The following is a 72,089-nucleotide window of genomic DNA, read 5'->3' as shown; positions in this document are numbered from 1 at the left end:
GATTACCTAGACCCGCTCCTGTATCTTGTCTGTCCTGTCTGAACACGCTCCTTGCCTGTTCGCCCCGCCTCTCTGGGGGCAGTATTCCCAGACCCGCTCCTGTATCCCGCTGCAGTGTTGGTCTCCTCCGTACACTCAGTTCCAGTCTGAACTCTCTCCTATCCTTTACCTGTTTTTGCCTCTATGTCCGTTCCCTTCCTTTTTCTGCAGAGTCTGAACTCGTACCTAACTCCTGCCAGTTGTCTCTGTACTCCCGTTTGTGAGTTTGTGGTCCACTCGCTACTTCACTGCAAGTACCCTGTGGGTGTCTGGCTCTGTCTTTCCCTTCCTGTCTGTTCCGTGTGAACAGAGCCCTGTCCCCCCTGCTCAGCCTTGTCTGCACTCTAGCCGTGCTTGCCTGTACCCCTTTGCCTGTATTGTTCCTGTGTCCCGGTGTGTACTGGGTCCTATCCCGCCTGTGTTCCTACCTGCTAGTGCCTCCCTGTCTGCACTCTAGCTGTGCTTGCCTTTACCCCCCTGCCTGCATACCCGCCTGCCTGCATACCAGTCGTGCCTGCCTATACCCAATAGTCTGTGTGCCAGCCTACCAGCCTGTTCCTGTATTCCCCTGTGTGGGTCAACAGCCGTGTCCGGGGTCTGTCCTGGAGTAGCACCTGGTCCCTCTGCTCGGTTCCTCCTTGGTGCACTGGCGTCGTATGCCGTCGTGCGACCCTGGTCGGATCGGGTGAATACCTAGTCACGCCCCTCCAGGCATTCACTCTCCGGCACGGTCCAGTGGAATCACTACAATCACACGCACACGCCGCTCAGCCCGGGCGTGTGCATAACAGCATGCTCAGGCCATGGTTCCCGTTGAGCCCCACGGCCTTCGCTCTTTGAGAAGTTTTTCCAGCGAATACATGCATTAAAATAAAATAAATAAATTTTTTTCCCCCTTTAGCTGAGTTCCAGGCGAATTACGCACCCGTCCAGATGGATCTATCAGCCCTCGTTCCTGCGGATCCGCCACGTTACTATGGGGATCCAAGACAGTGTCGTGCATTTGTGGAGCAATGCATGCTACACTTTAAGGCCTACCCTCTCTATTTTCCTTCCGATTGGGCTAAAGTGGCCTTTATGATTGACTACCTAGCGGGTGATGCCTTGAAATGGGTCACCCCCCTATGGGAAGCATGGGATCCTGTCATCCTTGACCTGCAGGCCTTCCTGGTGGCCTTTCGTATGGTCTTCGAGGACCCTAACTCTGAAGCCCCTGCTGAAGCTTCACTTCCCAATATCCCGGAGCAGCCCCGACGGGTAATGTGTGTGGGTAGCGCAATAGTCCTCCAGCCCAATGAGACTACTGCCCACCCAGAATCCTCACAGGGTGACTACGCTTTCCGGAATACTTCTCTCAACCTCAAGAGGCAGTCCAGACGTGCTAGACTTAGAGGCAAGCCGTCACGCCAGGGTCTGTCCTCCCTGAGACCTCCTGACCCCAACCTTGAAGTCCCTACTGAAGCTTCATCTCCCTGTATCCCGGAGAAACCCCAATGGGTAATGTGCGTGGGTAGTGCACCAGTTCTCCTGGCCGAAGAGACTTCTGCCCATCCAGACTCCACACAGGAGAACTTCCTGCACCCGGCATCAGATGTTTCTCTCTCTTTAACCGGTGTGCATGTCCAAGGATGCTCCAAAGCTGTGGTTACCTCAGAGTCTGTGCACCTCTACTACCTGGCGGAGGATCCCCTGTTGCCTCCTGAACCCTCCGGGATACCACTCGATGACAAATGGAGAGAGACTTCTCTACACCCGGTACTCAATACTTTGTCCGCTTCGTCCTGTGAGCCTGACAATGGGTACCCCAAAGTGGTAGTTACCTCCGAGTCTCTACACCCCTCCGACCAGGCGGAGGATCTCCAGTTGTCTCCTGAACCCTTCGGGGTGCTACCTGGTAGCGAAAGGACAGAGACTCTCCTATACTCTGTACCTGATACCTCGCTCGCTTCGTCCAGTGAGTCCAACTTAGTGTACTCTGAAGCAGAGGTTACTCCTGAGTCTCTACACCCCTCCGACCAGGCGGAGGACCTCCAGTTGTGTTCAGAATCCTTCGGGGTGCCACCTGGTGGTGAATGGACAGAGACTTTCCTATATCCTGGATCTGATACCTCGCTTGCTTCGTCCAGTGAGTCCGACCTAGTGTACTCTGAAGCAGAGGTTACCCGTGAGTCTCTACACCCCTCTGACCAGGCGGAGGACCGCCAGCTGTCTCCAGAACCCTTCGGGGTGCCACCTGGTGGTGAATGGACAGAGACTTTCCTATACTCGGTACCCGATACCTCGCCTGCTTCCTCCAGTGAGTCCGACCTAGTGTACTCTGAAGCAGAGGTTACCCGTGAGTCTCTACACCCCTCTGACCAGGCGGAGGACCGCCAGCTGTCTCCAGAACCCTTCGGGGTGCCACCTGGTGGTGAATGGACAGAGACTTTCCTATACTCGGTACCCGATACCTCGCCTGCTTCCTCCAGTGAGTCCGACCTAGTGTACTCTGAAGCAGTTGTTTTCTCTGAGCCTCTGCACTCTTCTGACCCGGCGGAGGACCTCCAGTTGTTTCCTGAATCCTCCGGGATACCACCAGATAACAAAGAGACAGTGACTTTTCCTCATTATGTACGTGATAACCCGTCTATTTCTTCCTGTGAGCTTGACAAGATGTACCTCGAAGCAGAGATTACCCTTAAGTCTCTGTCCCCCTCCAACCCAGTGAACGACTGGCCCTCGAATTCCCTGCGGAAGATTCTGGCAGGCCTGAAGAAGAGGGGGCGTAAGGGGGGAGGTACTGTAACATACCTGGCGGCGTCCTTGCATGGTGGTCCATCTCCCACTGTGCAAGAGGGCGCACTTGATCTCCTGTCCAGAATGTCTCTCTGGCTTCCCTCCATGCTGTCTGTTTGTGTCTGTTTCTGCTGCTTAAGGGCGGCGCCCGATCACTTCCTGCCTTTTGTACCTGCTGTGGGTCACACCCCTTGTGCGTCCTCAGCCTATTGCTGTCTGTCACTTGGTATATAGCTCAGCAGCTCCCTTCTATCCCTGCCTGAGCATAGTGTTTCCTTCAGTGTGTGCTTGCACTCTGAAGGTGCCAGGTCCCGTTCTTTGTTTCCTTGTCTGCCTTTCCTGGAGGCTGTATTTCCAGGCCTGTCTGAACTGAGTCCTGTATGTCTTCTGCTTTGCGGTATCAGCTCCCGTGTCTGAACTGAGTCCTGTATGTCTTCTGCTTTGCGGTATCAGCTCCCGTGTCTGAACTGAGTCCTGTATGTCTCCTGCTTTGCGGTATCAGCTCCCGTGTCTGAACTGAGTCCTGTATGTCTCCTGCTTTTCGGTAATAGTTCCCGTGTCTGAACTGAGTCCTTTCTGTGTTCTCTTGTCTGTCCTGTCTGAACACGCTCCTAGCCTGTTCCTCCTGCCTTCTAGGGGCCGATTACCTAGACCCGCTCCTGTATCTTGTCTGTCCTGTCTGAACACGCTCCTTGCCTGTTCGCCCCGCCTCTCTGGGGGCAGTATTCCCAGACCCGCTCCTGTATCCCGCTGCAGTGTTGGTCTCCTCCGTACACTCAGTTCCAGTCTGAACTCTCTCCTATCCTTTACCTGTTTTTGCCTCTATGTCCGTTCCCTTCCTTTTTCTGCAGAGTCTGAACTCGTACCTAACTCCTGCCAGTTGTCTCTGTACTCCCGTTTGTGAGTTTGTGGTCCACTCGCTACTTCACTGCAAGTACCCTGTGGGTGTCTGGCTCTGTCTTTCCCTTCCTGTCTGTTCCGTGTGAACAGAGCCCTGTCCCCCCTGCTCAGCCTTGTCTGCACTCTAGCCGTGCTTGCCTGTACCCCTTTGCCTGTATTGTTCCTGTGTCCCGGTGTGTACTGGGTCCTATCCCGCCTGTGTTCCTACCTGCTAGTGCCTCCCTGTCTGCACTCTAGCTGTGCTTGCCTTTACCCCCCTGCCTGCATACCCGCCTGCCTGCATACCAGTCGTGCCTGCCTATACCCACCAGTCTGTGTGCCAGCCTACCAGCCTGTTCCTGTATTCCCCTGTGTGGGTCAACAGCCGTGTCCGGGGTCTGTCCTGGAGTAGCACCTGGTCCCTCTGCTCGGTTCCTCCTTGGTGCACTGGCGTCGTATGCCGTCGTGCGACCCTGGTCGGATCGGGTGAATACCTAGTCACGCCCCTCCAGGCATTCACTCTCCGGCACGGTCCAGTGGAATCACTACAATCACACGCACACGCCGCTCAGCCCGGGCGTGTGCATAACAGTGAAGAACCAATATAGGGACGTTAATGGAGACAGGGTGATATTAGATCAGCCTAGGAGGTCTCCACTTCCCCATTTCCCTAGAGTCTGGGCTCCCTTTTCCTCTTCCCTTTGTGTTGCACTAAGCCTTTCCCACACCTTGCATGACAACTCCTTTGGAAACATAGTGTTGTCAGATCTGCCTATGGGTCTCCACTCACCCTTTCCATAGTGTTTGGGCTTCCTCACCCTCTTCCATGCCTGAGCATGCTGTTGCTGGTCAGGCTGGTAGTGGTCAAGCTCCTGCTGATCTTGGTACAGTACAGGTTGGAAATGACTGATCTTTTATTGTCTGCGCTTTCTTTAAAAAAGCACCAGACTGGGGAACTACTGGCCTGGGAACTTGCGTGTGGTTTCCCGCCTTCTTCCTCTGGCCACACCACTGCCTCTTCCTGCTTGTTGCAGTGCTGCAGATTACTCCCCCTCTGTGCTCCTGTCTTCCCTCCGCATGGCACCTTCCAAGGTTGGTGGGTCAGTGACTTCATCGTCCACCACCTTGTTTTCGACTTCCACTCTCTAGTCCTAACTGGTTGTCTTAACAACATCGCTTGTTGGCAACTGTGTCTCATCATGATCTACCTCTGGAGGCACTAATTGCCGTTCCCCACCGTCATATTCTTCTTACGATGGCTGCTTAAATATTTGGGCATCACTACACAAAATCTCCTCATGTCCCTCTTGAATTTGCAGTGCGAGAGGCCAAAATCAATTAATGGAAATGTAAAGACTGTCCGGGTGTGGGATCACTCGTCTCCTTGGGCTCGCCATGGTGGGAGGAAGGAGGATTATGGTGAGGATTATGTGTTCCAGACTCTTGCCTAGTGAGACTGGACAGTGTGGAATACACGGTGGTGCTGGGAAACATGCTGGAAGCATTATATGCCATCCAACCGACCACCTGTTTGCACTGTTCTGACTTCAAGAGTGATGTCCCGCTCCACCCAGCAAACTGGGGCAGGAAGCTAGGTCTCGTGGATGAGCGTGTTTGTCATGTTTCCGCAGCAGTCACAGTTTCTTCTGGCCCACGACCTCAGCCTCTGCATGCACCATCAGCAGCACGTCCACTTTTACGTCCCTTGCCGCATGATTTGCGCATTTTAAATTATGTATATAATATATGCCGGCAAACTTTCCGGTATTAATAGGGAAAAGAAAATATGTAGCTCTGAAAAGGTCTTTTGTTTTTAGGTTGCAGCAGCAGCAGCATACCTAAATAAGGACAGTAAGGCAATAAACCCTGTCTATATGCATCTAATCCAAAACTATCCCTCCTCCACCAGCTATCCCTACACTGAATGCTGGTAACAGCAGTTTTATTAGAGAAAGGACAGGATGCAGCCCTCAAAAGGACTTTTGTTTTAATGGTGCAGCAGCAGTATACAAGTACTTCTATAGCAATTAAACACCTGCTCGGGTCTAAACTCTCCTTCCTAGATCAACTGTCCATGAACTGCTTCCAGAGGAGAGGGTGTCGAGCATCACATCACCAGGTCTTATACATGACCCGACGGCACGATGCGGCTGGCCAATCACAGTAATGCCAGTAGCCAACATTGCTACGCCATTACCGTGTATGGCAGGCAATCCCTGCATGTTTATTGGCTTTCTAGCAGCAGCAAAACATGAGGGACGGAGACTGTAACATGGTGATCAAGCACCCGCAATACTCGATCGAGTGCCGAGCATACCTAAGCACCCAGATACTCGATCGAGTGTCAGGCAGTGCTGAGTACGCTCGCTCATCACTAGTCAAGGGGCCTTATCCCTCATAAGTGAATAAGTGAATAGCGCCTCCTGTGGGTGCAATTCTCCTGAATACCAGCTGTATGACACCTGATACCCTGCAGTATTGGCCCCTGGGAGGTTTTGGAACCGATTGGGGCAGATTAACTCCTTAAATACTGCTGTCAATCACCACAGCAGTATCTAAGTGGTTAAAAGTAGGTTAAAAGACCCCCTATGACAAGATAGTCCACCCTCGATCATAATCACAGGTGCCAATCATTGCATGGTGCCCTGAGGTCATCTGATGACACCAGGGTACAGTGGCCTGTGAGATCCTGCCATAAGCTGGGTCTCACAGGCACAGTCAGTGACTCATTGACAATTCTCCAGCAGTGCAGTACACGAGTACTGCAGGGCATGAAGCTAGTGATCAAAGTAAAAAATATTCATGTCCTACAGTGGTACTAAGTGAAAAAGTAAAAAAAAAGAATGACATAAAATGTGTAAAAAGTAAAAAAAAAACACACAAAAAAGCGCACACAAATCACAAAAAGTTGTTTCGCCACTAAAAATGCAGCGTTTGTGTTAAAACAGAAATAAACAAAAAAAATGGACACATAATTGGTAACGCCGCGTCCGGAATGACCCGATCTATAAAACTGGCATGTTATTTATTTGGAAAGGCGAACACCATAAAAAATAAAAATTTAAAACACTCCATACTGACACACAAAAAAACTGAATAAAAAGCAAAAAAAAATATTGTGACGACACAGCATTTAATCTTAATTATGCCAAACTTAAATTCAGTAGGCCCAGAGATAAAGGCTATTGCCTGAATATTGACTATTGAATTTATGAGTTTCTTTCTTCGGTTGCACAAGAAACTAGGCCTATTGTCATGTGAGTCTGAATGTTGTAACGTATCTGTTATCTTTGGAGGACAGGAACACAGGTTCATGGAACAATCGATGTTTGCTAATATGTTGATTATCCATTATATAAGTCTATGTAACTTGTTGACCTGCAAATCAGAGGAGAACAAACTAAGCAGATTGATTAAATACTCAAACATTGCGATTTGCGAGTTAATCTCATCCCACCTTCCCCTTGAACTGTGGATGATGACCTGAACCACAAATGTGGGTATAAAAAGCGTATTTTCTATCCTTCTGTTACAAGAGAGTGACTTGACAGAACACAGCCAGGACATCATGACTCCATAGAGGAACACTGTATATGACAGCTGCCAGGACACCATGGCTCCATCAAGAGGGACACCGATTTGACATTCTACAGGAGATGCCAGCCTTAAGGACCACAGCCCTAGCTGGAAGAATACAGATCTGCTCCATTGACCATAGTTGAACCCTTAAAGACGTCTTGAAGAATCTAGGTTGGGACAATCAGGTCACCTGGCCACATACATCACTGATCTCGGTTAGCTTTCTAAGCTTGTCATTACCTCCTCTCTGTGGGTGCCAGCCAAAAGGAGGGTACCACTGGTGAGGGTAGTTGGCCTTGGAATTCCCGAAGTTGCAGCGGCTCAAATCCCGGCGAATCAGAGGAAGGGTGAGACTGTCATTTGCACCATCTTGGGTATTTTGCTGGGACTGTTCCATATTTTATTGATCGTTTGGTGGTTTAATAAAGTATTGCCACACTGTTTTATCCTCACCCTGTGTTGCCTGAGTAGAATTATGCCCACGGGTGCTCAGTGGGATGAGCCCTGGTCCATGCGGTCTCGGGCCAGCGGACGAGAGTACCCACTGCCCCACCCCCTCCCGTGTCTCCACATATATATAAAAAAAATGGTACAATTCAAAATGCCAAACCGTCCTGCAAAAAACATCCCCTAATATGGCATATTTGGAAAAAAGTTATCGCTGTAATCGTACTGACCCGATGAACAAATCGGTCTTATCACTTTTACTGCACGGTGAACTGTGCAAAAAAAATATAAAAAAACAATAACTGAATTGCTGGTTTTTATTCATTTAGTGTCTAAAAAAATCTGAATAAAAAGTGATCAAAAAAGTTATGTACCCCAAAATTGTAACAAAAAAATCTCCAGCTCATTGCGCAAAAAATAAACCCTAATACAGCTCTGCCAAAAAATAAAAAAGGCACAGCTCTCAGAACATGACGACAACATTTTTTTTTTTATGAAAAAAAGCATTTGTACTGCGTGATAATAGCAAAACATAACAAAAAAAAAGAAGATATAAATCTGGTATCACTGACCCGAAGGTTAAAGCCGTCTGTGGTAAGACGACTCGCTCGGCCGCTCCCGGAAGTAGACACAGGAACCGAGTTTTCTCTGCAGGCTTTATTACATGACATAAAGCCCTGCGACTCCAGCAAAAATAAACACGGCCTTACTTGCAAAACGACAAAATAAAAGATAAACGATAGCACAGTCCATATGTATGGGGGATATGCCCACACAGGGTGTAATCCCAGCCTTCAGCTCTGTCCTGAGCTGAAGCTTTCCCAGTCTGGAGACCATGCCTCTCCAGACCACAATACAGAGAAATAAACAGGCCTGAACATTTAAACCCTGCTCAGCCACACCCTGAGGGAAGGTATGGTGAATGACGTCCCTCCCATCTCTATGTCATTCACATAAAACCACACCCTTCAAAAGAGTTAACCCCCAGCATATAACATGCTGGCAGAAATTCAGTAGGTCTCAGTTCACACAGGAGAGCAACCTGAGTGACACATACCTCCCCTCGTATATTACACCAGTGACTCTGTCACACGTCTTATCACTAATACCGCACAGAAAATGACGCAAAATTAAAAATAATAAATATTCTTGTACTGCTGTCTATTTGTTCATTCAACCTCCCAAAAATTAGAATAAGGCTTGGTTAACATTTATAATGCGCTCTCCGCTGAGCACTGACGTCGGGTTTTCCGTGTAAATCCCCAAAAAAATGCGATTCTGACAAAACCTCCAATGGAACAACTCACTGTAATGAGGCAGATGGAGTCCCTTTGGACTCCGTCTGGTCTCTGTTCCGGCGGTGTCACATCATTTTAGGTGTCTTTTTAGTGCACGTGTGGTTGACCACAGTTCTGTGAGTGCCTAAAAAGATGGATACCACTGGAACTGGAGAGCAAACAGAGTCCAAATTGTCTCCATCTGCCTCATTATAGTGAGTGATTCCATTGGGAGTTTCATCCGAATCACATTTTTGTGGGATTTACACGGAAACCCTGACGTAAGTGTTCAGCGTAGAACATAGCCTTATACTGAAAGCGATCAAAAAATATTAAGTACCCCAAAATGTTACCAATAAGATCCCTAACTTATTCCGCAAAAAAACAGCTCCCACTCAGGTCTGTCATCTGTCATTGGAAATATAGGGGGTTCCCATGTTACTGGTAGAATACTCTGGAAAAGCGACAGAGCTCCCAACCCCAAATAAAATCCAGTGAAGTCTGCTCTCCCAAATCCGCATCTTCCCCTCCTTCTGAGCCCCAATGTGCCTAAACCGCAGTAAGTGGCCACATGTTGGCATTATTGTAGTGTGGAGAGAGTACTTCATTTACATGGTGCATGTTTCCAGAAACACAAGCCGGGCACAATGTATGGAGGCGCTTCAATATATGGGGGCACTACACTGCAGGGGGACACAATGTATGGGCACTAAACTGGCAGATTTGCAATTGTCCAGAGAAAAGGCCCAGCGTGGATGCTACAAAATAGTCGCTGCAGCCATAGATTAATTCATTGAGAGGTGAAATTTCATTGAGAGGTGCAATTTCTATAATAGGGTTACCTTTGGGGTTTTTCTTCTATTCTGGCACCTTAAGGGCTCTGCAAACATCACCCACAAACTATTCTAAGGCTCCAAAATCCAAATAGTGCTCCTTCCTTCTCAGCCCTGATATGTGGTCAAACAGAGTTTCTGACATATGGGGTATCACCGCATTCGAAAGAAATTGTGCAATAAATTGTGGGGTCCAGCTTCACCTACTAACCCTTGTCTAAGTGACAAATTTGCAGGATGATGCCACCACCATGTTTCACTGTTGGGATTGTATTAGGCAGGTGATGAGCAGTGCCTGGTTTTCTCCACACATACCGCTTAGAATTGTCACCAAAAAGTTCTATCTTTGTCTTACCAGACCAGAGAATCTTATTTCTCATAGTCTGGGAGTCCTTCATGTGTTTTTGAGCAAACTCTATGCGGGCTTTCATATGTCTTGCACTGAGGAGAGGCTTCCGTTGGGCCACTCTCCCATAAAGACCCGACTGGTGGAGCGCTGCAGTGATAGTTGACTTTGTAGAACTTTCTCCCATCTCCCTACTGCATCTCTGGAGCTCAGCCACAGTGATCTTGGGGTTCTTCTTTACCTCTCTCACCAAGACTCTTCTCCCACGATTGCTCAGTTTGGCTTGACGGCCAGGTCTAGGAAGACTTCTGGTGGTCCCAAACTTCTTCCATTTAAGAATTATGGAGGCCACTGTGCTCTTAGGAACCTTGAGTAATGCAGAAATTCTTTTGTAACCTTGGCCAGATCTGTGCCTTGCCACAATTCTGTCTCTGAGCTCCTTGGGCAGTTCCTTTGAGCTCATGATTCTCATTTGGTCTGACATGCACTGTGAGCTGTGAGGTCTTATATAGACAGGTGTGTGCCTTTCCAAATCAAGTCCTATCAGTTTAATTAAACACAGCTGGACTCCAATGAAGGAGTAGAACCATCTCATGGAGGATCACAAGGAAATGGACAGCATGTGACTTAAATATGAATGTCTGAGCAAAGGGTCTGAATACTTATGACCTTGTGATATTTCAGTTTTTCTTTGTTTATAAATTTGCAAAAGTTTCTACATTTCTATTTTTTTCAGTCAAGATGGGGTGCAGAGTGTACTTTAATGAGAAAGAAATGATCTTTTTAGAATTTACCAAATGGCTGCAATGAAACAAACAAAAAAAATAGCGCCATTTTCCGAGACCTGTAGCGTCTCCATTTTTCGTGATCTGGGGCTGGGTGAGGGCTTATTTTTTGCGCGCTGGGCTGACGTTTTTAGTGATAACATTTTGGGGTAGATCTGATGTTTTGATCGACCGTTATTGCATTTTATTGCAATTTTGCGGCGACCAAAAAACGTAATTCTGGCGTTTAGAATTTTTTTCTCGTTACGCCGTTTACCGATCGGATTAATTATTTTTTTATATTGATATATCGGGCGATTCTGAACGCGGCGATACCAAATATGTCTATGTAGGGTTTTTTTATATATATATATATATATATATATTTTATTTTGAATGGGGCGAAAGGGGGGTGATTTAAACTTTTATATTTTTTTAATTTTTTAAATATTTTTAAAAACTTTTTTTTTTCACTTGTTGCTTGCCTCAATAGTCTAGAAGCAGCAACTATCCGATCGGCTCTGCTACATACAGGGGACGAGCAGATCCCCCGCATATAGCAGAATTGGTTCTGTGCTATGAGCACCAACCACTAGGTGGCGCTCATAGCGACCAGATCATGACAACCACAGGCGTCTGCTGCAGACCCTGGGTTGTCATGCCCACCCATCGGTGACCCGCGATCAAGTGACGGGGTCGCCGATGGGCTGGGCTTATGACGCGCTACCCGGAAGCGCGCGTTAAATGCTGCTGTCGGAGATTGACAGCGGCATTTAACATGTTAACAGCCGCGGGTGGATCGCGATTCCACCCGCGGCTGTTGCGGGCACATGTCAGCTGTAAGAATCAGCTGACATGTGCTCGGTTCAGTGAGGGCTCAGCGCAGCAGCCCTCACTGAACTGGGGGTACGCAAATGTGCGTACTAATACGGCATGGGTTGCAAAGGGGTTAATGCATCTAGTTTCCAAAATGGGGTCACTTTTGGAGGGTTTCTGCTGTGTTTGGTACCTCAGGGGCTTTGCAAATGTGACATGGTGTCAGCATTCTATTCCAGTCAAGTTTACATTCCAAATACCAAATATCGCTTCTTCCCTTCCAAGCCCTGCCGTGTGTCCAAACAGATTTTTTTGACTGTGTTTGGTATCACCGCAATGAGAAGAACGTAGGTAACAAACTGTGGGTCCACTTTTTCATGTTACCTCTTGCAAAAGTGAATAATTTGGGGCAACATTTTTGTCAAAAATTGAAATTTCTCAATATAATGTTATCAAATATGTAGTGCCTGTAAGTTCAAAATGCTCACTATACCCATGGATAAAAACCTTGAGGGGTGCAGTTTCCAAAATGGGGTCGCTTGTGACGGGTTTCTGCTGTTTGGGTGCCTTAGAGGCCGTGCAAATGCGACATGGTGCCTGCAAATGATTTCAGCCAAATTTGTGTTTCAAAATTCAAATGATGCTCCTTCCCTTCCGAGCCCTGTCGTTTGTCAAAACAGATGTTTCTGACCATATATGGGGAATAAGCACGCTCAGAAGAAACTTGGTAACAAGTGGGGTCAATTTTATTGTGCTCTTGACGCGCCCCCTGGGCCGCGTGAGGAACCCGGAACTTGGCCTTTTTGTAGATGCTGGGGGTTGTAGTCACCGTGGTCGTGACCCGGTCCCATGGCTCAGGGTGGTCAAACTAAATGGCAGTCTATATACTAATGTCCGACTACGCCACCCGTGAATTGCGGTCAGGATGAACCGCCGCTGCAGGGCAGACCGCTGAGGCTGGTGTTGTGGGTGCAGCAGAGTGTAGTACAACTCCCCACGGGAGGAGTGTAGCCTCAGGGCAGTGTATGCAGAGGATGGGGGTGATGGTGCGCGGGAGCAGCAGTAAACTCACGGAGTCTGTCATGCAAGTCAGGGTCTTTACTGTTGGTGGCATTAAAGGACCCATCCGGAATACAGGTTAACAATGGAGGCCTGGTCAGTAGTGTTGAGCCACCCCCGTAGTGTTCGAGTTCGGTTCGGTTCGTCGAACACCCGTGTGTTCGCCGAACTGTTCGTCGAACTGTTCGTCGAACACCTTCGAACACCGTTAAAACCAATGGCAGGCAAACAAAAACACATAGAAACACATAGAAAACACCTTCAAAGGTGTCCAAAAGCTGACAAACTGCTCAGAAGACACAACTAACACATGGAAAAGTGACAAGTACATATAGTCATGCGAAAAGAAAAGAGGTGGAGGAGTAAAAGGAGGGGGAGACACAGATATAGGCATGTCATGCCCTTCTAAAATCCAAAAAGTGAGAAGCCGAGACGGCCAGTCCGCTCCTGCCCGTGCCACCTCCGTGTCGCCGGGTTTGTGCCAGAGCCGCGGTGAACCCTGACGGCCAGCCCCCCTCTCCCAATACTGGTGCCTGTCCGCTGGTGGGTCGAGAGAGCCCCCCTGTGGTGGAGGCAGCTCTAAGCTTTTTAATTTAAATTGTCCCTCTAATTTGAATGAATACACTTTAAATCCATTTACAAGGATCTATTGGAGGGCAAGTCTCATACCAGCAGCCGCGTAATTCCAGCTCCAGTAGCGTCCACTAAAGCTGCTGCAGTTAAAAAGCTTTTATAAGGATCGAGCTCGGCTGTCCACCGCAAGGCATCCTAGTGCCAGTCCCAGCCCCTATGCCTTGGGGTGCCTCCTGATGCTCTTCACTAAGTATCCCGTGGTCCCGAAGCATTTCCTTTGAAAAAATTAAGTGTCCAAACTACAGGTGGTGTAGCTTGCTTAACAGCCGGGATAATCCGCTGACTAGCAGACACTGCTACTAGGCACAAAGTATTTCCTGGGCTAGATGCAGTTAAAAATTTGTAAGTAGATACTCTCGTTGGATGCTGAGAAAGCATTCCATAGAGTCTCCTGGCACGCCATATATGATTCTCTTAAAAAGCTTGGGGTAGGGGTCTAGGGGACCCTTTTATAGCCAAAATCACGGCCCTGTATCACAATACGTCACCTAGGCTGAAGATAAATGGAACTGTAGCACCGAGGGCTCGGTTGCTACAGAGGTATTGCACCTCACCCAGAGGTGTGATATCTCACTCTCAGATAAGGATGGAGTGTGGATCAGGACCCGACACCTGCATGCATTACACCACATTGCCGTGGGGCAGGGCGACCAATATGCCCCTGAGATGGGCACGACAGTCCCTGTCCCTGGCTGGAGTGGGGGGAGGGAACACTGAGGAAGGGGAACCCTGCAGTGCAGGAGCAGGGAGGAAGCAGTTCCTGGGTGCATTGAGAAGGGAGTATAAAAGGTGGGCACCATCTTAGTTCAGTGCAGAGAAGTCTGAGCAGAAGTGGCAGGGAGCAGGGGCTCTGCATGAGCTCTGCTCCGGAGGCGGGCCTAGTAACAGAGGCCCAGGCCTGCAAGAGGGAGAAGGAAGGAAGAGGAGCGGAGAAGGCTCCAGGAACGAGGAATGAAGGGATCCCAGGGGTGCGGACGGGCGAGTCGCCACCGCACGCCCGAATCCACCTGCGTGGAGGGGTCAGGCCAAAGGGGGAGACCGGTCCCCGAACTAGTGGAGGCAGGAAACGACCCTCAGCTAGAAACCGGAGGCTCTGACATTTTATGTGGCGCAGCCCCTTGCTCCACCCGCTAGGAAGGCACCACATAGGGTCAGGGAAACTGGCGCCAAATTTACCAAGAGGAGGCCCGAGGCAGCCGGACAGAAGTGTTGGTAAGAAAGGCCAGACAAAGGACACACAAAGGGGGTCCTGTGAAGCGCTCCAAAGTTATCTGGGAGTTGTCTGAGCCCCTCACCTGGTGAGCACAGTACGACGTGGGCAGCCGTTACCTGCAGACGTGGTCTGGATAATAAGAACTGTGAGTAAAGGCCCTGAACTGCATCACTGACTCCGTGTCGTTACTGCTGCTGCCCTGCACCATCACCCCCATCCTCCGCATACACTGCCCTGAGGCTATACTCCTCCCGTGTGGAGTTATGCTACGCTCTGCTGCACCCACAACACCAGCCTTAGCGGTCTGCCCTGTATCGGCGGTTCACTCTGACCGCAATCCACGGGTGGCATAGTCGGACATTTAAACATCAAAACCACATAAATAGTTCCGCCACTGGTTTGACCGCCCTGAGCCACGGAACCGGATCGCCGCCACGAAGACTACAACCACCAGCATCCACCAAAAAGGGTCCGGCTCCGGGTGTCCCAAGGCCCAGGGGGTGCGTCAGAACATTTTCATCACCTTTCACAATCACCAATGGGACAAGGCAGGGATGTCCTCTGTCCCCTCTCTTATACATCCTAGTGACGGAGCACCTGCTCTCATCAATTCGCCATAACCCCAATATTAGGTGGATTGAGGTGGGAGGCACCGAGTACAAGTGCTCTCTATTTGCTGATGATGTCCTAGTATATATCACTCAATCACATATATCCATCCCTGCTGTTATGGCTGAAATAGATCACTTTGTTACATGGTAAAATTTTAAAATCAATGCAGCGAAGTCTGAGGCCCTCGATGTCTCCCTCCCTAAATCCATATAGGATTCCATCCAGTCCAACTTTCCCTTTGCCTGGCCCTCACAGGGTATCAAATACTTAGGAATTCCTATTCATAGAGACCTCTCCCATCTATGTTATCTTAATTTTGGGCCCTTTATTGAACAATTCCATACAGACCACGGTTGGCAAGTTAGAACTGTAAGATTCACTACGTGAACCACTGGTGTTTTGTGGAAAAGCACATGTACACCGCGTTCCAAATTATTATGCAAAAAGTGTTTAGGAGTGATAAGGGAAGAATTTGTTTGTTTGTCAGTTAAACTCATTGATGGTGATGTGTGTCAGGGCTCTTTATATCACTGTAAGCAATTGCAGACACCTGTGCTAATTAGTTTGGCAGGTGTGTCCAATGAAAGGCAAGACTACTTAAGAAGGCTCTCTCACATTATTAAGCAGCCTACATTTTCTGCCAAAATGGGAAAGAAAAAGGATGTGTCGGCTGCTGAGAAGCAACAAATTGTGGAGTGTTTAGGTCAAGGCATGACTACAATCAACATTGTGCGATGATCAGGATGAAGTGTCTTGGCAATCAAGAAGTATGTAGCTGATTCACAGTACACACGTGTGCGTGCTGATAAGGGCAAATTGAGGACTCTTTCCTACAGGCAATTACGTCAGGTTGAAAGAGCAGCGGCAAAAAAGCCTTGTCATAGCAGCAGACAAGTTTTTGAAGCTGCTTGTGCCTCCAACGTCCCCCGAACAACAAGATGCAGGGTCCTTCAGAGGTTTGCAGCTGTGCATACGCCATCCTGTCGACCTCCTCTATCCACTTCACACAAGCAGAAACGGCTCCAGTGGGCCAAACATTACATGAAGACTGATTTCAAAACTGTTTTGTTCACGGATGAGTGCCGTGCAGCGCTCGATGGTCCAGATGAATGGAGTGGAGGATGGCTGGTTGATGGACACCCCACGCAAACACGGCTACAGCGCCAACAAGGAGGAGGTGGAGTAATGTTTTGGGCTGGAATTGTAGCACCCTGAGGATTCGGCTGCTACAGGGGTATTGCACCTCAACCCAGAGGTGTGATATTCCACTCCCGGGTAAGGATGGAGTGTGGAACTGAGCTCAGTTAGCTGCATGCACTACACACATCCCATTTCCGAGGAACAGACCGATGGTACTCCCACTAGAGAAATGTGCAGGTACAACAGAGTCTGTTCCTGGCTGGAGTGGGAGGGGGGTGGAACATCCCAGTAGTGTAGGGGCAGATAGGGGGAGCAGCCTGGGTAAAGCTAGGAGCTCATTGGGTGCTGGTCACCTGAGCTCACACATAGAGGGAGTATTTAAGGTGGGCACCATCTTAGATCAGGGTCAGTCAGTCTGTCAGTCTTTTGTCAGAGCAGAGCAGAGGAAGAGAGCAGAGGAGAAGAGCAGCTCCAAGGCCCAGAGAGAGAGAGGAGAAAGAAAGACCCAGAGGGGGAGAAAGAAGGAACTCCAAGAGCCCAAATTAGACCAGAGGGTGAAGAGTTGGCAACAGGGTACCGGATCCCAAGCTGGCAGAGGCTACAGCACACCTTAGCCAGGAACCGGAGGTCGTGGGCAGGATCGATCTGCCACGATCACCCACTAAATCCACCCGGAAGGCAGACCAGGAATAGGGTCAGGGAACCCAGAGACAAGGGTTTACCACCAAGAGGCCCGAGGGAGCCGGACATAGGTGGATCCCTGGTGGGGAAGGCCAGAGAAGAGGACAGGACAGAAAGGGAGCTCAGGACCACGCTCCAGAATCACCTGGGGGTTGGCTGAGTCCAGGACCTGGTGGACGCAGCACGGCTCGGGTGGCCACTTAAGGCCGGAGTGACCAGAACAACTGCAGTAAGTAAACAAACCCTGAACTGCACAGCCCGACTCTGAGTCTCATTTCCATCCTCGCTGCACCACCACAACCCCCATCCTCTGCAACTGACCCCCTGAGGCTATACCCCTCCCGTTGGGGGTTATACTACCTGAGCTGCACGTACATCACCAGCCTCAGCGGACCCTGCTGCAGCGGCGGCCGTATTGACCGCAATTCAACGGGTGGCGTAGTCGACACAAAAGAACATCTAGTAACATCATAAGGACTGCCACACACTGAGCTTGACACCCTGGGCACGGACCGGGTCACAGCCACTCGGAGACTACAACCCCCATCTGATCCGGCTCCGGGTATCCCTAACAGCACTGGCCCAGGGGGCGCGTCAGAATCATGGGGAGAGAGATTGTCGGCCCCTTTAGGATCCCTGAAGGCGCTAAAGATGAACTCCATAATGTATGTGGATTTTCTCAAACAGCACTTCCTGCCATGGTTCAAGAAGAAGAACCGTGTATTTCACAGCAAGATCATTTTTCTGCATGATAATGCACCATCTCATGCTGCACATAAAACATCTGCATCTCTGGCTGATATGGGCATAAAAGGGGACAAACTTATGGTGTGACCCCCATGCTCCCCTGACCTCTACCCCATTCAGAACCTTTGGAGCATCATTAAAAGGAGTGTCTATGATGGCGGGAGGCAGTTCACATCTAAGCAACAGCTCTGGGAGGGTATTCTGTCCTCATGCAAAACAATTGAAGCAGAAACCATCCAAAACCTGACAAATTCAATGGACGAGAGAGTTCAGAAGCTCCTTTCGAACAAGGGGTCCTATGTGAAAATGTAACATCACCTAGAATAAAGTTTTGAGTTGAAAACTGTTTGATTTCAGTTTCTAACAACCTGCTAATGCTTATAATTTCAAAAATGACCATTTTTTTGGTCTTTATTAAAATGAAAAGGTTGATCGAAAAGTTTGGGGGATCTAAGAGTGTGGCAACCCAGTAGTCATGATTACTTCGAATTCTGACAATATGAGGGTCATGCTGCAGGTAGTGCAGCAAGAAGGCACTTATGTGTCTTGCGCATCTCGGAGCCCCAAAATTATTTTCCGGGCTAGATGCAGCTAAAAATTATTTTTAATTTTAAATCTGGTGAAGCTTATTATAGATGGCCTAATAGGATCAGTGCTGCACACTGCTACAAAGCCCAAATTATTTTCCAGTCAAGATACAGATAAACATGATTAGTAATTTGAAAGCTTAAAACGGTTGGTAGGGTGATTTTAACCAATCATCAAGCTTTTACTCTCCCCAGGATGACACAGGGGTAGAAAAGTCGTTTCGGATCCATGATTTGTTCATCTTTATGAACGTGAGTCTGTCTACATTATCAGTGGAGAGCCGCGTGCGCTTATCTGTCAGCACACCACCAGCAGCGCTGAACACACGTTCAGACAGAACGCTGGCTGCGGGGCATGACAAGATCTCCAAGGCGTAAGTGGCTAGCTCCGGCCATTTATCCAGATTGGAAGCCCAAAAAGAGCAAGGGTCCAGTGACACAGTCGTGGCTTCAATGTTTACTTGGAGATACTCCTGTACCATCGTCTCTAGGCGTTGACTATGTGTCAGACTTCTTGTCTCCTGTGGCCTTGCAAAGGATGGGCTAAAAAAGTGGTGAAATGATTCCGCAAAATTGATGTTACCAGCAGATACTGTGGTTCTGTTACGGTTTGAGTGCTGAACACTTGACGGTCCCACGGTTGGCAAGTTGGAACTGTGAGATTCACTACGTGCACCACTGGTATTTTGTGGAAAAGCACATGTAAGATTCTGCAACAGTCTCTGCTGATACTCCTGCATGCGTGCATCCCTTTCTATGGCAGGAATAATTTCTGCAAATTTACTTTTGTACCGGGGATCTAACAGTGTGGCAACCCAGTAGTCAGGATTATTTCTAATTCTCACAATTCGAGGGTCATGTTGCAGGTAGTGCAGCAAGAAGGCACTCATGTGTGTTGCGCATCCAGGAGCACCAAGTCCCTGTTGTGTTGGTGGCGAGGTAACAATCATGCTTCCTTCCTCTGTCCTCTCCCCCCAACCTGGCACAACAGAAATGTGATCAAGGTCTCCCTCATCTGATGAGTCTTCCATCAGTTCGTCCTCCACTTCTTCCTGGGCTCCTGCACCTTCCTCACTAGTTTGGCTGCTACCATGCGCCCTGGTAAAACCATCTCCCCCACCCTCACATGCCTGCCGCCTTGGTGCTGCCGACCTTCTGGACCTTGCAGATGTTAGCCCTTCCGCATACAACTCCTCCTCCTCTACTTCCTCCACCTCCTCTTGTGCCACCACCTGACTCCGAATTCTGTTTAACATGTGCTCCAGCATGTAAATCACCGGAATAGTCATGCTGATAATGGCATCGTCAGCACTAAACATCTTCGTCGCCATTTCAAAACTGTGCAGAAGGGTGCATAGGTCCCTGATCTGTGACCACTCCTCCAGCGTGATTTGCCCCACCTCTGAATCTCGTTGGCCCAGGCTATACGTCAGAACGTATTGCACCAGGGCTTGTCGGTGCTGCCACAGTCGCTGCAACATGTGCAGAGTTGAATTCCACCGGGTAGGCACATCGCATTTTAGCCGGTGAAGTGGCAGGCCCAACGACTTCTGTAGAGATGTAAGTCGCTGAGCTGCGGGATGCGAACGGCGGAAGTGAGCACACAGCGACCGTGCCCTCTGCAGAAGGCCATCTAGTCTGGGATAGTGGGCTAAAAATTGCTGGACAACCAGGTTCAACACGTGAGCCATACAAGGCACGTGTGTGACATTGCCCCGGCGAAGGGCCGCACCCAGGTTTGCAGCATTGTCGCACACGGCCTTCCCTGGTTTCAGGTCCAGTGGAGACAACCATTCATGAAATTGGTTCTCCAGAGCTGACCACAACTCCTCAGCTGTGTGACTCACATTTCCCAGACATTTCAATGTAAAAACCGCCTGATGACGTTGAGCCCTACTGCCAGCATAGTAAGGAGGTGTGCAGGATCCCTTCTGCGCAGTTAGAAAGCTTGTGGCATGACCAGACAGGCTTTGGGTGCAGGTGGAAGACCGAGAGGAGGTTGAGGAGGCAGAAGCAGTGGAGGAAAAATGACATAAAGAGGATTGACGCACAACTCGTGGGGACGGCAAGACTTGGACAGCAGCCCCTTGTCCTGCTGTCACCATAGTTACCCAGTGCCCAGTCAGCGACATGTAACGCCCCTGTCCATGCCTACTCGTCCAAGTGTCTGTGGTGAAATGCACCCTGTCACACACAGAGTTTCTCAAAGAAGCGGTGATGTTGTGTGCGACATGCTGGTGGAGCGCAGGCACACCTTTCTTTGAGAAGTAGTGCCGACTGGGCATCTGGTACTGGGGCACTGCGACGGACATAAGGTCTCGAAAATCCTCTGTGTCCACCAGGCGGAAAGGCAGCATTTCTGTAGCCAAGAGCTTGCAGATGGTGAAATTCAACCTCTTAGCTTTCTCATGGCTAGGAGGAAATGGTCTTTTACTTGTCCACATCTGAGGGACCGAGGGCTGGCTATTGTGCTTAGACGGGGTTGATAAGGGTGTCCCCGGCAAACTGCCGGTCTGTGAGGAAGATGCAGGCGGACATGTTAGGTTGCCTTGATCCAAAGGTGGTGCTATCGATGTCGGACAGCGCTCAAGACCAGCTGGTGTTACCACCTCCAAAGAAAATGATGACCTGCCAATCACGCTGGCTGTTGCTGGTAAAGAGGTGGCAGGTCTGCGCCCCAAAACAGGTGTGACTGCTGTCCCCCCAGTCACAGAGGATGAAGAGGCCGCGGATGCACAAGATATGGCAGACGGTGGTTGGCCCGGCCGGCTAGACCGCATTGTAGCACACTGAGCTTCCCACTGCAACTTATGCTTCATGTCCATGTGCCGGTTCATGCATGAAGTACTCAAACTATGTATTTTTTGGCCTCTACTTAGCTTTTGCTGACAAATGTTACAGATAACACGAGTTGGGTCATCTTTATCGATCTGAAAAAATGCCCAGGCTATGCAAGGCTTAGCACCCATGCGACCTGAAGAGCCACCACGACTTGTGGTGAGAGGCAGAGTTGTGTTTGAGGATGCAGTTGTTGACGTGCTTCCAGTACTACGTCTCTGTCCAGGAAGGCGCAACCTGACCTCGTCGTCACTAGCATCTTCCTCCACCTCCTCTGCTGACCTCATCTCTTGGCTGACTGTGGGTTGACAGTAAGTGGGATCTCCGACCTCATCATCATCACCCTGTGCGTTATCACACCCGTCGTCCTCAGAGCCAACCTGTTCCTGCCCTGACAAAAAACTAAAGTTGTCGCTCCAATCAGGTATTTGAGTCTTATCATCGTCTTCCTCATTGTCTCCACCAACAGGAGTTACAGTTTGGGAATGAGGGTCTACATTATGGTCAGAACCTTCTGCGTCTGGTCCTGGATCCGACTCATAAAGATTCTGGGCATCAGTGCATATCATTTCCTCGTCTGGATTCACAGAAGCGCTGGAGTCGACCTCTGATTCCCAGGCTATAGTATGAGTAAACAGCTCTGCAGACTCAACCATCTGTTCTACCTCATACTCAGACGGGCAGCTGGAGATTTGGGAGCTGTGAGGAAGCAAGTGCGATTTGGGTGACACCTTTGAGGACTGGAGTATTTGTGATGTTGAAGTTGATGTGGAGGAGAGCCCACTTAAAGGAGCACTTGATATCCGTTGAAGCACCTGCTGTTTTTGTGCCTCATCTGGAATTTGTAGCGATTGGCGTGGCCGTAAGAAAGGGATCTTATCACATTGTCCGCTAAAAGAAGTAGACATTTTAGTTTGGCTGGAAGATGGTCTTTCTTCTGCACCTACCCCACGGACACAACCTTTTTTCCCCTTCCCAACACGCCTATTCCCCTTTCCACCAGCAGCAGGCCTTTTTCCACTCATTTTGGTGGTTAACTAATTCACAACTCTGGAGTTATTTGCACAAAAAAACAATGGATGGTAACCGAGCAGAGCTGAGTGGCCAAACTGTGGTATTAGGCCAAAACTATTGGCTGGGTTAGATGCAGAAAAAAATTATTTTTAATTTGCAACCTGATGGAGGTCAGTATAGATGGACTAATAGACCAAGTCCCACACACCGCTAGAAGCCCAAATATTTTTTCAGAGCTAGATGCAGAAAATTTTTTTATTCAATTTGCAACCTGATGGAGGTCAGTATAGATGGACTAATAGACCAAGTCCCACACACTGCTAGAAGCCCAAATATTTTTTCAGAGCTAGATGCAGAAAAAAATTATTTTTAATTTGCAACCTGATGGAGGTCAGTATAGATGGACTAATAGACCAAGTCCCACACACCGCTAGAAGCCCAAATATTTTTTCAGAGCTAGATGCAGAAAAAAATAATTTTTAATTTGCAACCTGATGGAGGTCAGTATAGATGGACTAATAGACCAAGTCCCACACACCGCTAGAAGCCCAAATATTTTTTCAGAGCTAGATGCAGAAAAAAATTATATTCAATTTGCAACCTGCTGGAGGTCAGTATAGAAGGACTAATAGAACAAGTCCCACACACTGCTAGAAGCCCAAATATTTTTTCAGAGCTAAATGAAGAAAAAAATTATTTTTAATTTGCAACCTGATGGAGGTCAGTATAGATAGACTAATAGACCAAGTCCCACACACTGCTAGAAGCCCAAATATTTTTTCAGAGCTAGATGCAGAAAAAAATTATTTTTAATTTGCAACCTGATGGAGGTCAGTATAGATGGACTAATAGACCAAGTCCCACACACTGCTAGAAGCCCAAATATTTTTTCAGAGCTAGATGCAGAAAAAAATTATTTTTAATTTGCAACCTGATGGAGGTCAGTATAGATGGACTAATAGACCAAGTCCCACACACCGCTAGAAGCCCAAATATTTTTTCAGAGCTAGATGCAGAAAAAAATTATATTCAATTTGCAACCTGCTGGACGTCAGTATAGAAGGACTAATAGAACAAGTCCCACACACTGCTAGAAGCCCAAATATTTTTTCAGAGCTAAATGAAGAAAAAAATTATTTTTAATTTGCAACCTGATGGAGGTCAGTATAGATGGACTAATAGACCAAGTCCCACACACTGCTAGAAGCCCAAATATTTTTTCAGAGCTAGATGCAGAAAAAAATTATTTTTAATTTGCAACCTGATGGAGGTCAGTATAGATGGACTAATAGACCAAGTCCCACACACCGCTAGAAGCCCAAATATTTTTTCAGAGCTAGATGCAGAAATTTTTTTTATTCAATTTGCAACCTGATGGAGGTCAGTATAGATGGACTAATAGACCAAGTCCCACACACTGCTAGAAGCCCAAATATTTTTTCAGAGCTAGATGCAGAAAAAAAATATTTTTAATTTGCAACCTGATGGAGGTCAGTATAGATGGACTAATAGACCAAGTCCCACACACTGCTAGAAGCCCAAATATTTTTTCAGAGCTAGATGCAGAAAAAAAATATTTTTAATTTGCAACCTGATGGAGGTCAGTATAGATGGACTAATAGACCAAGTCCCACACGCTGCTAGAAGCCCAAATATTTTTTCAGAGATAAATGAAGAAAAAAATTATTTTTAATTTGCAACCTGATGGAGGTCAGTATAGATGGACTAATAGACCAAGTCCCACACACTGCTAGAAGCCCAAATATTTTTTCAGAGCTAGATGCAGAAAAAAATTATTTTTAATTTGCAACCTGATGGAGGTCAGTATAGATGGACTAATAGACCAAGTCCCACACACCGCTAGAAGCCCAAATATTTTTTCAGAGCTAGATGCAGAAAAAAATTATATTCAATTTGCAACCTGCTGGAGGTCAGTATAGAAGGACTAATAGAACAAGTCCCACACACTGCTAGAAGCCCAAATATTTTTTCAGAGCTAGATGCAGAAAAAAATTATTTTTAATTTGCAACCTGATGGAGGTCAGTATAGATGGACTAATAGACCAAGTCCCACACACTGCTAGAAGCCCAAATATTTTTTCAGAGCTAGATGCAGAAAAAAATTATTTTTAATTTGCAACCTGATGGAGGTCAGTATAGATGGACTAATAGAATGATGCTATGCCCAAAAGATTTTACTTCACTAGGTGCAGTAAATAAATTGGTATTCTATACACAGGTGGTATATCTTGCAACACAGATAGGCTACTCCACTGACTAACACACTCTGCAATAGGCCAAAAAGGATTAGCTTTGCTAGATTCAGCCAAATGCTGTGAAAAAAACTTGCACAGCACTGGCACAGACCTGCCTGGCAAAAACTGATAGGAACTGATGTAACCTAGTCCTGAAAAGAACTCCAATTACAATTAGTCTTTACTCCCACAATCTATCTATTTAAGAGCACAGACCTGCCTGATAAAAGTCGTAGGAAATGCTGTAACCTAGTCCTTAAAAGGACTGCAATCACAACTATTCCCTACTCCCAAGCTATCTGTATATTTGTGCGAAAATTGGCTTGAAATTAACAAGGTATAGCGCACACAGCAACAGCGGTGCCGTCTAACACGCAGCTGCAGCAGTGAGAAAATGGTGGCGACGGGGAAAATGGCTTGGTCTTATAGGGCAAGGACATGTGACATACACTGCTAATCACACATGCCCTTGCTTGTGTGAAAAAAAGCACTTCGCTCCGTGTGTGCGCTGCTGATAGGCTGACAGATTGCACCTCCCCACTGCAAATGCGGGAAAGAGAAAAAAAAATGGAGATCTTCATTGTTCCTGCAGAGATCCATCCCCTGCCCCTCCCCCCGCCCCGCTGTACACTCAAACTGCGTATTAACATTAATTTTCATCATTACTGAGAAAAAATCCAGTTATGATTTTGGTGCACGAACAGTTATCGAACATAACCTCGAACAGCCGAATTTTTCTCAAATTGTTCGTGTTCGCCGACCGGCTCGAACACCGCCCAAAACAGCTCGAATTTGAGATTGGCGAACAGTTCGAGTAGAACAACGCTCATCTCTACTGGTCAGCCTGAGAGCAACTGGGAAATCTTGCTGGTTAGGGGGAGTTTGTAGGCCTACCGTGCTGACTTCACTCTTTCTTGGCTATCCCGCTGTAGTGTATTGGAAGCCCATGTCCCTGAGTGTACCGTGTTGTTCTCACCCATATGACTGGCGACTCGGGCCTTCCGTGCTTCTCACCCCTCCAGGGCAGTAGTGGTCCCTCTCGTGTGGCTGAGCCTCCGGGCTTCCTTGGGCCAGAGGACTTGAAGTCCCCTGCATGGTGGTTTTCTGCTGCTGGGCTTATAACCCTCACAGCCTCGGACTCCAGTGTCCGGCTAGTAAGTCTCTGGCCAGGAAGAACTCTGCTAGTTCCCCTCCTGGCCTCGTGTTCCTCCTCTGCCTACAGGGACACCTCAGCCTGCTGCTGACCTGTCCCTCTCTCTGGAACTAGACTGGAACTTGTCTCTGGCTTCACTGGTCTGTCTAACCCCTCCCCAGATCCAGTTTATAAAGGGCAGGTTACTCCCCTCCCTGGACTGAGGCAGGAGGTGCTGCTTGCTAATTGTCCCCAACCAGGGAACCTCCCACCTGCTCTCAGACATGACATTGCTGCCACTGTGGCAACCAGACCTCGGGGTGCCACATTCCCCCCTAGTGAAATTTAGTACTCCGGGACTAAACATATTTCAAGAAAACACAAATAAAGGGTATAAGCGATAACATAAACATATATACAAGTATATTTAGTTTTTATAGGTCACGGCGCTCCAGTGACTGGGTGTCCATGTCACCCTACAAGGTGAAGTCTTGAACGGTGCGGGGATCAGTCCCCACAAACCCCAAGTTCCTGGCCTTGGGCGTGGCGGCAAGGCTGAAGCTAGCTACTTTGGACCACAAGGGGGCCACGCCGGCCAATTTTTTCATCTGTGGCCATTCGCAAGAGGGCACCAGGTGCAACTATCTACAAGGTAGTTCCGGTTATTCACTGTCCATAACCTGTTAGTCCATGAACCCTGTCGGGTAACTAGAAAAACATAATTAGTAACCAGGCAATAAACATAAAACATTTGCAATATACAGGTAGATATATACTTGGCAATTAGATTCTCCAGCGAGCTGGTATTTGACCCATAGTGCTCCTGGCGAACCTACGTAACCCACTGTCTGGTGGTACTCTATTTGGGTCCCCTGTTTCCACCCCCTGTGTACTGGGTGTGCTCAAGTCTGCACTAGAGGTGTTTGCAGATGTCACGGGTAGGTTGGGCAGCTTTCTGCGTACTCTTTGGCTCACCACGGGCATGGCAGGTTCACTACTAGCAGAGGGTTGATTCTCCTGAGCTGCTGGTACGCACTCTTCTGCCTCCGGGGCCACTGGCTCTTCCAACACTACTGGCTCTTCTGCGGGCTCTTGAGGAGTCGGCTGGAGGAAGGTAAGGACGGGTACCACTATGGCGTTGTTGATTTGTGTCCAGGACCGGGGAAATTCTCCGAGCACTGTACTGACCATTTCTTCCCTTTCCTCTGCGGGTTTAGGGCTATCTTGGTCTTCATCAGCACTTCACAGCTGCTCGGGACACCTCTTCAGGTGGTCTCTGGAGACAGTGGCTGTGGTCTCTCCTCCATCCTTACTGATAACACACACTTTTGGGTTCTCATGGCTTGACGGCAATACGGTGTACGGGTCTTTCTCCCACTCATCATCCAACTTGTGGAGCCATCTCTTTCTCTTCAAGACCTGCTCTCCAGGTGCCAGGGGAGCAGCTGGAGCATGCTGGTTGTAATCCCTCTCTTGCCTCTCTCTGGCTTGAGACAGACTTCGCTCCACGCTTTCCTGTACTTTCCGGTATTGCTGCTGTCGTTCTGTGTCCCAGTCTGCTTCTGGTGAGGTGTCCTTGGGTGTCAGGACTCCCATCTCCAGGTCAATTGGCAGCTTACCAGGTCTTGACCTCATTAGGTAAGCCGGGGTGCAGTTGGTAGAACCCACTGGGATATGGTTATACAAGTCCACCAGATCCAGCAGTTTCTCAGGCCACAAGCTGCGTTCCTCCAGGGGCAACGTCTTGAGCAGGTCTATTACTACCTGATTTATTTTCTCACACATCCCGTTGGTTTGGGGGTGGTAAGGCGTTGTGCTTATCTTCTTGCAACCATACAGGTTGCAGAATTCCTGGAAGACTTTAGCCTCGAACGCTGGACCTTGATCAGTCAACACTTGCTCCGGATACCCGTGTGGACGGCAGAAATGCTGCTGAAAGGCTCTGGCGGCCGTCTGAGCTGTTACATCTTTGACAGGGACCACCACTAGGAACCGTGAGTAGTGATCTACGATTGTGAGGGCGTAGACGTATCCCGATCTGCTTGGAGGCAGCTTTACGTGGTCCAGGCCCACCAGCTCAAGGGGCTGCTTTGTGATGATGGGCTGCAGGGGAGTCTTCTGGCTGGCGCGGTCCTTCCTCCTTAGGTTGCACGGGCCACAGTCTCTGCTCCATCTCTTTATAGCCCCTCTCATGCCTACCCAGAAGAACCGCTCACGCAACAGGAACTCCAGCTTCTTCCATCCAAAGTGCCCTGCGCCGTCATGGTATGCTTCTAGGACCATAGCCGCATCCCGCCTTGGGACCACTACCTGCCAGATCAGCTCATGTGTTCGAGAGTTGACGGTCCTGCGGCACAGCCTCCCCTCGTAGAGAAACAGCTTGCTCCTCTCCTTCCACAGCTGTTTGGCCTCTTCTGGAGCATCCGGATCAAGGTGGGCATCAGCATTGGTCAGCATCTCTTTTATCAGGCGGACTGCGGGGTCACTATCTTGTGTCTCTGCCCAGCCGTGGTGGGGTAAGGGATTGAACGTAGCGGTGGCAGAGCACCTCTCCTTTATGCAATGGGAACACTGGGTGACCCCATGACGGTGGAATGCAGGGAGTTCAATTTCTTCCAGTTCTTCTGGATCCTCTCCCCCGTCCTGCAAGTGAGGCATTCTGGACAATGCATCTGCGTTGGCATTTGTGCGCCCTGTCCGGTATTTGATGGTAAATTCATAATTGGACAGCCGGGCCATCCATCTCTGCTCTAGGGCACCAAGTCTTGCAGTGTCCAGGTGTGTCAGCGGGTTGTTGTCTGTGTACACAGTGAACTTAGAAGAAGCCAGGTAATGCTTGAAGCGTTCGGTGACTGCCCACACCACTGCCAGGAACTCTAGCTTGAAGGAGCTATAATTCTCAGGGTTTCTCTCTGTGGGTCTCAACTTTCTGCTGGCATAAGCAATTTTCCCGTTCTCTGCCCTGCTGGATCTGGGACAGTACGGCTCCTAGCCCCACGTTACTGGCGTCGGTGTGGAGGATAAAAGGCTGGCCGTAATCAGGGTAGGCCAGGATCTCATCCCCCGTGAGGGCCATCTTCAGCTGGCGGAAAGACTCCTCCTCCAGCTTGTCCCACTTAAAGGGCGGCTTCTGACTTTTAGTCTTTGACTGACCTAACAGGAGGTCCTGCATAGGGACTGCCATTTTGGTGAACCCAGAGATGAATCTTTGGTAGTAGCCTACCAACCCAAGGAACTGCCGCACTTCCTTTATGCTGGAGGGTCTTGGCCAGTCCTTAATCACCGTGATCTTGTCAGGGTCTGGGGCTACTCCATCAGCACTCACCACGTGTCCCAGGTACTGTACTTTTGGCTTCAGTAGATGACACTTGGAGGGTTTCACCTATAGGCCGAAGCCTGCTAGGGCGTCGAACACCTCTGCCAGGTGCTTTAGATGGTCCTCATAGGTCTTGGAATACATGATGACATCGTCCAGGTAGAGTTGGACCGTCTCGAAATTCCTGTGCCCCAGACAACACTCCATCAAACTCTGGAAGGTCCCTGGTGCGTTGCAGAGTCCGAACGGCATAAAGTTGAATTCACTGAGGCCCATCGGGGTGGTGAAGGCGGTCTTCTCCTTGTCTGACTCTGCTACAGGAACCTGCCAGTACCCGCTAGTGAGATCCAAAGTAGAGAAGAAGTTAGCAGATTTTAATGCAGCCAAGGACTCCTCTATCCTAGTTAACGGGTACGCATTTTTGTGTGTTATTCTGTTGACCTTTCTATAATCTACACACATCCTCATCGTGCCATCTTTCTTTTTTACAAGAACTAGAGGAGCTGCCCAGGGGCTACAGCTATCCCTGATCACCCCAGCCTCCTTCATCTCTCGCAACATACACTTGCCATTCTGATAGTGTGCAGGGGGTACAGGCCGGTATCTCTCTTTTATGGGTGGATGGTCTCCTGTGGGGATTTGGTGTTCTACCCCCTTTACTTGCCCAAAGTCTAGCGGGTGTTTACTAAAGACTCTTTCGTACTCCTGAACCACCTGGTAGACTCCCTGTTTTTGTTGTGAGGGAGTGGAGTCGGTGCCCACATGCAGTTTCTGACACCAGTCCTCCATTTGTTTCTTGGAGCCGTTACCCTCCTCTGGTTGAGATGGAGGCAAGGGTTCCACGGCCTTTACAGAGTTCTGGTTAATGGTGAACAATTTGGCTAGAGTCGCATACTGGGGCAAGTGTACTTCTCTTTCCCCAATATTTAGGATGCGGACCGGTACCCTCCAATGGCGGACATCAACCACCCCCCGTGCTGTCAAAATGGTGGGCCTACTGTCTGAGTAAACGGGTTCTACCATAGCTTGGTAGTCTCTACCTCTTAACCCGATTGCAGACCGGCACCAGATCATCATTTCACTTTTTGGGGGCATGGCGATAGGGAATGGGTCACTCATCCTAACGCTTCCAATCTCACCACCAGACAGTTCTACCTGTTGCCGCTTCATCAGGGCTCTGATCTCCTTTTGTAAGACACGCTGCTGGCTGGAGCTGGCATTCATTGCCACCTGCTGTAATATACCAATTATCTCTGAAAGACAATTTTCAATTACGTTAGTACCCAAGGTTATTTTATGGTGACTTTCACGACGGTCAATGTCCACAATAATCAGTCCTTGCGCCGGCAGTTCAACTTTACCAATCTTGATGGTCACCTCCTTGAACCCCACCTGCGGCACAGGCTGACAATTGCTGGCGATGATGCTCAAGTCAATATCTGGGTAGCGGGTAATATCCGTGTCATCCCAGTACCGCTTGAAAAGTACATAGGGGATGGTGGTTACCTGTGACCCGATGTCCAACAGCGCACTCATGGGAATGCCATCCAGTACCACAGGCAAGACCGGTCGTCCCCCCAAATACTTGTCACGCCAGTTTGACGGGCCTGATGATCTTATGCCTGGGGGTTGTCCCTCTGCCCCAGGTTGGGCCCGTTTAAATTACAGTACCTCGCAATATGTCCTGGCTGGCTGCAGCGGCGGCAGATGGGCTGTCTATCCTGGTCGTAGCGGTCCATTGGCTTCCCTCTGAATGGTGGGATCCTCTTCTGTCGGCGCCACGGGACGTCCTCCGGACTGGTAGCCAGCTGGATCTTTCCTGAAGAGGATACCTGTAACGACTGCATAGTCCTGGTTAGTGCGGCAATGCCTTTAGTCAGTTCCTGGACCTGAAGGTGCAGGTCTGTAGACGGTTTACTATTCTGTGCGTTGGCTCCAGCAGATTCCGTAGACTGGGGCGCCGCCTCTTGGTGATAAGTGATAGCAGGGCGCCTGAAGGCCGCAACACCACCGGGTACGGGTTCTCGGAGTACCCGGATAGCTCTGTCCTTAAACTGTGCAAAGTCTAACTCAGGGTTCTGCAGGGCCATCAGGCGCAACTGAGTTCGGTGGGTGCTGGACAGCAGACCCTCAATGAATTGCTCAGTCAGCAGTTCATCTGCATTCCTCACACTATCAGGGTCTGCCTGCTTGATGGCTCTCAGTGCCTCTTGCAAGTTCAAAGCATAGTCTCTTATACTTGGGCCCGCTGCTTGCACACATAAAATCTCATTTTGATCTCTGCTGAGGTGCGGGTATCAAAAGTGTTCTTTACGGTCCCCTTGTCCCTGACTGACCAGGACTTTACTTCTCGTTGGGCCGCGCTGGTTAACTGGCCTATCAGTATGGTCACTTTTTGTTCCTCCGTCAGTGGGTACACCTTGAATAGGCTATATAGTATCTCCTTAACGTCGCTCAGGGTATGTGACTCCCCTGAGTACTGGGGCAACCAGGCCATTCCGGGGATATAAGGCATTGTGAACGGCATTACTGCGGCAGCGGGCGTGCTGGCGGTGACAGCCCCCTCTGCTTCCGTCATCCTCTTCCCCCCTAGGCAACCGTGGCCTACCTTCCGTTGCTTTTCTTCTGTAGGCCGCAGCTCTGGGGGCGTTCGTCGGAGTTGAGGACCTTGCGTTGCGTCCTGGTGACGTCAGCGTCCTCTCGGCTCCTTTCAGGACCTTGCGCAGCCTCCGTGCGTAAGGCGGGGCTCCAGTTCTCGCGCGCTTTCGTCATCCACTCCCCTATTCTTCCCGCACGTTGTCCCAGAGATGGCGCCCGATGGCAGGAAAATGGCTGCAGATGGCGGGAAACGGCTGCGGAAGGCGGGAAACTCCACGAAGGTAAGTTTTACAGTCTTTCTTCAGGCACGCAGTACCCATTGGTGGCGGGCACGAAATCCTGCCGACTACGCCAAAAGTTGACGTGCCCCCTGGGCCGCGTGAGGAACCCGGAACCGGGCCTTTTTGTGGATGCTGGGGGTTGTAGTCACCGTGGCGGTGACCCGGTCCCGTGGCTCAGGGTGGTCAAAGTAAATGGTAGTCTATATACTAATGTCCGACTACGCCACCCGTGGATTGCAGTCAGGATGAACAGCCGCTGCAGGGCAGACCGCTGAGGTTGGTGTTGTGGGTGCAGCAGAGTGTAGTACAACTCCCCATGGGTGGAGTGTTGCCTCAGGGCAGTGTATGCAGAGGATGGGGGTGATGGTGTGCGGGAGCAGCAGTAACCACACGGAGTTTGTCATGCAAGTCAAGGTCTTTACTGTTGGTGGTATGAAAGGACCTGTCCGGAATACAGGTTAACAATGGAGGCCTGGTCAGTCTGAGAGCAACTGGGAAATCCTGCTGGTCAGGGGGAGTTTGTAGGCCTACCGTGCTGACTTCACTCTTTCTTGGCTATCCCGCTGTAGTGTAGTGGAAGCCCACGTCCCTGAGTGTACCATGTTGTTCTCACCCGTATGACTGGCCACTCGGGCCTTCCGTGCTTCTCACCCCTCCAGGGCAGTAGTGGTCGCTCTCGTGTGGCTGAGCCTCCGGGCTTCCTTGGGCCAGAGGACTTGAAGTCCCCTGCATGGTGGTTTTCTGCTGCTGGGCTTATAACCCTCACAGCCTCGGACTCCAGTGTCCGGCTAGTAAGTCTCTGGCCAGGACAAACTCTGCTAGTTCCCCTCCTGGCCTCGTGTTCCTCCTCTGCCTACAGGGACTCCTCAGCCTGCTGCTGATCTGTCCCTCTCTCTGGAACTAGACTGGAACTTGTCTCTGGCTTCACTGGTCTGTCTAACCCCGCCCCAGATCCAGTTTATAAAGGGCAGGTTTCTCCCCTCCCTGGACTGAGGCAGGAGGTGCTGAAAGCTAATTGTCCCCAACCAGGGAACCTCCCACCTGCTCTCAGACATGACATTGCTGCCACTGTGGCAACCAGACCTCGGGGTGCCACACTATTCCTTGTAAAAGTGAAAAAATGGGGCTAAAGCAACATTTTAGAGTAAAAATTAAATTTTTCTATTTGACTTTGTATTAATTCCTGTATAGGTCCAGAAGAGTTAACAAAAATTCCTGACAGCAGTTTTGAAATATTTAAGGGGTGCGTTTTGTAAACTAGTATCACTTTTGGGGAGTTTCCAATATATAAGCCCTTCAAAGTCTATTGAAATGTGAAACAGGTTTTGTAAATTTCTTGAAAAAAATGAGAAATTGCTATTAAACTTTTAATCACTCTAACATACTAAAAAAATAAAATGACATTTGAAAAATGATGCTGATGTAAAGTAGACATAAGGGAAATGTTGTCTTAATTATTTTGTACAACATGACTAACTGGTTTAGGGATATAATGATTGAAAGTTTGAAAATTGAAAGTTTTTCAAAATTTTCACTAAAATTCCAATATTTTCCCAAATAAATGCAAAACATATCGACCTAAATTTACTACTAAAATAGACTACAAAACATTCTCAGCTGGGATACCTTGAAGCGTTAGAGTTATTACCACATATAGTGACACCGGACAGAGTTCAAAAATTTGCCCTGGTCATTAGAGGGAATCTGTCAGCAAGTTTTTACTATATAATCTGAAGACAGCATGAGGTAAGCCACGGACCCACTATCAGTATTTGGTCAGTATTTTTTTCTCAGGAGTGGGAGCCAAAACCAGGTGAGGAACAATCAGAGAAAAGGTAGAATAGAAGCAAGTCACCAATTCTGCATTTATCATCCACTCCTGGTTTTGTCTCCCACGCCTGAGAAAAAACACTGCCCGAATACTGACCAAATACTGATAGTGGGGCTGTGGCCGTAGGGGATAAAACACAGATTTCAGCTTGACATCTGAGATTTTGATTCCTTACAATGATTGTTTTAGCACCAGTAGCTTATCATTGCTGTGACTAGCTGGTTGACTGCCTCCTACTCCAGCACGCCCCTTCCTGTGATAGGCAGCTCACTCTCTATGGACATTGTATATACAGAGCCCAGTCCTCCTGTGATAGGCAGCTCACTCTCTATGGACATTGTATATACAGAGCCCGGTCTTCCTGTGATAGGCAGCTCACTCTCCATGGACATTGTATATACAGAGCCCGGTCCTCCTGTGATAGGCAGCTCACTCTCTATGGACATTGTATATACAGAGCCCGGTCTTCCTGTGATAGGCAGCTCACTCTCTATGGACATTGTATATACAGAGCCCGGTGGGGGTGGGGTTAGCATTTTAGCTCTGATTGCTAAATCTAAAACCTCTGCTTGTAAGAGAACGGCTGCACCCAGTTAACTAAGTGATACATTGTTTGATTCAGCTTCTCTTTGCCTACATCATGCTGCTCTAAGATGAGGTTGCAAAAATCTGTTGACAGATTCCCTTTAAGGTTAAAATTGGCTCAGTGACTTAGGGGTTAATATTAATTAATATATTTTATTTGTGCTTTCCTACAATGATAAGTGATAGCATATTACAGTCAGCAAACTCACATTAAATCTTCATATAAAAGAAAACCAGTTTAAAGCTCTGTTTCAACTATGTCAAACAACTGGAAAGATAGGGGGAGATTATTTAAAAGAAGTGCAAAGGAAATATGTCATGGTTGGCCAAAGCTATCAATTACTTTTTTTGCAAATGATTCTCTGTAAAATTGAAAAATTAGATATTTAATCTGATTTGTTGCCATGAGCATCAACTCCTTATTTCTTTCACACTGATTACAGTAAATCTCCCACATACAGTTACATATTTTTCGGACTATAAGACGCACTTTTTTCCTCCAAAATTTTGGAGGAAAATGGGGGGGTGCATCTTATAGTCCGAATGTTGGGGGGGGGGGGTATATATATACACTGTGTGGGGTATGGGGGGAGCGGTAACGGCGGAGGAGCGGGACACAGGAGGCAGCAGCCGCCCGCTGCAGCCTACACTGTCCCCGCTGCTAAAGAAAATGAATATTCACTGGGCGTGGGGAGCAGTGAATATTCATGCTCCTTAATAGCGGCACACAGTGTAGCCACAGCGCGGCTCCTACTGTTGCCGGAATCACCTGTGCCCGCTGTTAAAGGGCATGAATATGCAACCTCTCTCCACGCCCATGGGAGTGGAGAGGGGTGAATATTCATGCCCTTTAATAAGCGGACACACGCAATAGCCCGGCAGCAGCAGGAGCCGCGCTGCGGCTGCGCTGCGTGCCGGCTATTAAGGAGCATGAAGTCACTGCTCCCTGCGCCCACAGTCCTGACTTCCAGCAGCTGATCTCTCCATGTGAGCCGTGCATGGCAGTGACGTCATGCGCAGCCCACATGGAGAGATCAGTGCGGGCAGACAGGATGCATCGCTGGAGAAGAGAAGAAAGGTGAGTAGGAATGTTTATTTTTTATGTGCAGCCTGGTGGGGATTAGGGGGACCATGCATACTAGGATAAGGATGAGGGGGCCATACATACAAGGGTAAGGATGAGGGGTGCCATGCATACCAGGATAACCCTGATGGGGCATACATAACAGGATAAAGATGAGGGGGCCATACATACCAGGATAAGAATGAGGGGCCATACGTACCAGGATAAGGATGAGGGGTGCTATGTGTGGCGCCCCTGAGGGTTCGACCGCCACAGAGATGCTGCACTTCTATAATGGAGTGTAGTGTTCCTCCTCTGAGGTAAGGCCGGTGTGATAGTCGTGACCCAAACTTTTGCATCCAACACCACATTTCTCCACCAGAGGGAGGTAGTAAGCACTAGGTGCTGCTCCCCTGGTTACAGGGAGACTGGGGAACCAAGAGTTAGTGGGTGCGGGTGGAGGACCTACAAGTTAGTTACACCTTAGATTTCATATTTAATACAAAGCCATCTTTGATCTTGGTCCTTTTTAGTCCATCTGCTAGTCCTTGTTAGTTAGTTGGTCGTACTGTGCTGTCAAATACTGTGTGTAATGTGACCTCCCTCCCGAAGCGCAGATCCTGTGTGGGCCTGCATCGGCAAGGGACACAGCCCTCGTACCCTGTCCTTGGGATGAGAGGTAGGTTGCAGACAAGGAATGTCTCAACCCGGCCAAGGACCAGGATCAAGAAGGCCCGGAGCTTAAGAGTGTGGCTCCCTAGCAAATGGGTCCCAGGCAGGATGCAGACGGAGCGGTGTACGCCACCTGTCCTCGCCATGCTGATATATTCAGAGGGCCTCTGGCTGCAAGAGGGGTACCGGTCCCCGACACCCGACCTTGCTACTCTGTGTCCTGGACGGAAAGGCCGGTTAGGCCTAGAGGATCCCACCGGGTATCAGACGGAGCGGAGCTGCCACTCGTACCCTTGTTCTGAGAGGAGCTCAGAGGGAGACCCGGCCAATTTGCACACACACGGACAGGAAAGGATACGGTCTGTAGTTCAGGAACACTCTGCAGTAGGGTCCCGACTGAATGCTGGACTTACTCGGAGGTTGTCGGACCCCGGTCCCTGGTGACCACAGGACTCCGCGGGGAGCAGGGAGTCGCCTTCCTTTGCCATCTATGTGAGTAAAGCCTTGGAAGTTCACCCCTATGGCCTCCGGACTGTTTATTCTGCGCCACACCGCACGACGCGGCGCCCGTCTACTACCCCCATCCTCCTGTCCCTCTGCCCTGAGCCCTTGCTCCGCCTGTGGGGAGTAGTAATAACTTTGGCCGCCATAACACCAGGCCTCAGCGGACTGCAGCGGCGCTGGTGGCCCTTCACCAGGCACCACAGGTGGCGTAGTCGTTAATCAGCCACTCAACCCGGACAAGCCCATACCATCTCTTTCTAATGTGACGGCCCTGAGCACGGGTTGGGCCCAGGCCATGGCTGCATCCCACCTCTCCATCACAGGGCCCGACACCGAGTCCCCCAACACCCAGGGTAAAACACGGGCTTTACGAGTAGAGGTGTCACACTATGTATACCAGGATAGGGATCAGGGGTGCCATGCATACCCGGATAGGGATTAGGGGTGCCATGCATACCAGGAGAGGGATGAGGGGTGCCATGCATACTAGGACAGAGATGAGGGGTGCCATGCATACTAGGACGGGGATGAGGGGTGCCATGCATACCAGGATGGGGATTGCTGTACCATGCATACCAGGATGGGGATGATGGGTGCCATGCATACCAGGATAGGGATGAGGGGTGCCATGCATACCAGGATAGGGATGAGGGGTGCCATGCATACCAGGATAAGGATGAGGGGTGCCATGCATACCAGGATGGAGGGATGCCAGGCATACCAGGATGGGGATGGGGACCACGTATAAAAGGAAGGGGGGGCATATATACCAGGATGGGGGATATTGTCAGAATTGGGGGACATTACCCCTATACCAGTGTCAGCAGAAGACCCTCTCCCCCTTAAAAGTGCATCATGACCACATTTTTCCTTAAATTTTAATTTTTTTATTTTCCTTCTCTAAAACCTAGGTGCGTCTTATAGTCTGAAAAATACGGTATATACAGAACAGACCAAAAGTTTGGACACACCTTCTTGAAGCTCATCAAGAGAATGCCAAGAGTGTGCAAAGCAGTCATCAAAGCAAAAGGTGGCTACTGTGAAGAACCTAGAATATAAGACATATTTTCAGTTGTTTCACACTTTTTTGTTAAGTATATAATTCCACATGTGGTAATTCATAGTTTTGATGCCTTCAGTGTGAATGGACAATTTTCATAGTCATGAAACTACAGAAAAATCTTTAAATGAGAAGGTGTGTCCAAACTTTTGGTCTGTACTGTACCGGTTCTCTGCACCATCATTCCTTCTACTCATTCTCTATATGTCAACCAGGGCTGCTTCTGTCATGAGGTGAGATGAGCATCTTGCCCCAGGCGCTTGTTGGAGCAATCTGAAAGGGGTGGCAGAATGCGGCTGCTGCCCCCTCAGAGACACTAGACACAGGCCTGTAGGCGGCTGCTGCCCCCTCAGAGACACTAGACACAGGCCTGTAGGCAGCTGTTGCCCCCTCAGAGACACTAGACACAAGCCTGTAGGCGGCTGCTGCCCCCTCAGAGACACTAGACACAGGCCTGTAGGCGGCTGCTGCCCCCTCAGAGACACTAGACACAGGCCTGTAGGCGGCTGCTGCCCCCTCAGAGACACTAGACACAGGTGTAGCACCCTGAGGATTCGGCTGCTACAGGGGTATTGCACCTCAACCCAGAGGTGTGATATTCCACTCCCGGGTAAGGATGGAGTGTGGATCTGAGCTCGGTAGGCTGCATGCACTACATACATCCCATTTCCGAGGAGCAGACCGACGGTACTCCCACTTAGAAATGTGCAGGTACAACCGAGTCTGTTCCTGGCTGGAGTGGGAGGGGGGTGGTACATCCCAAGTAGTGTAGGGGCAGATAGGGGGAGCAGCCTGGGTAAAGATAGGAGCTCATTGGGTGCTGGTCACCTGAGCTCACACATAGAGGGTGTATATAAGGTGGGCACCAACTAAGAACAGAGTCAGATGCAGAGAACAAGTCAGTTGGAGACAGCAAGACAGCTGCAGAGGAGCAGACAGCAAGCAGAGAGGAAGTAAGCCTGCAGCAAGAGAGAGACCCTGAGTGAGAGAGGAGCAGAGAAGGAGTACCCAGAGGGGAAAACAGAGAGGACCCAAGAACCCAAATTAAAGCACCGGGTGAGGAGTCGGCACAGGGTACCGGAACCCAAGCTGGTGGGGGCAGAAAACACACCCTAGCCAGAGACCGGAGATCGTGGGCAGCGTTTGCCACGGTCACCCATCACATCCACCCCGAAGGCACACCACATGAAGGGTCAGGGAACCCAAGGCCAAGGGTGTCCCAACAGAAGGCCCGAGGGAGCTGGACCTAGGTGGATCACTGGTGGGGACGGCCAGAGAACGGGACAGAAGGAGAGCTCAGGGCCACGCTCCGGACTTGTTTGGGGGTTGGCTGGATACAGGACCTGGTGGACGCAGCACGGCTCGGGTGGTCACTCGCAGCTGGAGTGACCAGTACAACATCTGCAGTAAGTAAACACCCTTAACTGCACAACCCGACTCTGTCTTCATTGCCGTCTGCACTGCACCACCACAACCCCCATCCTCTGCACCTGTCCCCCCTGAGGCTATACCCCTCCCGTTGGGGGTTATCTCACCAAGCTGCGCACCCACCATCAGCCTCAGCGGACCCTGCTGCAGCGGCGGCCACAGTGACCGCATCACAACGGGTGGCGTAGTCGACACAAAAGAACTCTTAATAACATCTATAGGACTGCCACATAACACTGAGCTTGACGCCCTGGGCACGGGCCGGGTCACAGCCGCTCGGAGACTACAACCCCCCATCTGATCCGGTGCCGGGTATTCCCCTCAAAAAGGAATATGTCCCAGGGGGCGCGTCAACTTTGGCGTAGTCGGCAGGATCACGTGCCCGCAACACCCGGGTACTGCGTGCCTGAAGAAAAGTGCAAGTTTACCTCAGAAAGAAGTCTCCCGCCGGTTCCGGAGGGTCCACGCCATCGGACCCCATCACAGGTCGTTTCCCGCCGATTGTCCGCCATTTCCAGCTTGTTCCCGCCATCTGCAGAGTTTCCCGCCACTGGGCGACGCTTCCCGCCAAATCCGAAGATTTCCCGCCTTGGAAGAGCAGCGGACGCCATTATGGGCGTGCCAAAGGAGGGCAAGAGGCCACCTCCCATCGTGGGCCAGGACAGAAAATGGCGCCAAAAGTGGAAACCGCCCCCACCAACAGAGAGTGTGATGCTGGAGGTGTCTGTCAGCGTGAAAGAACTACCCCTGGAGCTGACAGTCACCGAGTTGCCCCGGGACCGCCCTCGAAGTGGGAGGAGACGAAAGAAAAGAACGAAGATGGGTGCCGCCTGGAGCAGTCTGGAGCGAGCGCACCCGGAGACAAGAAGTCTAACGAGGAGTAGCGGAGGAGCTTACCCGGATATGGAGAGAAAGCAGAACAGCACCGGCCCGCTGGCCAGGAGTCTGCTAGAGACCGAGGAAGGAGAGCAGAGCAGCACCGACCCGTTGGTCAGGAGCCTGCTAGACACCACGACCCCACTAGGCCTAGTGGAGGTCCTTGCACAGCTCCCCCGAGACCGGGAGTGTGCACAGACTGCCCTGGAGGGCCTCGCACGGAGGATGGCCCGGGTACAGCGCGAGATATTGGCGGAGTGGAGCCGGGAGATGACCCAGCAAGCTGAGACCAGTCAACGGAACACGCTACCCTGGAAGAGGAAGCAGACCGCCTCTGAGGATGGCGCGGGAGGACCAAAGGCTGAAGACGGCCCCGAGAAGGGAGCCGAACGCATGGAGGCAGGTAAAGGGGACGCCTATACCCCAAGCCGGGAAACCGCCCACCTGCCCCAGCTCCCCGTCGCAGAGCCTGAAAGTCCCCCTGCTGTGCCCGTAGCCGCCATGTCACCGCTATGGACTAGGCCCCGACCGGAAGCCGTCGAAGCGACCCCTGTGACGTCACGCGCCTCGACCCGGAGCGTGACAAAGCAGGAAACACCACCAGCCTGGTCGCAAGGCCTAGTACCCCCGGGCGCCGCATCACCAACAGCGCCCCCTACCTCCGCGGAGCCCCCGGCCTGGCCGCAAGGCCAGGTAGCCCAGGGCGCCGCCGTCCTAACGGTGCCCTTCACCTTCCAGGTGCCCCAGGCCTGGCCGCAAGGCCTGGGCAACCCGGGCGCCACCACCACCGCACCTGCGCCCGTAAAACCAAGGGTGCCACACCTGGGGGAGGACTTGTTCAGCCAGCTCACATGGCCGGACGGGCGGCCCTTCATCTGGCCCGAAGGATACCATGAGCTGGAACGGCAGCAGAGACTAAGACCCCTGGATGAACCCCTGATTCCGGCTCCGAAGCCCGTGGCACGGATCTCGCCCCCGCTAGAGGAAGCACAGTTTGAGTGGGACCCCACCGGAGAAGATCTAATGGGGTTCACTCAGGAAACTAGGGCAGCTGCAGCAGAGCGCGCTGAGTGTTGCCGACAGCAGCTCGAAGAGTTTGCGAGGGAGCGGAGAGAGAGGCGGGTCCGGGAACAACAGGCCCAAATAAGGAGCGCCGAGCAGAAGAGCCGGACCAGGAGGGACCCCCGTGCAGCGCATTGTCCCCGCACCATCGGGACAGTGATCAAGTTCAACCAGCAGCATGGGTGGGGCTTCATCCGAGACAACAACACCCCCGGCGACGTCTTTGTCACGCGCAGAGACGTGGAGTCCCATCTGCCGGAGGGGCACAGAGGTCGTGACCTCTACATCGGAGACGAGGTCACCTTTACCCGGCACAAGTGTGCCAAAGGACCTTACGCCCTCCACGTACACCGCCTGACGGAGGAGGAGTTGCGGTGCGAGGAGGAGGAGCAAGAGGACCCGGACGGGTCTGAAGTTACAACCAGCTACAAGCAAAGAGCAGGAGGAAGACGCCGTTGAGTGCGGCAGAGCAGGAGATGTAAATAGTTACCCGACCGGGTACTAAAGAAACTGTTGCTAAATATATATAGTCCCCGTTGGGACCAGTATGAGTGAACTATTCACCCGTTATTCCGTATCCATACCAGGCTGAGGACTGTGAGCAGCCATTCCCTTCCCTTACCTGGCCGAGGACTGAGAGCGGCCAACTTCCCCTGTATATAGTTGCGCTTCCTAAAGCGCCCCCTACTGGTTTTATAGGAAAAACCATTTTTCCAGAGAGACTGTCGCACTTTACCCGGTCACACGTTGCACAGTGACCGGAGGAGGAGCCAGAGGCGACGAGAAAGTTTTATATATATAATGTTTTATATATTTTATATGTTTATGAAAAATTTTGTATGTTATGTGTTGTTTATGTCTTACAGCCCGAGGACGTGCTGTGATTTACCAGGGGGGAATGTAGCACCCTGAGGATTCGGCTGCTACAGGGGTATTGCACCTCAACCCAGAGGTGTGATATTCCACTCCCGGGTAAGGATGGAGTGTGGATCTGAGCTCGGTAGGCTGCATGCACTACATACATCCCATTTCCGAGGAGCAGACTGACGGTACTCCCACTTAGAAATGTGCAGGTACAACCGAGTCTGTTCCTGGCTGGAGTGGGAGGGGGGTGGTACATCCCAAGTAGTGTAGGGGCAGATAGGGGGAGCAGCCTGGGTAAAGATAGGAGCTCATTGGGTGCTGGTCACCTGAGCTCACACATAGAGGGTGTATATAAGGTGGGCACCAACTAAGAACAGAGTCAGATGCAGAGAACAAGTCAGTTGGAGACAGCAAGACAGCTGCAGAGGAGCAGACAGCAAGCAGAGAGGAAGTCAGCCTGCAGCAAGAGAGAGACCCTGAGTGAGAGAGGAGCAGAGAAGGAGTACCCAGAGGGGAAAACAGAGAGGACCCAAGAACCCAAATTAAAGCACCGGGTGAGGAGTCGGCACAGGGTACCGGAACCCAAGCTGGTGGGGGCAGAAAACACACCCTAGCCAGAGACCGGAGATCGTGGGCAGCGTTTGCCACGGTCACCCATCACATCCACCCCGAAGGCACACCACATGAAGGGTCAGGGAACCCAAGGCCAAGGGTGTCCCAACAGAAGGCCCGAGGGAGCTGGACCTAGGTGGATCACTGGTGGGGACGGCCAGAGAACGGGACAGAAGGAGAGCTCAGGGCCACGCTCCGGACTTGTTTGGGGGTTGGCTGGATACAGGACCTGGTGGACGCAGCACGGCTCGGGTGGTCACTCGCAGCTGGAGTGACCAGTACAACATCTGCAGTAAGTAAACACCCTTAACTGCACAACCCGACTCTGTCTTCATTGCCGTCTGCACTGCACCACCACAACCCCCATCCTCTGCACCTGTCCCCCCTGAGGCTATACCCCTCCCGTTGGGGGTTATCTCACCAAGCTGCGCACCCACCATCAGCCTCAGCGGACCCTGCTGCAGCGGCGGCCACAGTGACCGCATCACAACGGGTGGCGTAGTCGACACAAAAGAACTCTTAATAACATCTATAGGACTGCCACATAACACTGAGCTTGACGCCCTGGGCACGGGCCGGGTCACAGCCGCTCGGAGACTACAACCCCCCATCTGATCCGGTGCCGGGTATTCCCCTCAAAAAGGAATATGTCCCAGGGGGCGCGTCACAGGCCTGTAGGCGGCTGCTGCCCCCTCAGAGACACTAGACACAGGCCTGTAGGCGGCTGCTGCCCCCTCAGAGACACTAGACACAGGCCTGTAGGCAGCTGTTGCCCCCTCAGAGACACTAGACACAGGCCTGTAGGCGGCTGCCAGTCACAGTGTATCAGACAGAGGGGGGCGCTCCAATGCTAGCTCCATACTCAAGTGCAGCGTTGTACTGGTGAGCCTTGGGCCCCCACAGAGGAAATTATTCCTGGGGCCCAATATGTAACTACATAGAAATAATACAAGCCCACCAATTGTGAGATAAAATATGCTAGTATTGTGGTGTAACATAAAAACACAATGGTTCACATTTATCAAAAATGGCATAATTTGAGCAAAATCTTTTGTACTCACTTCAACTCCATTATTCCATATTTATCAAATTTCGTCACTAATGATACATTAGGTGCAAATTATTTAAGCACAACATTTTAAGCATGGTAGCACACTTCTCAATGTTAAAAAAGAGCTGACATCCAGTGTGTCAAATGTTGCATAATAATATAATTTTGTACAAATTTCAACTTTTTATGCATGTAAAAATGGTTTTAATATGAATGCATTTGTTCCGTGCCTTTTTTAAGACAGCCAGTGCCAGGGTGCTCCTGTCCCCAGGCACATACATAAATTCAATTAGAAATATATTAATCCCTTGGCACAGATGAACCTACAGTACCAGAACGTCCACAGCAGGGTCCACGTGTGCGGAGTTGGCTCAGGAGTGGAGACCACTTCACACGCAACATACAGCGGGCATGTGCCTGTATGGTGACCATTCAGTTGTGCACACGCAACATACAGCGGGCATGTGCCTGTATGGTGACCATTCAGCTGTGCACACGCAACATACAGCGGGCATGTGCCTGTATGGTGACCATTCAGCTGTGCACACGCAACATACAGCGGGCATGTGCCTGTATGGTGACCATTCAGCTGTACACACGCAACATACAGCGGGCATGTGCCTGTATGGTGACCATTCAGCTGTGCACACGCAACATACAGCGGGCATGTGCCTGTATGGTGACCATTCAGCTGTGCACACGCAACATACAGCAGGCATGTGCCTGTATGGTGACCATTCAGCTGTGCGCACGCAACATACAGCGGGCATGTGCCTGTATGGTGACCATTCAGCTGTGCACATGCTGCATACAGCGGGCATGTGCCTGTATGGTGACCATTCAGCTGTGCGCACGCAACATACAGCGGGCATGTGCCTGTATGGTGACCATTCAGCTGTGCACACGCAACATACAGCGGGCATGTGCCTGTATGGTGACCATTCAGCTGTGCGCACCCATCTTGATGCTCCTGTGAAATCCAGCATTAGGCTGGATTCATATGGGATCATTATTTCCACTATTAAAACATACAAAACAAGCAGGGGCGTAATGATCGCGGTCATAGAGGGTACAACCGGGACCAGAACCATGCTTGTGCGTGGCCCGACGACACCAATTTCACCTGGATGTGCATTCTCTGACACACATTCTGCTGAAATGTATTGTGACGCAGAGACCCGCCGGCTCCCTGCACTTCAAGACAAGCTGTCAGCCAATCAGAGGCTGGCAAAAGGTGTTGGCGGCCCTTGGCGGCCCGCAGAAGACGGCTGCCGGCTGGGGGAACATTATACCAGGATGGTGGACCTTATACCAGGATGGCGGACCTTATACCAGGATGGCGGACATTTCATCAGGATAGCGGACATTACACTGGGATGGCGGACATTACATCAGGATGGCGGACATTATATCAGGATGGGGAAATTATATCAGAATGAAGGACATTATATCAGGATGGGAGATAAGATACCAGGCTGGGAACATTATATTAAGATGGGGACAATATACCAGGATGAGTGACATTACACCAGAATGGCGGACATTATACCAGAAGGGGGACATGGTTATAGCATGGAGCCCAGGATGGGGGACATTATACCAAAATGGGGACATTATATCAGTCAGGGGTGGTACAGGGTGGGCATCAGTCAGGGTTGATACAGGGGCACTCAGGGGTAATACAGGGGAGGCTCAGACAGTCAGGGGTGAAACAAAAAATTGAGGGAAATCCTCCCTTAGTGACTGAGCCCTCTCACCCTCTATCACCAATGAGTAAAGCCCCTCACTGTTGGTGTTGATGGGGGCTCAGTTATGTGATAATCCTGCTCAGCTACATATATCTCACCTTTGGTGAGTGATGTAGCAGGCAGCCATCCATCTCCCTGTGCTTCTCACTGTCAGCCTGTGACACAGTTAGGGAGGAGCGCTGTTACTCAGCACATCATGGCTCATTACCTCAGCTCTGCTGTTAGCACGGGGAAGAGGCCACAAACAAAACTAACACTGATTGGCTGCGATGCTGCCAATCAATATTAGACTTACCAACAGCAGCACCGCTCTCCCTGGTTGCTCCAGGTGCGGTATCGCAGAGGCAGAGATTCAGCATTATTGATCAGCGATCAGTCAGTCCCTGAAGTGAGCTGCTGTCTGCACTGCAGCAGAACAGATCCAGTGACTCCCGTACTCTGCCGGGATGTCTAATGCTGGGAGGAGCGGTGAATAGTAATCAGTGACACGTGTGAGCTGCCGTGCTTGCAGCATGTCATGTGCTAGTGCACTGAGTACTGCTGACTGCTCCTCCCAGCATTAGACATCCCGGGAGAGCAGTGCACGGGTCACTGAATCTCTCCAGCTGCAGACAGCGGCTCACTCCTCATACTGACCAGAACACTGATCCATCCTGCTGAATCCTGAACACTGTGATATCGCACCTGGAACTGAATCACTGGAATCAGTAAGTAATAAAAATGCCTTAAAACATCCTCTCTCTCTCATTATTCTGGCATTTGGCAAATATTAAAAATGATGGTAATCCTAATTGACCTAAAACGGGAAAGGTTTATTCTGATTTCACGTCAGATATTGAGAAAAACCTGCGTCTTTTTATATAGTGTATGGAAACTTCTGGTGTCAACTGTATGTGTATGTGTCCCTATAGTTATAGTTTTGAATGATTACTATTGTCCCTTCATTGCATCCAAATAACCTGTTCACAAAATCAAAGTATGTCATTGGGTTGGAAGGGGTTAACCAGGCAGTTCTGATGACATCACAAAGCACATAGACATCCTATGACATCACAATTGGTATAGAATGTACAGAGTGTAACTCCTGAGCCATCTTGTTTCATTCGAGGCTGACTGCTGGAAGGTGACAAGTCCAGGTAGGGAACTCTTCACCTATGACCTCACTCATACATTGTATAGATGGGGGGTCAGTAGTGGGATTCAGAACTGCATCATTAACCTGAAAATCTCAGCAGATGGCGCTGGATCCTGTGTCCCGTGCTGTGATTGTTAGAATGAGTCTATGATTTACAAAAAAATGTTATTGACCAGATCCCATGGAAAATCATTTGGGGGCTTTAGTAAAGCAGTGTGAGCCCGGCCTAACAGGGGCTACCGATCTGGACAAACCCTTCCCTAAATGAGGACTTGCTGGCGATCAACTGATCATGTATCACTGGTCTTGAAGACCCTCAGCAATCGGCTGGCTTTGCTCTCTATGACCCCCATGTGCTCTAATAAAAGCATATAGAAAGGGGAGGGCCGGCTGACACCACCCCATTTGGCTCCATTTTTGGGTAGCTTTGCCATTATTCTTGTCAAAACATAGAGTTTTCAGAACATCCATTTAATAGCAGACTGGTCCAGTTCTCCATTATCCGCTCTCATGGTCCTGCTGGATCAGGAGTGACCGGGAGCTGACGGTTTATGGTGATCAGGAGTTGCAGTATGGCGCCGGTGTTTCCCTTTAGGTCATAGAGCAGTAGGTGACGCGGATTAAATAGGACCTATCATTTAATCCTCATTTTTTGTAATGATAGGTGTTATGTCTCATCTAGTTCAGATGAGCAGCAGTAATGAAGCACGGACCGATGACGGTGGCGCAGCAGGATGGCCAAGCAGAAACAACGGAGAACGCCGTGGCTTGATGGCAGCAGGAAGACCAGAACTGGAACCACAGGAAATCAAGAGCAGAATTGAAGCAACGGCACCTGGTATAATAGAGTTACAGACTCTGATCAGACTTTCATTAGAGTGGTATCAGTTTTTCTCGGACATGGAGAGGAGAAAGAAAAGGTTTCTCACCTTCTCCCTTCTGCAAGTCGGTGAAAATCGGACCACACTCCGATGTCAAAGCGCGGTCCAATTTTTCCACAAGCGCATAGACTTGCATTGCCATTGCCATATTTTGCAGACTATAAGACGCACCCCAAATTTTGGGGTGGAAAATCATTTTTTTAATAAAATGGTGGTGCCTCTTATAGTCCGTTTAACAGTAGGTTACCAGGGGGCGGCGGTGGTGGAGCGGGGTGACAGGAGACAGGGCCACTGCTTTAGCCAGTCGGCGGCGACAGGAGTGGGGCGATGCTGCGGGCCCTGGGCTCTCATAAGATGTCGGCGCCGGTGAGCAGAGTCCCCTTTCCTATAGATTGCCCTGCAGTAGGCTTTGGGAAAATGGCTGCTAGAGGTGACGCATGTGCAGATTGAGATCTCGGGAGATGCATGCGCCGCCTCAAGCGTCCATTTTCCCAAAGTCCACTGCAGGGCAATAAATGGGAAAAGCTACTCTGCTCACCGGCGCCGACATCTTATGAGAGCCCAGGGCCCGCTGACACCGGCCTCCTGTGACCGCGCTCCACCGCAACCACCCCTCGAAAGCTACATTCAGATATTGTATATTAGATTGTAAGCTCCTAGGACAGGGTGTGCATTATTCTGCATGCCCTCAGGAGCAGTCTGTATATTGTATATTAGAATGTAAGCTCCTAGGACAGGGTGTACACTATTCTGCATGCCCTCAGGAGCAGCCTGTATATTGTATATTAGATTGTAAGCCCCTAGGACAGGGTGTGCATTATTCTGCATGCCCTCAGGAGCACTCTGTATATTGTATATTAGATTGTAAGCTCCTAGTACAGGGTGTGCATAATTCTGCATGCCCTCAGGAGCAGTCTGTATATTGTATATTAGATTGTAAGCTCCTAGGACAGGGTGTGCATTATTCTGCATGCCCTCAGGAGCAGCCTGTATATTGTATATTAGATTGTAAGCTCCTAGGACAGGATGTGCATTATTCTGCATGCCCTCAGGAGCAGTCTGTATATTGTATATTAGATTGTAAGCTCCTAGGACAGGGTGTGCATTATTCTGCATGCCCTCAGGATCAGCCTGTATATTGTATATTAGATTGTAAGCTCCTAGGACAGGATGTGCATTATTCTGCATGCCCTCAGAAGCAGTCTGTATATTGTATATTAGATTGTAAGCTTCTAGGACAGGGTGTACATTATTCTGCATGCCCTCAGGAGCAGTCTGTATATTGTATATTAGATTGTAAGCTCTTAGGACAGGGTGTACATTATTCTGCATGCCCTCTGGAGCAGTCTGTATACTGTATATTAGATTGTAAGCTCCTAGTGCAGGATGTGCATTATTCTGCATGCCCTCAGGAGCAGTCTGTATATTGTATATTAGATTGTAAGCTCCTAGGACAGGGTGTACATTATTCTGCATGCCCTCAGGAGCAGTCTGTATATTGTATATTAGATTGTAAGCTCCTAGGACAGGGTTTACATTATTCTGCATGCCCTCAGGAGCAGTCTGTATATTGTATATTAGATTGTAAGCTCCTAGGACAGGGTGTGCATTATTCTGCATGCCCTCAGGAGCAGTCTGTATATTGTATATTAGATTGTAAGCTCCTAGTACAGGGTGTGCATTATTCTGCATGCCCTCAGGAGCAGTCTGTATATTGTATATTAGATTGTAAGCTCCTAGGACAGGGTGTACATTATTCTGCATGCCCTCAGGAGCAGTCTGTATACTGTATATTAGATTGTAAGCTCCTAGGACAGGGTGTACATTATTCTGCATGCCCTCAGGAGCAGCCTGTATATTGTATATTAGATTGTAAGCTCCTAGGACAGGGTGTACATTATTCTGCATGCCCTCAGGAGCAGTCTGTATATTGTATATTAGATTGTAAGCTCCTAGGACAGGGTGTACATTATTCTGCAAGCCCTCAGGAGCAGTCTGTATATTGTATATTAGATTGTAAGCTCCTAGGACAGGGTGTACATTATTCTGCATGCCCTCAGGAGGGAGCAGTCTGTATACTGTATATTAGATTGTAAGCTCCTAGTGCAGGATGTGCATTATTCTGCATGCCCTCAGGAGCAGTCTGTATATTGTATATTAGATTGTAAGCTCTTAGGACAGGGTGTACATTATTCTGCATGCCCTCTGGAGCAGTCTGTATACTGTATATTAGATTGTAAGCTCCTAGTGCAGGATGTGCATTATTCTGCATGCCCTCAGGAGCAATCTGTATATTGTATATTAGATTGTAAGCTCCTAGGACAGGGTTTACATTATTCTGCATGCCCTCAGGAGCAGTCTGTATTTTGTATATTAGATTGTAAGCTCCTAGGACAGGGTGTACATTATTCTGCATGCCCTCAGGAGCAGTCTGTATATTGTATATTAGATTGTAAGCTCCTAGGACAGGGTGTGCATTATTCTGCATGCCCTCAGGAGCAGTCTGTATATTGTATATTAGATTGTAAGCTCCTAGGACAGGGTGTACATTATTCTGCATGCCCTCAGGAGCAGTCTGTATACTGTATATTAGATTGTAAGCTCCTAGGACAGGGTGTACATTATTCTGCATGCCCTCAGGAGCAGCCTGTATATTGTATATTAGATTGTAAGCTCCTAGGACAGGGTGTACATTATTCTGCATGCCCTCAGGAGGGAGCAGTCTGTATACTGTATATTAGATTGTAAGCTCCTAGTGCAGGGTGTACATTATTCTGCATGCCCTCAGGAGCAGTCTGTGTACTGTATATTAGATTGTTAGCTCCTAGTACAGGGTGTATATTATTCTGCATGCCCTCAGGAGCAGCCTGTATACTGTATATTAGATTGTAAGCTCCTAGTGCAGGGTGTACATTATTCTGCATGCCCTCAGGAGCAGCCTGTATATTGTATATTAGATTGTAAGCTCCTAGGACAGTATGTGCATTATTCTGCATGCCCTCAGGAGCAGTCTGTGTACTGTATATTAGATTGTAAGCTCCTAGTACAGGGTGTACATTATTCTGCATGCCCTCAGAAGCAGTCTGTATACTGTATATTATATTGTAAGCTCCTAGGACAGAGCTTTGTGGGTGAGAACAAGCAATTTAAATTGGATCCTATAATTCATGGGCAGCCAGTGCAATAACTGGCACAGAGCGGAGGAGTCTGAGTAACGATTAGCCAAATAGATGACCCTGGCAGCAGCATTAAAGATGGACTGGAGGGGGGAAAAGTCGAGTGAGGGGGAGGCCAATTAAAAGAGAGTTACAGTAGACGAGGCGGGAGTGGATCAGGGCAACAGCGAGGGTTTTTGTTGTTTCCAAGGTGAGAAAGTGGCGGATTCTAGAGATGTTCTTCAGGTGCAAGTGACAAGAGTGGGCAAGAGATTGTATGTGGAAGGTGAAGGAGAGATTGGTGTCAAACACAACGCCCAGACAACGCACCTGCTGGCTCGGCATTATTGTGGTACCACACACGGAGAGAGAGAAGTCAGATTTCGAGAGGTGGGTAGACGGCGGGAGCACAAGAAATTCAGTATTTGGAAAGGTTGAGTTTCAGGTAGAGAGCGGACATTATGTTAGAAACTGCGGCCAGACAGTCACTGGTGTTCTGTAGTACAGCGGGGGTAAGGTCAGGGGATGAGGTGTATAGTTGTGTGTCATCAGCATAAAGATGGTACTGAAAACCAAATTTGCTGATGGTCTGTCCAATTGGGGCTGTGCAGAGAGAGAATAGAAGAGGGCCAAGGACTGAACCCTGGGGAACCCCAATAGTGAGAGGAAGGGGAGAAGAAGTGGAGCCAGTGAACGGTACACTGAAAGAGTGGTCAGATAGGTAGGAGGAGAACCAGGAGAGAGCAGTGTCCTTAATGCCGATTGAGTGGAGCGTAGAGAGTAGGAGGTGGTGGTCAACGGTGTCAAAGGCGGCAGAGAGGTCAAGAGGAATGAGCAGAGAGTGGTGACCATTACGTTTTGCTGTCAGAAGGTCATTGGTTACTTTGATGAGTGCAGTTTCTGTAGAATTTAGGGGACGGAAGCCGGACTGTGATGGGTCTAGAAGAGAGTGAGTGGAGAGGTAACTGGTAAGGCGGGAGTAGACCAGGCGCTCCAAGAGTTTAGAGATGAAGGGAAGATTGGAGACTGGTCTGTAGTTGTTTGTGCAGGAAAGGTCAAGAGAGGGCTTTTTTTAATAATGGAGTAATGATGGAGTGTTTGAAGGAGGAGGGGAAGATACCAGAAGAGAGGGAGAGGTTGAAGATTTTAGTTAGGCGAGTAGTGACGACTGAAGAAAGAGACTGGAGTAGATGTTAGGGGATGGGGTCAGTGGTGCATGTAGTGGGATGGGAAGAAGAGAGGAGCCTGGAGACTTTGTCTTCTGTGACTGGGTCATATGTCGAGAGTGATCCAGAGGGGATGTGGGGAGGGATGGGAGTCACGGCTCTTGGTGGCTGGGGGCTGATTTCCTGATGGATGGTGTCTATTTTGTCTGTGAAGTAGGAGGCCAAGTCCTCAGCACAAATGTCTGTGATGGGGGCCTGCGCTTTAGGACTGAGGAGGGAGTGAAAGGTATTGAAGACTTTTTTGGGATTGTTGGATAGTGAGGAGATCAGGGTGGTGAAGTAGGTCTGTTTGGCGAGGTCAAGGGCAGAGTTATATGTTTTTAACATAAATTTGTAGTGGATAAAGTCTTCTAGTGTGCGAGTTTTCCTCCATAGGCGTTCGGCACTTCTAGAGCAACGCTGGAGAAATCGGGTTTGCGGTGTGACCCAGGGCTGTTTTGCTCTGTGTTTAGAGGTTCTGAGGGTGATGGGTGCTACTTGGTCCAGCGTGCTTCTGAGAGTGTCATTGTAGTGGTTTACAGCCAGATCAGGACAGGAAAAAGAGGAGATTGAGGACAGTGATGAGTGAAGGGAGTCTGTAAGTGTATGAGGGTTAATGGCTTGTAGATTTCTGAATGTGTGATAGGTAGGAGTGTGCTGGGGTGGGTGAGGATTTGTGAGCGTGAAGGAGAGAATGTTATGATCAGAGAGGGGAAGAGGGGGGTTATTTAAGTGGGGGATTGAACTAAGCCGGACAAAGACCAGATCAAGGGTGTTTCCATCTTTGTGTGTCTCAGAGGTTGAAAGCTGTGAGAGGCCAAGAGAAGTGGTGAAAGATAGAAGCTGGGATGCGTATGAGGAGGTGGGGCTGTTTATGAGGATGTTGAAGTCTCCCAGGATAAGGGTTGGTAAATCTGAGGACATGAAATGCAGCAGCCAGGCAGAAAAATGATCAAGGAACTGGGTGGGTGAGCCTGGGGAACGGATATACGACCGCTACTCTGAGGGAGAGGGGATGGAAGAGCCTGATGGTGTGGACCTCAAAAGAAGGGAATGAGAGTGATGGTAATGGGGGGATGACCTGGAAGGTGCAATGTGGGGACAGGAGTATGCCGACCCCACCACCAAGTATGTTTGTAGGTCTCGGGGAATGGGAAAAATGCAGGCCGCCATGAGAAATAGCAGCAGTGGACACAATGTCAGAATCCTGGATCCAGGTTTCAGTGAGGGCCAGCAGATTGAGAGAGTTGGTCAGAAAGTAATTGTGCAGTCAAGGAAGCTTGTTGCATATAGACCATGGATTCCTCAGTGCGCAATTGAAGGAGGGAGATGAAGGAGTACAGCTGATGTTAATAAGGATAGCAGCGTTTCGATGTGAGGTAAGGGAGAGGTTGAGGTTGGTGGAGAGTGGTCCGGGGTTAGGAGAGATATCCCCTGAAATGAGTAGCAGCAGTTAAAAGAGAAAGAGCAGATAGTTTTTGGATTTGTGATATGGTTTCCTGTGCAATAACTTTGGATAAGATAGAGTGAGATTTTTCAGGAAGTTCAAAAGAGCATGGGAGCTGAACATAGGAGAGGGAAGGAGAGAGGGGCAGATATGGATGAGTGGTGATGGAGGGGGGATAGGGCGGTCATTGTGGATGAAAAAAGCACACAGGAATATGGATGCAGGAGTAAAGTACATAGTTTGAAGAGAGTATAAAGTGTGGGTTACCTGACTCCTGCCCTGAATGACTGCCATTGAAATGACTGTCAGACACTTGTCGAACAGGACACTTTGCTGAAGAGGACACGTGCGTGCACCCCTTATGATGCATCTAGATTTATAGGAAGGACTATAGCATCAGGTGAGAGGGATTGTGGGAGCTACTTGTGACTAAATTGGCAGCTGCTCAGCTCACCAGGGAGTGGATAGCTGATCAAAGACACAGACCTAACACACTATGCCTGACACAGTATAACACCTTTCACCATCAGATAAAGTCTACAATGATGAAAGGACAGACAGTGACTATTGAATACAATGTATCAAATAACAGAGCACAGATACAGCAAACAGAAACATTATACCATAGAAATGGTTTCAAGATGAGAGTTCAGCAGATGACATTAATCCAGCAAGCAGAGATGTTATACCACAGGAATGGATTCAAGATGAGAGTTCACCAGATGACATAGATCCAGCAAGCAGAGATGTTATAACATAGAAATGGTTTCAAGATGAGAGTTCAGCAGATGGCATAGATTCAGCAAGCAGAGATATAATACCATAGAAATGGTTTCAAGATGAGAGTTCAGCAGATGACGTAGATCCTGCAAACACACATGTTATACCATAGAAATGGTTTCAAGTCGACAGTTCAGCAGATGACATAGATCCAGCAAGCAGAGATGTTATAACATAGAAATGGTTTCAAGATGAGAGTTCAGCAGATGACATAGTTCCAGCAAGCAGAGATGTTAGACCATAGAAATGGTTTCAGGATGAGAGTTCAGCAGATGAGATAGATCCAGCAAGTAGAGATGTTATACCATAGAAATGGTTTCAAGATGAGAGTACAGTAGATGACAAAGATCCTGCAAGCAAAGATGTTATACCATAGAAATGATTTCAAGATGAGAGTACAGCAGATGACAAAGATCCTGCAAGCAAAGATGTTACACCATAGAAAAGGTTTCAAGATGAGAGTTCAGCAGATGACACAGATCCAGCAAGCAGAGATGTTATACCATAGAAATGGTTTCAAGATGAGAGCTCAGCAGATGACATAGATCCAGCAAGCAGAGATGTTATACCATAGAAATGATTTCAAGATGAGAGTTCTGCAGATGACATAGATCCAGCAAGCAGAGATGTTATACCATAGAAATGGTTTCAAGATGAGAGTTCAGCAGATGACATTAATCCAGCAAGCAGAGATGTTATACCATAGAAATTGCTTCAAGATGAGAGTTCAGCAGATGACATTAATCCAGCAAGCAGAGATGTTATACCATAGAAATTGTTTCAAGATGAGAGTTCAGCAGATGACATAGATCCAGCAAGCAAAGATGTTATACCATAGAAAAGGTTTCAAGATGAGAGTTCAGCAGATGACATAGATCCAGCAAGCAGAGATGTTATACCATAGAAAAGATTTCAAGATGAGAGCTCAGCAGATGACACAGATCCAGCAAGCAGAAATGTTATACCATACAAATGGTTTCAAGATGAGAGTTCAGCAGATGATATAGATCCAGCAAGCAGAGATGTTATGCCATAGAAATGGTTTCAAGATGAGAGTTCAGCAGATGACATAGATCCAGCAAGCAAAGATGTTATACCATAGAAATGGTTTCAAGATGAGAGTTCAGCAGATGACATAGATCACAGCAAGCAGAGATGTTATACCATAGAAATGGTTTCAAGATGAGAGCTCAACAGATGACATAGATCGAGCAAGCAGAGATGTTATACAATAGGAGTGGATTCAAGATGAGAGTTCACCAGATGACATAGATCCAGCAAGCAGAGATGTTATACCATAGAAATGGTTTCAAGATGAGAGTTCAGCAGATGGCATAGATTCAGCAAGCAGAGATATTATACCATAGAAATAGTTTCAAGATGAGAGTTCAGCAGATGACGTAGATCCTGCAAACAGACATGTTATACCATAGAAATGGTTTCAAGTCGACAGTTCAGCAGATGACATAGATCCAGCAAGCAGAGATGTTATAACATAGAAATGGTTTCAAGATGAGAGTTCAGCAGATGACATAGTTCCCGCAAGCAGAGATGTTAGACCATAGAAATAGTTTGAGGATGAGAGTTCAGCAGATGAGATAGATCCAGCAAGTAGAGATGTGATACTATAGAAATGGTTTCAAGATGAGAGTACAGCAGATGACAAATATCCTGCAAGCAAAGATGTTATACCATAGAAATGGTTTCAAAATGAGAGTACAGCAGATGACAAAGATCCTGCAAGCAAAGATGTTATACCATAGAAATGGTTTCAAGATGAGAGTTCAGCAGATGACATAGATCCAGCAAGCAGAGATGTTATACCATAGACATGATTTCAAGATGAGAGTTCTGCAGATGACATAGATCCAGCAAGCAGAGATGTTATACCATAGAAATGGTTTCAAGATGAGAGTTCAGCAGATGACATAGATCCAGCAAGCAGAGATGTTATACCATAGAAATGGTTTCAAGATGAGAGTTCAGCAGGTGACATAGATCCAGCAAGCAAAGATGTTATACCATAGAAATGGTTTCAAGATGAGAGTTCAGCAGATGACATAGATCACAGCAAGCAGAGATGTTATACCATAGAAATGGTTTCAAGATGAGAGCTCAACAGATGACATAGATCGAGCAAGCAGAGATGTTATACAATAGGAGTGGATTCAAGATGAGAGTTCACCAGATGACATAGATCCAGCAAGCAGAGATGTTATACCATAGAAATGGTTTCAAGATGAGAGTTCAGCAGATGGCATAGATTCAGCAAGCAGAGATATTATACCATAGAAATAGTTTCAAGATGAGAGTTCAGCAGATGACGTAGATCCTGCAAACAGACATGTTATACCATAGAAATGGTTTCAAGTCGACAGTTCAGCAGATGACATAGATCCAGCAAGCAGAGATGTTATAACATAGAAATGGTTTCAAGATGAGAGTTCAGCAGATGACATAGTTCCAGCAAGCAGAGATGTTAGACCATAGAAATAGTTTGAGGATGAGAGTTCAGCAGATGAGATAGATCCAGCAAGTAGAGATGTGATACCATAGAAATGGTTTCAAGATGAGAGTACAGCAGATGACAAAGATCCTGCAAGCAAAGATGTTATACCATAGAAATGGTTTCAAAATGAGAGTACAGCAGATGACAAAGATCCTGCAAGCAAAGATGTTATACCATAGAAATGGTTTCAAGATGAGAGTTCAGCAGATGACATAGATCCAGCAAGCAGAGATGTTATACCATAGACATGATTTCAAGATGAGAGTTCTGCAGATGACATAGATCCAGCAAGCAGAGATGTTATACCATAGAAATGGTTTCAAGATGAGAGTTCAGCAGATGACATAGATCCAGCAAGCAGAGATGTTATACCATAGAAATGGTTTCAAGATGAGAGTTCTGCAGATGACATAGATCCAGCAAGCAGAGATGTTATACCATAGAAATGGTTTCAAGATGAGAGTTCTGCAGATGACCTAGATCCAGCAAGCAGAGATGTTATACCATAGAAATGGTTTCAAGATGAGAGCCCAGCAGATGACATAAATCCACCAAGCAGAGATGTTATACCACAGAAATGGTTTCAAGATGAGAGGTCAGCAGATGACATAAATCCAGCAAGCAGAGATGTTATAGCACAGAAATGGTTTCAAGATGAGAGTTCAGCAGATGACATAGATACAGCAAGCAGAGATGTTATACCATAGAAATGGTTTCAAGATGAGAGTTCTGCAGATGACATAGATCCAGCAAGCAGAGATGTTATACCATAGAAATGGTTTCAAGATGAGAGTTCAGCAGATGACATAGATCCAGCAAGGAGAGGTGTTATACCATAGAAATGGTTTCAAGATGAGAGTTCTGCAGATGACATAGATCCTGCAAGCAGAGATGTTATACCATAGAAATGGTTTCAAGATGAGAGTTCAGCAGATGACATAGATCCAGCAAGCAGAGATGTTATACCATAGAAATGGTTTCAAGAGGAGAGTTCAGCAGATGACATAGATCCAGCAAGCAGAGATGTTAGACCATAGAAATGGTTTCAAGATGAGAGTTCTGCAGATGACATAGATCCAACAAGCAGAGATGTTATACCATAGAAATGGTTTCAAGATGAGAGCTCAGCGGATGACATAGATCCACCAAGCAGAGATGTTATACCATAGAAATGGTTTCAAGATGAGAGCTCAGCAGATGACACAGATCCAGCAAGCAGAGATGTTATACCATAGAAATGGTTTCAAGATGAGAGTTCAGCAGATGACATAGATCCAGCAAGCAGAGATGTTATACCATAGAAATGGTTTCAAGATGAGAGTTCAGCAGATGACATAGATCCAGCAAGCAGAGATGTTATACCATAGAAATGGTTTCAAGATGAGAGTTCAGCAGATGGCATAGATCCACCAAGCAGAGATGTTATACCATAGAAATGATTTCAAGATGAGAGCTCAGCAGATGACATAGATCCAGCAAGCAGAGATGTTATACCATAGAAATGGTTTCAATATGAGAGTTCAGCAGATGGCATAGATCCAGCAAGCAGAGATGTTATACCATAGATATGGTTTCAAGATGAGAGCTCAGCAGATGACATAGATCCAGCAAGCAGAGATGTTATACCATAGAAATGGTTTCAAGGTGAGAATTCAGCAGATGACATAGATCCAGCAAGCAGAGATGTTATACCATGGAAAAGGTTTCATGATGAGAGTTCAGCAGATGACACAGATACAGCAAGCAGAGATGTTATACCATAGAAATGGTTTCAAGATGAGAGTTCAGCAGATGACATAGATCCAGCAAGCAGAGATGTTATACCATAGAAATGGTTTCAAGATGAGAGCTCAGCAGATGACATAGATCCAGCAAGCAGAGATGTTATACCATAGAAATGGTTTCAAGATGAGAGTTCAGCAGATGACATAGATCCACCAAGCAGAGATGTTATACCATAGAAATGATTTCAAGATGAGAGCTCAGCAGATGACATAGATCCAGCAAGCAGAGATGTTATACCATAGAAATGGTTTCAAGATGAGAGTTCAGCAGATGGCATAGATCCAGCAAGCAGAGATGTTATACCATAGAAATGATTTCAAGATGAGAGCTCAGCAGATGACATAGATCCAGCAAGCAGAGATGTTATACCATAGAAATGGTTTCAAGATGAGAGTTCAGCAGATGACATAGATCCAGCAAGCAGAGATGTTATAGCATAGAAATGGTTTCAAGATGAGAGTTCAGCAGATGACATACATAGATCCAGCAAGCAGAGATATTATACCATAGAAATGGTTTCAAGATGAGAGCTCAGCAGATGACATAGATCCAGCAAGCAGAGATGTTATATCATAGAAATGGTTTCAAGATGAGAGTTCAGCAGATGACATAGATCCAGCAAGCAGAGATGTTTTACCATAGAAATGGTTTCAAGATGAGTGTTCAGCAGATGGCACAGATCCAGCAAGCAGAGATGTTTTACCATAGAAATGGTTTCAAGAGGAGAGTTCAGCAGATGACATAGATCCAGCAAGCAGAGATGTTATACCATGGAAATGGTTTCAAGATGAGAGTTCAGCAGATGACATAGATCCAGCAAGCAGAGATGTTATACCATAGAAATGGTTTCAAGATGAGAGTACAGCAGATGACAAAGATCCTGCAAGCAAAGATGTTATACCATAGAAATGGTTTCAAGATGAGAGTACAGCAGATGACAAAGATCCTGCAAGCAAAGATGTTATACCATAGAAATGGTTTCAAGATGAGAGTTCAGCAGATGACATAGATCCAGCAAGCAGAGATGTTATACCATAGACATGATTTCAAGATGAGAGTTCTGCAGATGACATAGATCCAGCAAGCAGAGATGTTATACCATAGAAATGGTTTCAAGATGAGAGTTCAGCAGATGACATAGATCCAGCAAGCAGAGATGTTATACCATAGAAATGGTTTCAAGATGAGAGTTCTGCAGATGACATAGATCCAGCAAGCAGAGATGTTATACCATAGAAATGGTTTCAAGATGAGAGTTCTGCAGATGACATAGATCCAGCAAGCAGAGATGTTATACCATAGAAATGGTTTCAAGATGAGAGCCCAGCAGATGACATAAATCCACCAAGCAGAGATGTTATACCACAGAAATGGTTTCAAGATGAGAGTTCAGCAGATTACATAAATCCAGCAAGCAGAGATGTTATAGCACAGAAATGGTTTCAAGATGAGAGTTCAGCAGATGACATAGATACAGCAAGCAGAGATGTTATACCATAGAAATGGTTTCAAGATGAGAGTTCTGCAGATGACATAGATCCAGCAAGCAGAGATGTTATACCATAGAAATGGTTTCAAGATGAGAGCTCAGCAGATGACATAGATCCAGCAAGGAGAGGTGTTATACCATAGAAATGGTTTCAAGATGAGAGTTCTGCAGATGACATAGATCCTGCAAGCAGAGATGTTATACCATAGAAATGGTTTCAATATGAGAGTTCAGCAGATGACATAGATCCAGCAAGCAGAGATGTTATACCATAGAAATGGTTTCAAGAGGAGAGTTCAGCAGATGACATAGATCCAGCAAGCAGAGATGTTAGACCATAGAAATGGTTTCAAGATGAGAGTTCTGCAGATGACATAGATCCAACAAGCAGAGATGTTATACCATAGAAATGGTTTCAAGATGAGAGCTCAGCGGATGACACAGATCCAGCAAGCAGAGATGTTATACCATAGAAATGGTTTCAAGATGAGAGTTCAGCAGATGACATAGATCCAGCAAGGAGAGATGTTATACCATAGAAATGGTTTCAAGATGAGAGTTCAGCAGATGACATAGATCCAGCAAGCAGAGATGTTATACCATAGAAATGGTTTCAAGATGAGAGTTCAGCAGATGGCATAGATCCACCAAGCAGAGATGTTATACCATAGAAATGGTTTCAAGATGAGAGTTCAGCAGATGACATAGATCCAGCAAGCAGAGATATTATACCATAGAAATTGTTTCAAGATGAGAGCTCAGCAGATGACATAGATCCAGCAAGCAGAGATGTAATATCATAGAAATGGTTTCAAGATGAGAGTTCAGCAGATGACATAGATCCAACAAGCAGAGATGTTATACCATAGAAATGGTTTCAAGATGAGAGCTCAGCAGATGACATAGATCCAGCAATCAGAGATGTTATACCATAGAAATGGTTTCAAGATGAGAGTTCAGCAGATGACATAGATCGAGCAAGCAGAGATGTTAGACCATGGAAATGGTTTCAAGATGAGAGTTCTGCAGATGACATAGATCCAACAAGCAGAGATGTTATACCATAGAAATGGTTTCAAGATGAGAGCTCAGCGGATGACACAGATCCAGCAAGCAGAGATGTTATACCATAGAAATGGTTTCAAGATGAGAGTTCAGCAGATGACATAGATCCAGCAAGCAGAGATGTTATACCATAGAAATGGTTTCAAGATGAGAGCTCAGCAGATGACATAGATCCAGCAAGGAGAGGTGTTATACCATAGAAATGGTTTCAAGATGAGAGTTCTGCAGATGACATAGATCCTGCAAGCAGAGATGTTATACCATAGAAATGGTTTCAAGATGAGAGTTCAGCAGATGACATAGATCCAGCAAGCAGAGATGTTATACCATAGAAATGGTTTCAAGAGGAGAGTTCAGCAGATGACATAGATCCAGCAAGCAGAGATGTTAGACCATAGAAATGGTTTCAAGATGAGAGTTCTGCAGATGACATAGATCCAACAAGCAGAGATGTTATACCATAGAAATGGTTTCAAGATGAGAGCTCAGCGGATGACATAGATCCACCAAGCAGAGATGTTATACCATAGAAATGGTTTCAAGATGAGAGCTCAGCAGATGACACAGATCCAGCAAGCAGAGATGTTATACCATAGAAATGGTTTCAAGATGAGAGTTCAGCAGATGACATAGATCCAGCAAGCAGAGATGTTATACCATAGAAATGGTTTCAAGATGAGAGTTCAGCAGATGACATAGATCCAGCAAGCAGAGATGTTATACCATAGAAATGGTTTCAAGATGAGAGTTCAGCAGATGGCATAGATCCACCAAGCAGAGATGTTATACCATAGAAATGATTTCAAGATGAGAGCTCAGCAGATGACATAGATCCAGCAAGCAGAGATGTTATACCATAGAAATGGTTTCAATATGAGAGTTCAGCAGATGGCATAGATCCAGCAAGCAGAGATGTTATACCATAGATATGGTTTCAAGATGAGAGCTCAGCAGATGACATAGATCCAGCAAGCAGAGATGTTATACCATAGAAATGGTTTCAAGGTGAGAATTCAGCAGATGACATAGATCCAGCAAGCAGAGATGTTATACCATGGAAAAGGTTTCATGATGAGAGTTCAGCAGATGACACAGATACAGCAAGCAGAGATGTTATACCATAGAAATGGTTTCAAGATGAGAGTTCAGCAGATGACATAGATCCAGCAAGCAGAGATGTTATACCATAGAAATGGTTTCAAGATGAGAGCTCAGCAGATGACATAGATCCAGCAAGCAGAGATGTTATACCATAGAAATGGTTTCAAGATGAGAGTTCAGCAGATGACATAGATCCACCAAGCAGAGATGTTATACCATAGAAATGATTTCAAGATGAGAGCTCAGCAGATGACATAGATCCAGCAAGCAGAGATGTTATACCATAGAAATGGTTTCAAGATGAGAGTTCAGCAGATGGCATAGATCCAGCAAGCAGAGATGTTATACCATAGAAATGATTTCAAGATGAGAGCTCAGCAGATGACATAGATCCAGCAAGCAGAGATGTTATACCATAGAAATGGTTTCAAGATGAGAGTTCAGCAGATGACATAGATCCAGCAAGCAGAGATGTTATAGCATAGAAATGGTTTCAAGATGAGAGTTCAGCAGATGACATACATAGATCCAGCAAGCAGAGATATTATACCATAGAAATGGTTTCAAGATGAGAGCTCAGCAGATGACATAGATCCAGCAAGCAGAGATGTTATATCATAGAAATGGTTTCAAGATGAGAGTTCAGCAGATGACATAGATCCAGCAAGCAGAGATGTTTTACCATAGAAATGGTTTCAAGATGAGTGTTCAGCAGATGGCACAGATCCAGCAAGCAGAGATGTTTTACCATAGAAATGGTTTCAAGAGGAGAGTTCAGCAGATGACATAGATCCAGCAAGCAGAGATGTTATACCATGGAAATGGTTTCAAGATGAGAGTTCAGCAGATGACATAGATCCAGCAAGCAGAGATGTTATACCATAGAAATGGTTTCAAGATGAGAGTACAGCAGATGACAAAGATCCTGCAAGCAAAGATGTTATACCATAGAAATGGTTTCAAGATGAGAGTACAGCAGATGACAAAGATCCTGCAAGCAAAGATGTTATACCATAGAAATGGTTTCAAGATGAGAGTTCAGCAGATGACATAGATCCAGCAAGCAGAGATGTTATACCATAGACATGATTTCAAGATGAGAGTTCTGCAGATGACATAGATCCAGCAAGCAGAGATGTTATACCATAGAAATGGTTTCAAGATGAGAGTTCAGCAGATGACATAGATCCAGCAAGCAGAGATGTTATACCATAGAAATGGTTTCAAGATGAGAGTTCTGCAGATGACATAGATCCAGCAAGCAGAGATGTTATACCATAGAAATGGTTTCAAGATGAGAGTTCTGCAGATGACATAGATCCAGCAAGCAGAGATGTTATACCATAGAAATGGTTTCAAGATGAGAGCCCAGCAGATGACATAAATCCACCAAGCAGAGATGTTATACCACAGAAATGGTTTCAAGATGAGAGTTCAGCAGATTACATAAATCCAGCAAGCAGAGATGTTATAGCACAGAAATGGTTTCAAGATGAGAGTTCAGCAGATGACATAGATACAGCAAGCAGAGATGTTATACCATAGAAATGGTTTCAAGATGAGAGTTCTGCAGATGACATAGATCCAGCAAGCAGAGATGTTATACCATAGAAATGGTTTCAAGATGAGAGCTCAGCAGATGACATAGATCCAGCAAGGAGAGGTGTTATACCATAGAAATGGTTTCAAGATGAGAGTTCTGCAGATGACATAGATCCTGCAAGCAGAGATGTTATACCATAGAAATGGTTTCAATATGAGAGTTCAGCAGATGACATAGATCCAGCAAGCAGAGATGTTATACCATAGAAATGGTTTCAAGAGGAGAGTTCAGCAGATGACATAGATCCAGCAAGCAGAGATGTTAGACCATAGAAATGGTTTCAAGATGAGAGTTCTGCAGATGACATAGATCCAACAAGCAGAGATGTTATACCATAGAAATGGTTTCAAGATGAGAGCTCAGCGGATGACACAGATCCAGCAAGCAGAGATGTTATACCATAGAAATGGTTTCAAGATGAGAGTTCAGCAGATGACATAGATCCAGCAAGGAGAGATGTTATACCATAGAAATGGTTTCAAGATGAGAGTTCAGCAGATGACATAGATCCAGCAAGCAGAGATGTTATACCATAGAAATGGTTTCAAGATGAGAGTTCAGCAGATGGCATAGATCCACCAAGCAGAGATGTTATACCATAGAAATGGTTTCAAGATGAGAGTTCAGCAGATGACATAGATCCAGCAAGCAGAGATATTATACCATAGAAATTGTTTCAAGATGAGAGCTCAGCAGATGACATAGATCCAGCAAGCAGAGATGTAATATCATAGAAATGGTTTCAAGATGAGAGTTCAGCAGATGACATAGATCCAACAAGCAGAGATGTTATACCATAGAAATGGTTTCAAGATGAGAGCTCAGCAGATGACATAGATCCAGCAATCAGAGATGTTATACCATAGAAATGGTTTCAAGATGAGAGTTCAGCAGATGACATAGATCGAGCAAGCAGAGATGTTAGACCATAGAAATGGTTTCAAGATGAGAGTTCTGCAGATGACATAGATCCAACAAGCAGAGATGTTATACCATAGAAATGGTTTCAAGATGAGAGCTCAGCGGATGACACAGATCCAGCAAGCAGAGATGTTATACCATAGAAATGGTTTCAAGATGAGAGTTCAGCAGATGACATAGATCCAGCAAGGAGAGATGTTATACCATAGAAATGGTTTCAAGATGAGAGTTCAGCAGATGACATAGATCCAGCAAGCAGAGATGTTATACCATAGAAATGGTTTCAAGATGAGAGTTCAGCAGATGGCATAGATCCACCAAGCAGAGATGTTATACCATAGAAATGGTTTCAAGATGAGAGTTCAGCAGATGACATAGATCCAGCAAGCAGAGATATTATACCATAGAAATTGTTTCAAGATGAGAGCTCAGCAGATGACATAGATCCAGCAAGCAGAGATGTAATATCATAGAAATGGTTTCAAGATGAGAGTTCAGCAGATGACATAGATCCAACAAGCAGAGATGTTATACCATAGAAATGGTTTCAAGATGAGAGCTCAGCAGATGACATAGATCCAGCAAGCAGAGATGTTATAGCATAGAAATGGTTTCAAGATGAGAGTTCAGCAGATGACATACATAGATCCAGCAAGCAGAGATATTATACCATAGAAATGGTTTCAAGATGAGAGCTCAGCAGATGACATAGATCCAGCAAGCAGAGATGTTATACCATAGAAATGGTTTCAAGATGAGCGTACAGCAGATGACATAGATACAGCAAACAGAGATGTTATGCCTATGTGAAGGTAGAAGAGATGGATGGACGTTAGTCGGTTGCCATTGAAATGACTGTCAGACAGTTGTTGAACAGAACACTTTGCTGAAGAGGACACGTGTGTGCACCCCACACTATGGTAGATTGTAAGCTCCTAGCACAGGGTGTGCATTATTCTGCATGCCCTCAGGAGCAGTCTATATATTGTATATTAGACTGTAAGCTCCTAGGACAGGGCGTGCATTATTCTGCATGCCCTCAGGAGCAGTCTGTATACTGTATATTAGATTGTAAGCTCCTAGGACAGGGTGTGCATTATTCTGCATGCCCTCAGGAGCAGTCTGTATACTGTATATTAGATTGTAAGCTCCTAGGACAGGGTGTGCATTATTCTGCATGCCCTCAGGAGCAGTCTGTATATTGTATATTAGGCTGCAAGCTCCTATGACAGGGTGTGCATTATTCTGCATGCCCTCAGGGGCAGTCTGTATACCGTATATTAGATTGTAAGCTCCTAGGACAGGGTGTGCATTATTCTGCATGCCCTCAGGAGCAGTCTGTATATTGTATATTAGGCGGTAAGCTCCTAGGACAGGGTGTGCATTATTCTGCATGCCCTCAGGAGCAGTCTGTATACTGTATATTAGATTGTAAGCTCCTAGGACAGGGTATGCATTATTCTGCATGCCCTCAGGGACAGTCTGTATACCGTATATTAGATTGTAAGCTCCTAGGACAGGGTGTGCATTATTCTGCATGCCCTCAGGAGCAGTCTGTATATTGTATATTAGGCTGTAAGCTCCTAGTACAGGGTGTGCATTATTCTGCATGCCCTCAGGAGCAGTCTGTATACCGTATATTAGATTGTAAGCTCCTAGAGCAGGGTGTGCATTATTCTGCATGCCCTCAGGAGCAGTCTGTATATTGTATATTAGGCGGTAAACTCCTAGGACAGGGTGTGCATTATTCTGCATGCCCTCAGGAGCAGTCTGTATACTGTATATTAGATTGTAAGCTCCTAGGACAGGGTGTGAATTATTCTGCATGCCCTCAGGAGCAGTCTGTATATTGTATATTAGGCTGTAAGCTCCTCGGACAGGGTGTGCATTATTCTGCATGCCCTCAGGAGCAGTCTGTATACTGTATATTAGGCTTTAAGCTCCTAGGACAGGGTGTGCATTATTCTGCATGCCCTCAGGAGCAGTCTGTATACCGTATATTAGATTGTAAGCTCCTAGGACAGGGTGTACATTATTCTGCATGCCCTCAGGAGCAGCCTGTATATTAGATTGCAAGCTCCTCTTGAGCAGGGTGTATTTGTCTTTTCCTTTGCCTGAGTTTATAATACATGTAGATATACAGCAATATGCAGCAGGACAGACGTGATCCAGGGAAATATCCGATCGCCACCACTGGGGTCAGGAAGGAATTTTTTTCCCCCCTGAGGCAGAACTCTCCGGGGGGTTTCTTCGCCTTCCTCTGGATCTCTGGCTGCAGTGGCTCTCAGTGGGTCCTCAATGACCACATCCAGTTATGTGGTCTCTATGGAGCCTGACCTGAGAGTCATTGTGATCAGGGTTTAATTTCTTAAAGGGCCAGTAATATTTTTATTACAATGTTGCTTATTGCTATTCCAATAAAAGATAAAAAGAAAGAAAATAAAAGTGTCATGTGAGTTTTTTTGTCTTGACTTTTTTTTGTACACAGTTAAAATGATGGAAGTGACAATTACTACCCTCAATATTCCTGAAGTAGAACCAGGAATTATGGGGGCGCCATTTACAGACGGCAGAGCACATCTATCTCCACCCATTGTGGTATCATAATGTCAGCTCCTGTCCCAAGTTACATTACAAGTGTTATGGGGGTCGATCTCTGTGATGGGGGCAGGGCACTAAAATAGTATATGTCCTACGCAACAAACTACCTGATCGAAGACTGAAGACCGGACACAGAGCCGCCGAATACAAGAGACACAAGCAGAGTCTGACTGTGGTGCCAAGTGGCCCCCCACTATCCAACTCCAGGGCCCCACTTTTCAGCTTCATGCAAATATGACGTTATTCTCAATTACAAATATATATAACAATGAACGGGGTAGATTGGTAAATGAATAAGATTCTGCCTTTGTCTGTACATAGTGAGTCAATTATATTGTGCCAAGTGCTGCTCCTATAAGAGGGTGGTGGACACTCTTGCAGGGCCGGCTCCAGGTTTTTCTGGGCCCCGGGCGAAAGAGTCTCAGTGGGCCCCTTTAACACATACCACGATTCATGATGCACAGATACCGCAGAGAAATATATATATATATATATATATATATATATATATAGTACAATGCCAAAGATTTCACTTCTTATATTACATGAGTGATATCTATTGTAAATTCCACAATAGCTCAGAAACCGTCGAATCGCTCAATACAGAATACTGACCCCCATAGAATGCTCCATACAGGACACTGGCCCCATATAACGCTCCATACAGAATACTGACCCCCATATAACTCTCTATGCAGGCTGTTCCCACCACATAATGCTCATGCAGGCTGTTCCCCCCACATAATGTCCCACTCAGGCTGTTCCCCCCTTATAATGCCCCATGCAGGCTATTCCCCCTTTATAATGCCCCATGCAGGATGTCACCCACCCTTATAATGCCCCATGCAGGATGTCACCCACCCTTATAATGCCCCATGGAGGATGTCGCCCCCCTTATAATGCCCCATGCATTATGTCACCCCCCTTATAATGCCCCATGCATTATGTCACCCCCCTTATAATGCCCCATGCAGGATGTCACACCCCCGCCCCTTATAATGCCCCATGCAGGATGTCACTCCCCCCCTTATAATGCCCAATGCAGGATGTCACTCCCCCCCTTTAATGCCCCATGCAGAATGTCACCCCCCCTCCCTTATAATGCCCCATGCAGTATGTCACTACCCCCCTTTTAATAACCCATGCAGGATGTCACCCCCCTCCCTTATAATGCCCCATGCAGTATGTCACTACCCCCCTTTTAATGCCCATGCAGGATGTCACCCCCCCTCCCTTAAAATGCCCCATGCAGTATGTCACTCCCCCCATTTTAATGCCCCATGCAGGATGTCACCCCTCTCCCTTATAATGCCCCATGCAGGATGTCACCCCCCCCCCTTATAATGCCCCATGCAGGATGTCACTACCCCCTTTAATGCCCCATGCAGGATGTCACACCCCCTCCCTTATAATGCCCCATGCAGTATGTCACTCCCCCCCTTATAATGCCCCATGCAGGATGTCACTCCCACCCTTTTAATGCCCCAAGCAGGATGTCACCCCCCCTCCCTTATAATGCCCCATGCAGGATGTCACCCCCTCCCTTATAATGCCCCATGCAGGATGTCACTCCCCCCCCTTTAATGCCCCATGCAGGATGTCACCCCCCCTTCCTTATAATGCCCCATGCAGTATGTCACTCCCCCCCTTTTAATGCCCCATGCAGGATGTCACCCCCCACCTTCCTTATAATGCCCCATGCCTCCATATATAAAAAAAAAAAATCAAATACTCACCTCACTTCTCACCTGCGCCGCTGCTCCAGACCCCTCACCCGCGTCGCCGGCGTCTTCCTGCTCTGCGCTGTGACGGCTCAGGAGAGAGCGCGGTGGAAAGCAGTCACCACGCCCTCTGACCTGAGACATCACAGTCAGAGGACACAGAAGAGACGGGAGCTGCTGCAGAGGCCCGGGAAGAGGTAAGTATTGTGCCGCCGGCTGCCGGGGCCCTGAGCAAGCAAGGGGGAGCGGGCTCTGACCCCGCTCTCCTCCGCTCACGGGTCCCATAGCGCAGTGGGGTGCCCGACAGCGAGTGGCCCCCCGCCTGCTCAGGGCCCCGGCACTTGCCGGGGTGCGCCAGGTGCTGACGCCGACCCTGCACTCTTGCACAAGGGCCTACCGGAGGATTCTCCTGTGGGCCAGTCCAAGCCTGACTGTGCTATACATAATAAGGCTACATTCCTGCATTGAGCATGTCCTATTCTAATCCTCAAAATCAGATCACAACTGGACATTCTCTGACCCTCACAGATCTTATTCTCAGATCCATGATTTTCATGGATGTGTGAATGGACCTATAAAACTCTACGAGTCCGTGGACCATCCAATAAAAAAATCTTTCAGCACATGGACATTTCACACAAATGTGAGAATGCAGCCTAAGGGATTTTACAGATAACATTATCACTCCAAGTCACACAGTGCAGATACAGAATAATACTTACATCCAGGCACTTACCGCTGACGTCTTATCTGATCAGAGTCGGTTTCTGCTGCTTCTTCTCCATCTGGTCAGACCTTCATGTCGACATCTCCCAGCCACGACTCGTCTTGTCACGATGATCTCCAGTCTAGAAAATAACAAGGTTACATATTGTATATATACACGTGTTTCCCCCACACTGCGCCCCTGAATACAGATATGTACTCCCCCCCATTAATATACTATTAGCCACTTAGTAATCAAAATATAAAGTGATAAGCAGCACTGTGTCCCCCATTAACTATAATCTCCACCGGCCAATAGCATAAATTATTTAATCTCTGTGACTCTCCCCAATTAACTGTAAGGCTATGTGCACACAGAAAATATACCAGGTTTTACAGTACAAGCAAAGTGAAACCCCCATCGCTGCTCTCTCCCAGCACCCCCAGCACTGCTCTCCCCCAGCACACCTGCGGCACCCCAGGGGTCTGGTTGCAGCAGTAATAGAGATATTATGTCTGAGAGCAAGTGGGAGGTTTCTCTGGTCAGGATCCCTAAACATGCAACACGGCCCACCCAGACCTGGGAGGGGAGGAATCTGCCCTTATAAACTGGGTCTGGGGCGGGATTAGACAGTGAAGTTCCAGACACAGGGAAAGATACAACAGGAGCTCTGTAGGAGCAGTAGCAGAAGTCCAGGGGCTGGAGCTGAGCAGAGCTCGCCCTGGACGAGGACACTAAAACCGGACACAGGAGTCCGAGGCTGTGGGGACTGATCTACACCCAGCAGCAGAAACCAGCCGGCAGGGGATTCCAGGTCCTCTGGCCATAGAAGCCCGGAGGCTCAGTCACAGAGAAGGGACCAGCGCCGCCATCCAGGAGCGGAGGCTAACAGAAGGCCCCAAGTCACCAGCCATACGGGTGAGCACCACACGGTATACTCAGGGACGTGGGCTACTTGTAACCGCTGACAGCAAGATAGCCAGGAAGAGTGCAGATAAACGGGGAGGCCTACAACTCCACCTGGCCAGGGGAACTCCTGCTTGCTCGCAGACTGACCAGGCCCCTTATACTAGCCAGTACTCCCGGGAGGGTCTGCCTTGTACCATCAGTAAAGACCCTGAACTGCACCACACGTTTCTGTGATTCCTTGCCGCACCAGCACCATTAGCACTGGGACCCTCACACGATCACTCCCATCATCTCTCACATTAGCTGCCCTGAGGCAATACTCCTCCCGTGGGGAGTTATCCCATACTCGGCTGCGCAACCAACATCAGCCTTAGCGGTCGGCAGCGCAGCGGCGGTCCCCACTGACCGCAATCCACGGGTGGCGTAGTCGGACACTTATTACAACATTTAGACTGCCACTGGTTTGACCACCCTGGGCACGGACCGGGTCACCGCCACGGAGAACTACAACCCCCAGCGATCCGGCTCTGGGTATTCCCCCTGCACAGCAGCACAGCACAGGCCCAGGGGGCGTGTCACACCCATCACTGCTCTCTCCCAGTACCCCTGTCATTGCTCTTTCTGAGCACCTCCATCATTGCTCTCTCCCAGCACCCCCATCATTGCTCTCTCCCAGCACCCCATCATTGCTCTCTCTCAGTACCCCATCATTGCTCTCTCCCAGCACTGCACCCCCATCATTGCTCTCTCCCAGCGACCCCCGTCATTGCTCACCCCAGTACCATCATTGCTCTCCTCATCCCCACCATCCTCATCATTGCTCTCCCCATCCCCACCATCCTCATCATTGCTTTCCCCGTCCCCATCATTGCTCTGCCCATCCCCACTGTCCCCATCATTGCTCTGCCCATTATTTCTCTCCCCATCATTGCTTTGCCGATCACTGCTCTGCCCATCATTGCTCTCCCATCATTGCTCTCCCCATCATTGCTCTGCCCATCACTGCTCCGCCCATCACTGCTATTCCCATCACTGATCTGCCCATCATTGCTCTCCCCCCACCTCCCCTCATTCTCCTGTTCCTCTCCCCAGTGTATCAGTACAAAAAAACAAAACAAAAATACAACTTACCTCTCAGCACGCTCCCGCAGCATCCTCTTTGTTGCCGGTAACTTCCTCCCTTACACAGGCCCGCGCTGCTTGATGACGTCATCAAGCTGTACGATCCTGTGTCAGGGAGAAAGCGCCGGGCAGGAAGCAGAGGACGGATCCCTCAGCTCCACTGCCATTTTCCTTCTGTCAGCAGTGGAGCTGGAGGGATCGCTCGCTGCCCGCCGCACATGAGAGGGCAATCTGGCCATGAGCCCCCCAGAGCCTGGGGCTCCGAGAAGCAGGCCAGATTGCCCTCAATATTAACCGCCCGGTAAGGGCCCCCCTGCACCCCTGCACGGCCAGGCTCCGATGCAGCTGCACCGGCTGCACCAGCGGTAGGTCCGCCCCTGTCTCTGAACTAAACTGCTGATATCTCCCACCACGTAATCTCTGGTCCTCCCAAGACCTCCTTCTCTCCTCCACAATCGTACGGTCCTCATCCAATCGCCTGCAAAACTTCTCCTGAGTATTCCCCATCCTGTAGAATTTTGTGGCCCAACACATCCGATTAGCCCCTCATTTGGAAGTTTCAAGCGGAACTTGAAAACCCATGTCTTCAGAACAGCTTACAGCCTGCAATGACCCCACTGCCACCTTACCAACAGCAGAGCTGTTGCACCCCCCAAAACTACTATCCTTCCCCATTATCCTGTAGAATGTAAGGCTGCAATGGTAGGGTCCTCTCCCCTTTGTACTTGTCCGTCACT

This window comes from Phyllobates terribilis, unplaced genomic scaffold, assembly GCF_046119375.1.
Source record: "Phyllobates terribilis strain yellow unplaced genomic scaffold, ASM4611937v1 Scaffold_4__5_contigs__length_816908805, whole genome shotgun sequence".
In the NCBI taxonomy this organism is placed as follows: Eukaryota; Metazoa; Chordata; class Amphibia; order Anura; family Dendrobatidae; genus Phyllobates; species Phyllobates terribilis.
The sequence above is the reverse complement of the archived record's forward strand: the minus strand, read 5'-3'. Positions refer to the sequence as shown.